General features: G+C 42.0%; 2 protein-coding genes across 3 annotated transcripts; both read left to right on the top strand.

Annotated features, from left to right (window-relative positions):
- The first annotated feature begins 5,775 nt into the window (after positions 1–5,775).
- Positions 5,776–28,510, top strand: ccl19a.1 (chemokine (C-C motif) ligand 19a, tandem duplicate 1). 2 transcript variants are annotated; one of them, XM_045706844.2, is made up of 5 exons: positions 5,776–5,895; positions 6,007–6,133; positions 17,897–18,020; positions 25,033–25,147; positions 27,722–28,510. In XM_045706844.2, exons 2-5 carry the CDS (start codon positions 6,067–6,069, stop codon positions 27,758–27,760), a joined length of 345 nt encoding a protein of 114 aa, XP_045562800.1. In that variant the 5' UTR covers positions 5,776–5,895; positions 6,007–6,066; the 3' UTR covers positions 27,761–28,510. The 2 variants fall into 2 exon arrangements, with proteins under 2 accessions (XP_045562800.1, XP_045562799.1); XM_045706843.2 differs by having other exon boundaries at positions 5,827–6,133.
- An 11,768-nt stretch (positions 28,511–40,278) lies between these two features.
- LOC106597281 (myosin heavy chain, fast skeletal muscle-like) lies at positions 40,279–59,558 on the top strand. The gene is made up of 41 exons (XM_045706865.2): positions 40,279–40,344; positions 40,845–40,890; positions 41,022–41,249; positions 42,318–42,464; positions 42,868–43,024; positions 44,228–44,255; positions 44,514–44,622; positions 44,775–44,867; positions 45,044–45,104; positions 45,270–45,368; positions 45,675–45,778; positions 46,151–46,289; positions 46,557–46,675; positions 46,845–46,994; positions 47,089–47,259; positions 47,486–47,789; positions 48,124–48,188; positions 48,282–48,369; positions 48,485–48,602; positions 50,360–50,483; positions 50,879–51,015; positions 51,433–51,688; positions 51,945–52,187; positions 52,539–52,715; positions 52,807–52,952; positions 53,141–53,231; positions 53,529–53,918; positions 54,040–54,166; positions 54,363–54,481; positions 54,615–54,811; positions 54,974–55,157; positions 55,266–55,431; positions 55,739–55,863; positions 56,232–56,540; positions 56,752–56,955; positions 57,100–57,225; positions 57,862–58,032; positions 58,328–58,432; positions 58,528–58,623; positions 58,997–59,128; positions 59,425–59,558. The coding sequence occupies exons 3-41, from the start codon at positions 41,034–41,036 to the stop codon at positions 59,443–59,445; spliced, it is 5,814 nt and encodes a 1,937-aa protein (XP_045562821.2). The 5' UTR covers positions 40,279–40,344; positions 40,845–40,890; positions 41,022–41,033; the 3' UTR covers positions 59,446–59,558.
- Positions 59,559–65,971: the final 6,413 nt, after the last annotated feature.

Below are 65,971 nucleotides of genomic sequence, written 5' to 3'. Positions count from 1 at the left end.
GTGTGAAACGCAGGTTTTATATATTACAGGTGTGAAATGCAGGTTTTATATATTACAGGTGTGAAACGCAGGTTTTATATATTACAGGTGTGAAACGCAGGTTTTATATATTACAGATGTGAAAACACTTGGAGTAAATGAAGCTGCTATGGGACTATCTGTTATTCATTAGTAACTACCCCAGGGGCAGCAGAATCAGTAGTATCTGCTATAGTAACTACCCCAGGGGCAGCAGAATCAGTAGTCTCTGCTATAGTAACTACCCCAGGGGCAGCAGAATCAGTAGTATCTGCTATAGTAACTACCCCAGGGGCAGCAGAATCAGTAGTCTCTGCTATAGTAATTACCCCAGGGGCAGCAGAATCAGTAGTCTCTGCTATAGTAACTACCCCAGGGGCAGCAGAATCAGTAGTATCTGCTATAGTAACTACCCCAGGGGCAGCAGAATCAGTAGTCTCTGCTATAGTAATTACCCCAGGGGCAGCAGAATCAGTAGTATCTGCTATAGTAACTACCCCAGGGGCAGCAGAATCAGTAGTATCTGCTATAGTAACTACCCCAGGGGCAGCAGAATCAGTAGTCTCTGCTATAGTAACTACCCCAGGGGCAGCAGAATCAGTAGTATCTGCTATAGTAATTACCCCAGGGGCAGCAGAATCAGTAGTATCTGCTATAGTAACTACCCCAGGGGCAGCAGAATCAGTAGTCTCTGCTATAGAAACTACCCCAGGGGCAGCAGAATCAGTAGTCTCTGCTTTAGTAACTACCCCAGGGGCAGCAGAATCAGTAGTCTCTGCTTTAGTAACTACCCCAGGGGCAGCAGAATCAGTAGTCTCTGCTATAGAAACTACCCCAGGGGCAGCAGAATCAGTAGTATCTGCTTTAGTAACTACCCCAGGGGCAGCAGAATCAGTAGTATCTGCTATAGTAACTACCCCAGGGGCAGCTACACGAGGCAGGAGCATATTGCTGCCCCTAGAACGAACACATGCACACACATGCTTTCAAATGAATCTAGGGGAATGACCCCAAGAGGCCTAGGTCAAAGGTTCTCCATCCTGTAGTGTTACCCAGGGTGCACTAGGGCACTGCTGGGAGGCGATGAGGGAGATGCTGTGACCGCGACACCATGACTCTTTCTCAATAAATGTTCCTGTGATTACCCACATCCTATCAACTCGCCTTTTTCTCAACAACATTGAAAGAGAAGTTCCAAGCCCCCCCGGACACAAGGAGAGATGATGCAAGCGAATGCAGAAAGATGAATTGATAAAGAGCCAATGACCTAGACACTGTGCAGTTTCCTTATGTTCAATCCCTCCTACATATACAGCCTGGACACACAGTACCTACATTCATTTCCCGACACTGTCTGGGAATGTGCCAAACTCTGCTCGCAATGGATGTCCTTCTGCTTCAGCTTATTCTATAAAAAGTGTGAAATCCAGTAGTCTGGGGAATTACCCAAATCATTCCAGTAGTAGAGAAACCACTTCCACTTCCAAGAAACACTTAGAGGAAAATGAAACCTAACTCTGTTTGAGAGTAACTTGCGGTTTTATTGACTCTCATAACACTTAAAGGGGCAATTTACAATTCTAAAAATCAACAAAGCGTTCACCGTGCCTCTTAATTTGGCACAAACAGCGGAGGGATGGGGCCACTCATATTTCTATACAGAGCTCTGGATGTTTTAAAGCTATACAGGGTTTGTTTATAATTAAAACAAGATTACATTTTTGGGTTCTGATGGGGTACGACAGTTGAACTAAGCTCATGTGGCATATATAAATGATATATTCTTCAAGAATCAATGGGTATACTATTCATTTAATAGTCAAATAATGTATGACATAATTGTAGATTGCCCCTTTAAATCCTGCAATACCCTGCTAAAGAGCAAATATTTATTGTTACCGGTATTTTCTATGAAAGAGCTAGTTACACACAGATATTGATGCGATCCTTTGCAGAAGTGAAAATTCCATTCCAATCAGGGCATGTACTCACAACCCTCATTGCTGTAAAAAGCACACCCAAGAAGAAGTACTGTCAATACCACTGATCCCATGAATCCAGGGCCACAGTACTGTACTTCTAGGTCTCTGGCAGGAAGGCAGCAGCGTTGCACTTAGCCATCGACTACACAGTGGGTTCAGGGGACCACGTTGGAAACAAGTATAATCACTTTAACGTGTTATTCCCTGGGTTGTAATCAGTGTATCTTTTTCCAATAAATCAGCGTACTGATTGACTTCCTCATATTGACATGATATCGGGCTAAGAGAGGTTAACCCACGGTATTATGTTATATTTCTATGTGTTAACCACTGATACGTAACACAAGTACATTGGAGATTTTGTTAGGCACAGTCAGTGTCACACAAAGATCAAATCAAATTAAAATGTATTGGTCGCATATGCATATTTAGCAGATGTTATTGCCGGTGTAGCGAAATGCTTGTGTTCCTAGTTCCAACAGTGCAGTAATATCTAACAATACACAACCATACACACAAATCCAAAAGCAAAATAGATAATTTTATAACGAGCAGTGTCGGAGTCCGTAGCATAAATATATATATGGACTTGGTCTTTTACCAAATAGGGATATCTTCTGTATACCATCCCTACCTTGTCACAACACAACTGATTGGCTCAAATGCACTAAGAAGGAACGAAATTCCACAATTTTTAACAATGCATTCCAAAAATGCATTGAAATGCATTCCAGGTGACTACCTCATGAAGCTGGTTGAGAGAATACCAAGAGTGTGCAAAGCTATCATCAAGGCAAAGGGTGGATTCTTTGGAAAATATCTAATATAAAATATATTATATTTGTTTAACAATTTTTTGGTTACTACTTGATTCCATATGTGTTATTTTATAGTTCTGATGTCATCACTATTATTCTATAGTAGTAAAAACAATTTAAAAAAAAGAAAAACCCTGGAATGAGTAGGTGTGTCCAAACTTTTGACTGTTACTGTATATATATATATATATATATATATATATATACTACCGTTCAAAAGTTTGGGGTCACTTAGAAATGTCCTTGTTTTTGAAAGAAAAGCACATTTTTTTGTCCGTTAAAATAACATCAAATTGATCGGAAATGCAGTGTAGACATTGTTAATGTTGTAAATGACTATTGTAGCTGGAAACGGCAGATTTTTTTATGGAATATCTACATAGGCGTACAGAGGCCCATTATCAGCAACCATCACTCCTGTATTCCAATGGCACATTGTGTTAGCTAATGCAAGTTTCTCATTTTAAAAGGCTAATTGATCATTAGAAAACCCTTTTGTAATTATGCTAGCAAAGCTGAAAACTGTTGTGCTGATTAAAGAAGCAATACAACTGGCCTTCTTTAGACTAGTTGAGTATCTGGAGCATCAGCATTTGTGGGTTCTACTACAGGCTCAAAATGGCCAGAAACAAAGACCTTTCTTCTGAAACTGGTCAGTCTATTCTTGTTCTGAGAAATGAAGGCTATTTTTCCATGCGAGAAATTGCCAAGAAACTGAAGATCTCGTGCAACGCTGTATACTACTCCCTTCACAGAACAGCGCAAACGGCCTCTAACCAGAATAAAAAGAGGAGTGGGAGGCCCCGGTGCACAACTGAGCAAGAGGACAAGTACATTAGAGTGTCTAGTTTGAGAAACAGATGCCTCACAAGTCCTCAACTGGTAGCTTCATTAAATAGTACCCGCAAAACACCAGTCTCAATGTCAACAGTGAAGAGCAACTCTGGGATGCTGGCCTTCTAGGCAGAATTTCTCTTTCAAGTGTCTGTGTTATTTTGCCCATCTTAATTTTTTATTTTTATTGGCCAGTCTGTGATATGGCTTTTTCTTTGCAACTCTGCCTAGAAGGCCAGCATCCCGGAGTCGCCTCTTCACTGTTGACGTTGAGACTGGTGTTTTGCGGGAGCAAGACGTCAGTGTCCGTGGCGTGGCTGGTTTTCCCTTTGTAATCCGTGATTGTCTGGAGTCCCTGCCACATACGTCTCGTGTCTGAGCCGATGAATTGCAACTCCACTTTGTCTCTGTACTGACGTTTTGCCTGTTTGATTGCCTCAAGGAGGGCATAACTGGACTGTTTGTATTCAACCATATTCCCAGTCACCTTGCCATGGTTAAATGTGGTGGTTCGCGCTTTCGGTTTTGCACGAATGCTGCCATCTATCCATGGTTTTTGGTTTGTCTAGGTTTTAATCGCTACAGTGGGAACAACATCTCCTATACACTTCCTGATGACCTCAGTCACTGTGTCAGTATATATGTCAATGTTAATCCCAGAGTCAACCAGGAACATATCCCAGTCCGCATGACCAAAACAATTTTGAAGCATAGATTCCGATTGGTCAGACCAGTGTTGAATAGACCTTAGCATGGGTACTTCCTGTTTAAGTTTCTGCCTATAGGAAGGGAGGACTTGAGTTCCTGTACATTACCACAATCACACCATGAGTAGTTAATCATGAAACATATACCTCTGCGTTTTTTCTTCCCAGCTGGCTGTATGGACAGGGACAGTATATCTGGAGAGAGCCAGGATTCCGTGAAACAGAGTACGTTACAGTCCCCGATGTCTCTCTGGAAGGAGATCTTCACCCTGAGCTCGTCTACTTTATTGTCCAGTGACTGAACATTAGCGAATAATGTACTTGGAAGGGGTGGATGGTGTGCATGCCTCCTGACTTGGACTAAAAGTCCACTCCGAATACCTCTTCTCTGCTGTCGGCATCTTGGAGCAGCCTCTGGGATAAGTTACATTGCCCTGGGGTGTACAAACAAAGGATCAAATTCCGGAAAGTTGTATTTCTGGTCGAAATACCGGTGAGTTACCACTGCTCTGATATCCAAAAGTTATTTCCGGCTGTATGTAATAATGCAAAAAACAATCTGGACTAATACTGTAAGAAATAACACACACAAAAAACAAAATACTGCAAAGTTGCTTAGGAGCTAGAAGCAGAGCAGCCATGTCTGCTCAGTTAGTTGACCGTTTCAACATCTACAGATCTTTAGGACACAATCTAAAAAAAGTGGTATTTGAAGAGACGATATTAAGGTAGGTCTCAAACACACATTTTATTTAACCAGGGAGTCACATTGAGATTCGTAACGGTCGTCTGGAAGAGGGGACCAAGATGCAGCGTGGTAAGTGGTCATAATGATTTTTAATGATACACTTCAAAAAACAAACAGGGAAAACGAAAGCCAACAGTTCTGTCGGTGCAAACCACACAACAGAAACAACTACCCACAAAACCCCAAAGGAAAACAGGCTGCCTAAGTATGATTCCTAATCAGAGACAACGATAGACAGCTGCCTCTGATTAGGAACCATACTCGGCCCAAAACAAAGAAATACAAAAACATAGAAAAAGGAACATAGAATGTAACACCCTGGCCTAACCAAAATAAAGAACAAAAAACCCCTCTCTATGGCCAGGGCGTTACAAGATTAAAAATCTATTTTACAAGAGAGGCCTGCACACATTACAATAACAACAGAATGATAAAACAACACACACACGTGTATAAAACAATATAATTCAGCACAATAAACAAAAAAAATAACATTTCATAAAAGGAATCACATTCAACTACATAGAGGTTCTCAATCACACACACACACACACACACACACACACACACACACACACACACACACACACACACACACACACACACACACACACAATAGATATATGGGTTGATGAATGACCAGTAGGAGGGGCAGTCTGAGGTTTACCAAAAGACCAATGGGGAGTTTGTGTGACTAAAAGTGAAACTGGATAGAGCCTATAAGGACAGGGAGGTAGTGTAATCACAAAGCAGAGCTAACAGCATGCTAGGAACCATCACACAACAGGGTAAGACAGACTTGTGGAAATCCTTACATAACATCAATAACAGACAAAATCTACACTTCACACACTTCACTTCTCCAGAAGGCATCCTCACTCACACACACATATCTTCAGACACACAGTTTTAGTCCAGTCCAGACCCATCAGAACAGCTCAGGTTATCGGTGACCAGTCATGATGTCTGCCGTGGGCATTGCCAAGATCCTCTTCTGTGTTCTGTTCCTCTACAGCTGCTGCCAGGGTAAGTCCTCTGTTACTGTTCCTCTACAGCTGTTGCCAGGGTCAGTCCTCTGTTACTGTTCCTCTACAGCTGTTTCCAGGGTCAGTCCTCTCAGTTACTGGACGGCTTGGTTACTTAATCATCATAACGGGATGTAGATATGTCTTTATTAGTGGGTTTATTACTTTACAACAAGATAAACAGATACTCACGAGGCACACACTCACACAGACAGACAGACAGGCAGGCAGGCAGGCAGGCAGGCAGGCAGACAGACAGACAGACAGACAGACAGACAGACAGACAGACAGACAGACAGACAGACAGACAGACAGACAGACAGACAGACAGACAGACAGACAGACAGACAGACAGACAGACAGACAGACAGACAGACAGACATACACCGTAAAAATGTAGTTGATTCAATTAATTATTATTCAGCAACTGGTTCCTGTCTTTTTTTTGGTTTACTCAACTTTTTGGTCAAAGTGCTACCTGAACATAACATTTTTAGTTGGTTCGAACTTAGCTCCTATTTGGAAAATTTAGGCAGAAAGTAGATTAGGGACATTCAAATAGTGCTTTTAACATACGACATTTTCAGATTACATATTTGACACACGTTCACTTTGTGTATGTAACATTAACCTAATAAAAATGAGGTTTGTGCAGTAGGTCTAATACATTACCACATCATATTGGCTACATGCCTGGCTTGACAATATTGTTCTTCTCAGACCATATTATATTTCAAAACTCGAGCTTTGATAACAAAATAGATCTGTTGGTGTAGCACTTGCGAGGCACAGCTGAGCATAAATTTAAATAATTCACTTTTTTATTTAGCTGGACTGATGGTACCTACATCTGATGGGCATGGTGGGTTCAATGCCGCGTTCATAACAACTGGGAACTCGGAAATCTTGCGAGCTCCGACTGGGAAAAATCGCTTTGAACGGTCATCCACCTCGGAATTCCAAGTCGGGGAACTTGGGCCTCTTTGTAGATCTCCGACTTTCCGACCTGAAGATCACGGACATCATGACTTGACCTCAGAGTTCCCAGAGCACCACATGACAACTGGGAATTCTGGTTAAAAAAAAATGTGTTTAAATCAGGATGTCAGTGATCTTCAGGTCGTAACATTGGAGCTCTAACTCAAGTTTCCTACTTGGTATTCCGACTTTTTCCCAGTCGGATCTCAATTTTTTTCTGAGTTCCCAGTTGTCTTGAACACACTGAAGTCTGAGATTCCCGAGTTCCCAGTAGTTTTGAACACCGCATTAGTCTCAGCGGAGGGAGGGAGAGAACAGCAGAGGGTCCGCCTCACACGGTCCTGCTCTCTCCTTCCTTTCCTCCGGTGAGACTGACCAGAGAGAGGGGACAACGTCTTCCACCTGATGGCTAAAGTCGAGTCACACCGCATCTGCCTCCGGCACAAATTCATGTTGTTCCTATGACCAGAGAAAGTTAAATATCCCTCCCTATTAAAATAGACAGGACGAGCTGCTACTAATAATAAAAACACAGCGCTATCGATACACTTGGCTACTCATTCACTGCATTTGCAGCTCAAGTGGAAGTGGAAGTAGAGAGAACACGTTTTATGTTTTGTAATAGTGTTGAATAAAAACAGTGTTGACAATGCTGAATAGAAAGTTAAAAACTTAAACTCAGCAGCTGTTTGCTGTATTCTTTGACAGTCTCTCTCTCTGGTCGTGGTTTTAAACATTATGAAATCTCACGTAGGCTGGTATCAAACTTTTCTATGGCCAGGGTCGTGGAATCTGTATGCACGGTTATGTGAGCTATCTGACTGGCCAGTGCAGTAGATTGGACCAACTAAAATGTAAAAAATATTTCAAATCAGGTCCCATTTTGATCAAACATTTTCAGAAACTAAAAAAGTGCAGGCACACACACACACACACACACACACACACACACACACACACACACACACACACACACACACACACACACACACACACACACACACACACACACACACACACACACACACACTAGAAAATACTTTGTCATCATATGAGGTCCTTGAATAGTCAACTCATGTTATAACCTCTCCCACCAGGAAACTAAATGTTGGCACTCAGTGAATAGAATTCTGTTAACAGAGAAGGAGTGTGTGTGTGCGTGTGCAAATGTGTGTGTGTGTGTGTGTGAACGAGCTATTACCTAACACTACCATATAGTTTGACCGTCTAGTGTCTGTAGTGTTATAAAGTTACAGGGGAATTCCCAGCCAGATAAAAGAGATAGACATGCATCATTTAACTACAGTGTCAAATCAACATGAACACTACTGATTTCTCTCACTCTCGCTCCCTTAAATCTCTCGCTCTCTCCCTCCACTTCCTGTCCATGTCTCTCTCCCTCTCTTTCTCCCGCCCTCCCTCTCACTCACTCACTATCTTTATTTCTCCCTCTCTGTGTTCATGTGTGCTCTGCTACGTCCACAATAGTGTGTTGGACTGAAATAACCATTAGAAATCATTGGACATGGTCCATCACCCTGTTTCCCACAACTAAAACGACATAACTCCTGAGAAAGTCAAGCCATGCCTAATCAGAGGCTCACGATAAAGGGAGTGTTACATTACAGATGTAGTCTTACACAACTTAAAACTGTTTAACCATATTTCTGTTTTCAGATACCCAAAAAAGGGGACACTCAATCACTCCCACAAAGACACACATTGGCAAACACACACCCGTGCACGCGCACGCGCACACGCACATGCGCGCACACACACACACTAATCTCTGTAATACGTGTGGCCTGTTCACCTCAGGTTCCCTCCTCCCCTTTTCCTACATCTGTTTCTCTCTCTTTCTCACATTTCGTTCTTTAACCTCCATCTTTCTATCCCTCCCCTCTCTTTCTGTATTCAATAAAATGCTATCTCGTCTTATTTTCAATGGTTGCACAGTTAAACAATAGTTATTTTCTCACTTTTAGGTGTGATGCATTGTTGCTCTGTCCCAGGAATGGAAATGGTTGCGTTTTCAAAACCAATGGTCAAACTCCCATGATGCGTCAATTGCCCCACGTTTGAAACCGTGGATGATGCGTTGGTACACTTGTTTATTGCAGGAATGATCATCATCTGAAGATCTCAAGTCATAGTGGTTTGCTAGTTTCGGAGAAATTCCCCAAACTTTGGTGAGAGATACCAATCTTTGAAATGCTCTTGAAATAAAGACAACCTGGACCATGCCCAGAATTTTTGTGTTGACACTTACATCATGTCACAGTGCATTGTGAAGAATCAGGATGGATGTGGCTATGATAAGTGTGCAAAGGCCAGATGGAAGAGATTGCACAAAATAAACATTGTTCACAAGATAAAAAATGGTGACATAGGAGAAAGGGTACATTCTCTATGCAATTTGTTTCACTTTTGGATACAGAAGTTCTGCTGCAAAGCTAATGTTTGCTAGCACCTCTGTCCTACCTAGCTAGCTAGGAAACGTTAGCTAGCTAGCTAACTAGCTTTAGGTAAAATCTAAAACATATTTTTGAATGTAGAAATTCTGCTAAATGATTTAGCACGAGATAATCTTTGGCATGATATAGTTAGCTAGCGAAGTAGATCATGTTTGCTGGCTAGTTTAGATTAGTACGCTAGCTAGCTAGTTATCTAACCTTTGAACTCAGGTACTGTCTTTAGCTAGGTAACGTTAGCTGGTAATTTAGCTAGCTAGCATCCTTTGTCAGCACAGTAGTAGTTCCAATTTTAAGACTAACTTACTATCTAGCTAGCTAGCTAACAGGCTAGTTAGTGTATTAGCAAAAATAGGGATAACTAGCTAACCCCTTTAATCAGTGGTTGCTGGCTATTAGTGTTGGCAAGTAATGTTAAACACTAGCTAGCTAGCTATTATTATTATTAGCTAGCAGTGAATAACATAACTAGCTAAGCCTAAATCATGATAGCAGAGATATCTGTAGCTAGAGTGTCTATGCTAAATTGACATACATCCTACATTTAACCCAACCCCTCTGAATCAGAGAGGTGCAGGGGGGCTGCCTTGATTGACATCCACGTCTTCAGCACCTGGGGAACAGTGGGTTAACTGCCTTGGTCAGGGGCAGAATGACAGATTTTTACCTTGTCAGCTCAGGGATTTGATCCAGCAACCTTTCGGTTACTGGCCCAACGCTCTAACCACTAGGCTACCTGCCGCCCCTTCTTTTCAACCATACCGGGCAGATGGTGTTGTGTGGGCAAGCGGTTTACTGATGTCAACGTTGTGAACAGAGTGCCCCATGGTGAACGTAGGGTTATGGTATGGGCAGGCATAAGCTATGGACAACAAACACAATTGCATTTTATTGATGGCAATTTGAATGCACAGAGATACAGTGATGAGATCCTGAGGCCTATTGTTATGCCATTCATCCAACGCCATCACCTCATGTTACAGCATGATAATGCACGGCCTCATGACGCAAGGATCTGTACACAATTCCTGGAAGCTGAAAATGTCCCAGTTCTTCCATGGCCTGCATAACAGACATGCCACCCATTGAGCACGTTTGGGATGCTCTGGATCGACATGTACAACAACGTGTTCCAGTTCCTGCCAATATCCAACAACTTCGCACAGCCATTGAAGCGGAGTGGGACAACATTCCACAGGCCACAATCAACAGCCTGATCAACTCTATGCAAAGGAGACGTGTTGAGTTGCATGAGGTAAATGGTGGTCTGATCCATGCCATGTCACGCCTTGGCCATAGAGAGGGTTTTATTCTCTATTTTGGTAAGACCAGGGTGTGACTAGGGTGGGCATTCTATGTCCTTTTTTCTATGTTTTGTATTTCTTTGTTTTGGCCGGGTATGGTTCTCAATCAGGGACATTGACATTTACATTTACGTGATTTAGCAGAAGCTCTTATCCAGAGCGACTTACAAATATCGTTGTCTCTGATTGGGAGCCATACTTAGGCAGCCTGTTTTCCTTGGGTTTTGTGGGTGGTTAATTTCTGTTTAGTGTTGCTAACCTGACAGAACTGTTTGGCCGTCGGTTTTTGTTTCTTTGTTTATGTGTTCTCAGTACAATAAATACATGATGAGCACTCAACACGCTGCGCCTTGGTCTACTCCCTGCAACAGCCGTTACAGAACCACAAGAAGACCAAGCAGCGTGGATTGGAGCACCGGGGAGAAGGATGGACATGGAAGTTGGAACGTCGATTCTGGCAGAACAAGTTAAGGGAGCTACAGGAGCCTGAGAGGCAGCCCCCAAATGTTTTTTTTTGGGGGGGGGGCACACGGGGAGTTGGGGTAAGTCAGGCAATAGACCTGAGCCAACTCCCCGTGCTTACCGTGGGGAGCGGTTGACGTGGAGAGCACCGTGCTATGCGGAAGTGCGCACGGTGTCGCCCATCCCCACGCACAGTCCGGTGCGGTCGATACCAGCCCCCCGCAAGTGCCGTGCTAGAGTTGGCACTCAGCCAGGAAGAAGTGCGCCGGCGCAGCACATCTGGACACCAGTGCATCTCCTAGGTCCAGCCTACCCTGCGCCTGCTCTACGCACGGCAGCCATCATTCCCCAGCACAGCCCAGTTCGCCCTGTGCCAGTGCTCCGCCCATGCCGGGCTATAGTGACAACTCAGCCAGGACGGGTTGTGCAGGCCGTCCGCTCCAGACCTCCAGTGCGTCTCCAGGACCCGGTCTATCCTGTGCCTGCTCCCAGAGCCAGACCTCCTGCAAGTCTCCCCAGCCTGGTGAGTCCTGTGCCTGCGCCCAGAGCCAGGCCTCCTGCAAGTCTCCTCAGCCTGGTGAGTCCTGTGCCTGCGCCCAGAGCCAGGCCTCCTGCAAGTCTCCCCAGCCTGGTGAGTCCTATGCCTGCGCCCAGAGCCAGGCGTCCTGCAAGTCTCCTCAGCCTGGTGAGTCCTGTGCCTGCTCCCAGAGCAAGGCCTCCTGCATGTCTCCTCAGGCTGGTGAGTCCCGTGCCAGAGTCGCCCGCCTGTCCGGAGCTGCCGGAGTCGCCTGCCAGTCCGGAGCTGCCGGAGTCGCCCGCCAGTCCGGAGCTGCCTGAGTCGCCCTCCAGTCCGGAGCTGCCTGAGTCGCCCTCCAGTCCGGTGCTGCCGGAGTCGCCCTCCAGTCCGGAGCTGCCGGAGTCGCCCTCCAGTCCGGAGCTGCCGGAGTCGCCCTCCAGTCCGGAGCTGCCGGAGTCGCCCTCCAGTCCGGAGCTGCCGGAGTCGCCCACCAGTCCGGAGCTCCCGGAGTCGCCCACCAGTACGGAGCTCCCGGAGTTGCCCTCCAGTCCGGAGCTCCCGGAGTCGCCCTCCAGTCCGGAGCTCCCGGAGTCGCCCTCCAGTCCGGAGCTCCCGGAGTCGCCCTCCAGTCCGGAGCTCCCGGAGTCGCCCTGCAGTCTGGGCCCGCGGCGAGGGACCCCGCTCTAGAGTCGCCACCAAAGAGCCGCCACCGCGGATAGATGCCTACTCGGACCCTTCCCTATAGGTTTAGGTTTTGCGGCCGGAGTCCGCACCTTTGGGGGGGGGGGGGTATACTGTCACGCCCAGGCCATAGAGAGGGTTTTATTCTCTATTTTGGTTAGACCAGGGTGTGACTAGGGTGGGCATTCTATGTCCTTTTTCTATGTTTTGTATTTCTTTGTTTTGGCCGGGTATGGTTCTCAATCAGGGACAGCTGTATATTGTTGTCTTTGATTGGGAGCCATACTTAGGCAGCCTGTTTTCCTTGGGTTTTGTGGGTGGTTAATTTCTGTTTAGTGTTGCTAACCTGACAGAACTGTTTGGCCGTCAGTTTTTGTTTCTTTGTTTATGTGTTCTCAGTACAATAAATACATGATGAGCACTCAACACGCTGCGCCTTGGTCTACTCCTTTTGACGGCCGTTGCACGCCCCTACTATTTTTTTAAGGTAAATGTGACTAACAGATGCATATATGTATTCCCAGTCATGAAATCCACATTAAAAAAAAATAAGTTAATGTTGCCAAATCACGCTTTAGTCGGCAATTTTGAATGATTTTATTTACATTTGTATAGATAGGAGTAGGCTAATTAGGCTATATAATTTTGGCAATTTAATTAAATTTACTTTAGGGATAGCTTCCACCAGCCTCATGGACCGGCTTATATATTAAAACAGCTTTAACACATGTAACCTCCATTCGCTATTCGAGCGCAGGCTACGAATATTTTGTTTGTTTGTTTGGGGCCATTCTAAATAAAAAATAATTCCAAATTTATATCAGTAGAATACATGTAAAGACCAGATTAAATTAAGAATCAATAGTCTGATTGGTGAGATAAGTATTAAGTGCTTGTCAAATCAAATAGTGAATGAGAGAAGTGTCTGCACAAGAAACAGAGCTCATGCCTTTCATGTTACTTTTTTTTCGAATCATCATTAGTGTCGAACATGCAGCCTTAGAATGTAATAAAAATCCAAACATATAGCCTGATGTTTGTACTGTATCACAACTAAAGTTGCATAAATAACTCTAAATTAAGTGTATAGGAGGCAGTGCTGTGTATTCATGGATGCCAAGGGAAGCCAGCTAGCGAGCATTTTAGCCAGGACAACAAAAACTAAAAGCATATGAAAGAGTCAATAAAGGGGCGAGGATGGCATTTCTGGGTGAGTCAACATGTTTGTTTCTACTTGCGCACACACACTCGCACACACACGCATACAGTGCCTTCTGAAAGTATTCAGACCACATGACTTTTTCCACATTTTGTTAGGTTACAGCCTTATTCTAAAACTGATTAAATTGTTTTTCCCCCTCATCAATCTACACAAAATACTCCATAATGACAAAGGAAAAACTGTTTTATTTTTGCAAATTTATTGTTTTGTTTTTTAACTGAAATATCACATTTACAGAAGTATTCAGACCCTTTACTTAGTACTTTGTTGAAGCACATTTGGCAGCGATTACAGCCTTGAGTCTTCTTGGGTATGATGCTACAAGCTTGGCACACCTATATTTGGGGAGTTTCTCCCATTCTTCTCTGCTGATCCTCTCAAGCTCTGTCAGGTTGGATGGGGAGCGCTGCTGCACAGCTATTTTCAGGTCTCTTCAGAGATGTTCGATCGGGTTCAAGTCTGGCTCTGGCTTGGCTACTTAAGGACATTCAGAGACTTGTGCCCGAAGCCACTCCTGCATTGTCTTGGCTGTGTGCTTAGGGTCGTTGTCCTGTTGGGAGGTGAACCTTCGCCCCCAGTCTGAGGTCCTGAGTGCTCTGGAACAGGTTTTCATCAAGGATCTCTCTGTACTTTGCTCCATTCATCTTTGCTTCGATCTTCACTAGTCTCCCAGTCCCTGCCGCTGAAAAACATCCCCACAGCATGATGCTGCCACCACCATGCTTCGCTGTAGGGATGCTACCAGGTTTCCTCCCGACGTGACCCTTGGCATTCAGGCCAAAGAGTTCAATCTTGGTTTCATCAGACCAGAGAATCTTGTTTCTCCAAGCGGGCTGTCATGTGCCTTTTACTGAGGAGTGGCTTCCGTCTGGTCACTCTACCATAAAGGCCTAATTAGTGGAGTGCTGCAGAGATGGTTGTCCTTCTAGAAGGTTCTCCCATCTCGACAGAGGAACTCTAGATCTCTGTCAGAGTGAACATCGGGTTCTTGGTGACCTCCCTGACCAAGATCCTCCTCCACTGATTGCTCAATTTTGCCGGGCCACCAGCTCTACGAAGAGTCTTGGTGGTTCCAAACTTCTTCCATTTAAGAATGATGGAGGCCACTGTGTTCTTGGGGACCTTCAATGCTATAGACATTTTTGGTAATCTTCCCCAGATCTGTGCCTCGACACAATTCTGTTTCAGAGCTCTACAAACAATTCCTTCGACCTAATGGCTTGCTTTTTGATCTGACATGCACTGTCAACTGTGGGACCTTAAATAGACAGGTGTGTGCCTTTCCAAATCATGTCCAATCAATAGAACTTACCATAGGTGGACTCCAATCAAGTTGTAGAAACATCTCAAGGATAATCAATGGAAACAGTATGCACCTGAGCTCAATTTTGAGTCTCATAGCAAAGGGCCTCAATACTTATGTACCTCTTTGGGATCGGTGTCCCGCTAGCGTGCCACTACGACAACATCCGGTGAAATTGCAGAGCGCGAAATTCAAAATACAAAAATCGTAATATTAAACATTCATGAAAATACAAGTGTCTTACATCGTTTAAAAGCGTAACTTCGTGTTAATCCAACCGCGTTGTCAGATTTCAAAAAGGCTTTACGGCGAAAGCATACCATGCGATTATCTGAGGACAGCGCCCCACATGAAAATACTTTTTCAAACCAGCACAGGTGTCACAAAATCCCAAATAGCGATAAAATAAATCACTTACCTTTGAAGATCTTCCTCTGTTTGCAATCCCAAGGGTCCCAGCTACACAATGAATGGTTGTTTTGTTCGATAATGTCCCTCTTTATATCCAAAAAAGTCAGTTTAGTTGGCGCCATTTATTTCAGTAATCCACTCATTCAACATGCATACAAACGAATCCAAAAAGTTACTTGTAAAGTTCGTCCAAACAAGTCAAACAGGTACTCTAATATCTAAATAAACAATAAAATTCACGCGCGCAACAAGACTACTTTTCTAATGAAGGACACCTTGGAAAAACTACAACTACTTGTTCATTTGTCAAGAAACAAGCCTGAAACCCTTTCTAAAGACTGTTGACATCTAGTGGAAGCCATAGGAACGGCAATCTGGGTCCTATCTATTTGTTTTTCCCATAGGCTAGCATTGAAATGGCCTGTGACCTCAAAAACTAATTTTCCGGATGGATTTACCTCAGGTTTTCGCCTGCCATATCAGTTCTGCTATACTCACTGACATTATTTTAACAGTTGTAGAAACGTCAGAGTGTTTTCTATCCAATGCTACCAATTATATGCATATCCTAGCTTCTGGGCCTGAGTAACAGGCAGTTTACTTTGGGCATGTCATTCATCCAAACTTCCGAACACTGCCCCCTAGTCTTAAGAGGATATATATTACGTAAATAAGGTATTTCTGTTTTTAATTTTTAATACATTTACAAAAATGTATTACGGGGTATTGTGTGTAGATTGCTAAGGATATTTTTTTATTTAATCCATTTTAGAATAAGGCTGTAACGTAAAAATTCTTGGAAAAATTCAAGTGGTCTGAATACTTTCCAAAAGGCACTGTATAGCCGCAGGAAGTAGTTTAGTCTCCACTATACTACTATATCGGTCAGCTAATACAGGACTAGTAAAGGCCCAGGCACCCTCAGCACCCCTACTTCCCGCGGCTATGCACACACACACAGAAATCAGTGACATGGACAGCCATATCACATATATAATTTTTTAATTAATATTTGTTTGTTATTCAGATTTTTTTTGGGGGTGCTGCAGCCCCCTCAGCACCCCTACTTCCCGCGGCTATGCACACACACACAGAAATCAGTACCATGGACAGGCATATCATATTTCATTTACATTGTTTGGACTAAATTGTTTTTGGTATCTTAGTTGTCTTAGCTATCACTATTAGACTAAGCATACTGTAGGTGATTAAATGATGTTGAAATATTGAAGTTGAAATGGTGCTGGAGTAGTGGAGGCAGCTCCTGTTTTCTTTGCAACTTTCGGTAACTAACTGTGGGTCTAAATCAATAGTTGTTTAGTAGTCAGAAAATGTCAGAAACATGAACTTGCTTGACCATGCTGTAGATCATGTAACTGTTCGTGGACTGGACAGAGGTTGCTCTCTGGTTTTGTGATGAAACAAAGGTGTGGTTGAATTTATTCTGCCAATGTGTCTTCTTATTGTCTTGACCGTTAGGCCTATATTTCACGGTGGCAAGGGATGTGAACTAACAGGTTATAGAGCAAACAACACAAATATGTAATATGGCTTTTTTTTCCTGGCTTCCTTTGTGATTTTACCCACGCACCATTTCTGATAGGAGGACCTGTTTTTTGTTAACCGCCCAACAAAGAATAGTCGTTTGGGGAAAATATCCCTTCTATTTCATTCAGCTATGTTCAATGATGCTAAAAAGGTTTATGTTAATTAATGACCAATTACAGTGAGACCGGCAGTTATTTGCATGAAAATCACAGGCTGACAAAATTTCATGACCGTCACAGCCCTAGGTATCAGTAACAAAACATTCAACGTTGTGAGAGGATGCCTCCTCCGCTGTTTCACCAACTAGTGATATTAAGGTTACCATTTCACACCAGAGCGTTCACCATACTTGGACGATTACAGAGAAGTGGTAAGTGTGTTGATATAATCTGGTAAGGAATTAGGAATGATGATTGAATAATGTCCTGGATGTAAAGGGTTTCAAAGGTGGGTCAAGACGCATCATGAAAACCAACCTTTTCTATTCCTGGGACAGAGCACCAATTACATCACACCTAAAAGTGAGAAAATAACTATTGTTCAACTGTGCAACTATTGAAAATAAGGATGCATGATGATACATAAGGGTTCAATATTATAAGCGTTTGTAAGTGCATTTATAAATGGTTAGTAACTGGACATAATATTGGCAAACACTGACCAGTTATTGAACTATTTTTATCAATGATTTATAACCATTTATTAATGGTTTATAATGCATTTACAAATAATTAAATAATCGTAATTTAAAAAAAGTAATAACCCCTTTACAAATGAAACATTATTGTAAAGTGTCCATTATTTGTTGTTGAGGCAATTATCTGCTGACTGTTTGATTGATTACCTTCTCTTTCTCTCCTCTCTCAGTGACTCAGGGCCAGATGTTAATGGACTGCTGTCTGACGGTCAGTCAGAGAGAGATCCCTAGACACGTTGTCGTAGGTTACCAGTCTCAGGTCAGAGGTCAAGGCTGCTCCATCGACGCTGTGGTGTAAGTGAAAAACTTGTATTTCATTGGTTTGGATTTACAACGACCACCCACTGTGGAGTTGAGAGGATTGTATAGGTATTACTGCATTGTCGGAACTAAAAGCACAAGCATTTCGCTACACTCGCATTAACATCTCCTATCCATGTGTATGTGACAAATAACATTTGATTTGATTTGATTTGGTATAAGAAATATGGTGAAAACTCCACATGCCTTATAAGAAAGCAAGGCTGGGCTGTTATTATACTTAACAAAGACATAAACGTAACATGGAACAATTTCAAAGATTTTACTGAGTTACAGTTCATAGACGGAAACCAGTTAATTGAAATAAATTCATTAGGCCCTAATCTATGGATTTCACATGACTGGGCAGGGGCGCAGCCATGGGTGGGCCTAGGAGGGCATAGGCCCACCCACTCAGGAGCCTGGTCCAGCCAATCAGAATGAGTTTTTCCCCACAAAAGGGCTTAATTACAGACAGAAATTCTCCTCAGCACCCCCTCCCCCCTCCTCAGACGATCCCACAGGTGAAGAAGCCGGATTTGGAGGTCTTTAGTTGGCATGGTTACATGTGGTCTGAAGTTGTGAGGCTGGTTGGATGTACTGCAAAGTTCTCTAAAATTACATTGGAGGAGGCTTATGGTAGAGAAATTAACATTCAATTCTCTGGCGACTGCTCTGTTGAACATTACTGCAGTCAGCATGCCAATTAGACACTCCCTCAAAACTTGAGAGATCTATGGCATTGTGTTGTGTGACAAAACTGCACATTTTAAAGTGGCCTTTTATTGTCCCCAGCACAAGGTGCACCTATGTAACGGTCATGCTGTTTAATCAACTTATTGATGGATTATCTTGGCAAAGGAGAAATGCTTACTAACAGGAATGTAGACAAATTAGTGCACAAATTTTAGAGAAATAAGCTTTTTGTGCGTATGGAACATTTCTGGGACCTTTTACTTCATCACATGAAAAATGCCACCAACACTTTACATGTTGAGTTTATATTTTGTTCAGTATATCTTGCTTATACCTTACCCTGTCTACTTACATAATTCTAATCAATGAAGGTGTTGTATTGTCTAGTCCGTACAGTGCGTGGTAGGTCTATAGCAGAAACCTTTCCAAAGCATTGTCTAGTAGTGGTAGCACTGCTGACTAGACTACACATGCCCCCCAGTAGCCATAGCAACGGTAGTTTGGGGATACTGGGCGGGATTTGCTGAAGATGTCTATATATCTGTCCACTAATACAGGACTAGAAAAGGCCCAGTTCACTACTTTAGTGAAAACATTTCAAACTTGAGTCTGATAATTATCTGTACAAAACAATTAATCTGATAATACTTGTGGAATATAAGAATACTTGCTTGATACGTATATGTTTTCCAGGTTCTTGAAATACTTTGCAAATTATTTCTACGTGAAAACTAAAATGGTCTATTCATTCCTTTTCCATTTTTAGTAGACTCCCTCTTGTCCAGAGTAACTGCATACATGTTCATACTGGTCCCCCTTTAGGAACCGAATCGACAATCCTAGCAAGCACCATGCACTCTCTATCAACTGAGCCACATCATCATTAACAACTTGTTGTCTCAATGTACTCAACTACTGGATTGGTCATTGTTTTATCGTCGTGGGGATGGAAAGACTACAGGTACAAACCTAGATGACCAGCCTACAGTTGAAGTCGGAAGTTAACATACACCTTAGCCAAATACATTTAAACTCAGTTTTTCACCATTTCTGACATTTAATCCTATTAACAATTCCCTGTTTTAGGTCAGTTAGGATCACTACTTTATTTTAAGAATGTGAAATGTCAGAATAATAGTAGAGAGAATGATTTATTTCAGCTTTTATTTCTTTCATCACATTCCCAGTGGGTCAGAAGTTTACATACACTCAATTAGTATTTGGTAGCATTGCCTTTAAATTGTTTAACTTTGGTCAAACGTTTCGGGTAGCCTTCCATAAGCTTCCCACAATAAGTTGGGTGAATTTTGGCCCATTCCTCCTGACAGAGCTGGTGTAACGGAGTCTGGTTTGTAGGCCTCCTTGCTCGCACACACTTTTTCAGTTCTGCCCACAAATTTTCTATAGGATTGAGGTTAGGGCTTTGTGATGGCCACGCCAATACCGTGACTTCGTTGTCCTTATTAAGCCATTTTGCCACAACTTTGGCAGTATTCTTGGGGTCATTGTCCATTTGGAAGACCCATTTGCGACCAAGCTTTAACTTCCTGACTGATGTCTTGAGATGTTGCTTCAATATATCCACATCATTTTCCTACCTCATGATGCCATCTATTTTGTGAAGTGCACCAGTCCCTCCTGAAGCAAAGCACCCCCACAACATGATGCTGCCACCCCCGTGCTTCACAGTTGGGATGGTGTTCTTCGGCTTGCAAGGCTCCCCCTTTTTCCTCCAAACATAACGATAGTCATTATGGCCAAACAGTTCTATTTTTGTTTCATCAGACCAGAGGACATTTCTCCAAATAGTATGATCTTTGTCCCCATGTGCAGTTGCAAACTGTAGTCTGGCTTTTTTATGGAGGTTTTGGAGCAGTGGCTTCTTCCTTGCTGAGCGACCTTTCAGGTTATGTCGATATCAGTTATTAGGTTTAGGGGGCAATTACTTTGTCACATAGGGCCATGAAGGTTCGGATAGCTTTTTTCCCCTAATAAACAAAAATATCACTTAAAAACTGCATTTTGTGTTTTCTTGGGTTATCTTTGTGTAGTATTAAAATGTGTTTGATGATCTGAAACATTTAAGTGTGACAAATGTGCAAAAAAAAAAAGAAATCAGGAAGGGGGCAAATCATTTTTCACAGCACTGTAGATACTTTTGTACCTGAAATTGTTCCCAAGGATGAACCAGACTTGTGGAGGTCTACAATTTTTTTTCTGAGGTCTTGGCTGATTTCTTTTGATTTTCCCATGATGTCAAGCAAAGAGGCACTGAGTTTGAAGGTAGGCCTTGAAATACATCCACAGGTACACCTCCAATTGACTCAAATTATGTCAATTAGCCTATCAGAAGCTTCTAAAGCCATGACATCATTTTCTGGAATTTTCCAACCTGTTTAAAGGCACAGTCAACTTAGTGTATGTAAACTTCTGACCCACTGGAATTGTGATACAGTGAATTATAAGTTAAATAATCTGTCTGTAAACAATTGTTGGAAAAATGACTTGTGTCATGCACAAAGTAGATGTCCTAACCGACTTGCCAAAACTATATTTTGTTTTTGTTGACTTCACCCTAAGTGTATGTAAACTTCCAACATCAACTGTATGTACAATACAGTAATGCACATTTACATTAAGTGGTTTGTAAGCAGTGGCGGTCAGTGAGGGAAGACAATTATTTTTCCATGAGCATGACCTTACTTCTATTACAGCATATTAGATGACTCTCACTCATTTTCCATTCACCCAGTTCAATGTAACAGTGATAGGTTTAAGCTACTATACCGATCATGAGGTTGCTACAACCTAGCCTCTGTGGCAATAAAAAAAAAAGGTTTACCTTAACTTGGAAGAGTTCCAGTGTTGTGTTGGATAGTCATAGCCAGCTAGCTAACATAGCATCCCTCTGTTTGAGCAGGGTGTTTGAGTAGGCAAAACTAGCTAGCTGCATTTGCTAGCTAAGTAAGTGAAACTGAAAGTGGGGGAAAAAATGATGAAACATCTCTCTCTTTCTCTCTCTTAATTCTCCTTCATTTTGGAAGATATTAATTTGTTCAAAACTGTTCAACTATTGTCTTTCTCTCTCTTTGAGTCAACTAGCTAGCTGTAGTTTATGCTTTCAGTACTAGATTCATTCTCTGATCCTTTGCTTGGGTGGACAACATGTAAGTTGATGCTGCAAGAGCTTTGATAGCTTGGAAGACGTTCTCCGGAAGTTGCCTTAATTACTGTGTAAGTCTATGGATGGGGGTGAGAACCATGAGCCTCCTCGGTTTTGTATTGAAGTCAATGTACCCAGAGGAGGACGGAAGCTAGCTGTCCTCCGGCTACACAATAGCGCTACCCTACAGAGTTCTGTTGATGCTACTGTAGACTTTAATTTCAAAATAGTGTGTTTTAATCAATTATATGGTGAAATGTGATTATATTTAGTATAGTTTCATCTACAAAGGAAAACTTTTAAAATGCTTTACATTTTTTATTTTTATGAAATTCACTGAGGAGGATGGTCCTCCCCTTCGTCCTCTGAGTAGCCTCCACTGTTTGTAAGGATGGTAAATTAATACTGCACAAAAAGTGGTTATTTGCCATATTATTTGATCAAGAAATATATTTAATTTGATGTAGATGTATTGTGTCTTTGCCCATAACTTTGCATCTTTTGAAGTAAATGTTTGACAACGGGGTTTTGTTCTTTCTGGATCCCATTAGAATGACAATAGCAGAGAAAGGGACAGGGCAACCAACAACTTTTACAATTACAACTATTAAATCCTGCAAGATACTGTTCTTAATTATACAGCTACCTTTTTTTGTCGAAGCAGAGATGATGAAAAACTGTTTTTGCTCATGCTACAGACGTCTATATCGGTCCGCTAATACTAGTAAAGGCCCAATGGACTACTTTTGTGAAATATACATTTTTCTAAAAATACATTTATTTATTTTTTATTCAGATTTTTCAGTGGGTTCTGCCGGCACCCTCAGCACCCCTACTTCCCACGGCTACAGTGAGGGGAAAAAGTATTTGATCCCCTGCTGATTTTGTACGTTTGCCCACTGACAAAGAAATGATCAGTCTATAATTTTAATGGTAGGTTTATTTGAACAGTGAGAGACAGAATAACAACAACAAAAAATCCAGAAAAACGCATGTCAAAAATGTTATAAATTGATTTGCATTTTAATGAGGGAAATAAGTATTTGACCCCCTCTCAATCAGAAAGATTTCTGGCTCCCAGGTGTCTTTTATACAGGTAACGAGCTGAGATTAGAAGCACACTCTTAAAGGGAGTGCTCCTAATCTCAGTTTGTTACCTGTATAAAAGACACCTGTCCACAGAAGCAATCAATCAATCAGATTCCAAACTCTCCACCATGGCCAAGACCAAAGAGCTCTCCAAGGATGTCAGGGACAAGATTGTAGACCTACACAAGGCTGGAATGGGCTACAAGACCATTGCCAAGCAGCTTGGTGAGAAGGTGACAACAGTTGGTGCGATTATTCGCAAATGGAAGAAACACAAAAGAACTGTCAATCTCCCTCGGCCTGGGGCTCCATGCAAGATCTCACCTCGTGGAGTTGCAATGATCATGAGAACGGTGAGGAATCAGCCCAGAACTACACGGGAGGATCTTGTCAATGATCTCAAGGCAGCTGGGACCATAGTCACCAAGAAAACAATTGGTAACACACTACGCCGTGAAGGACTGAAATCCTGCAGTGCCCGCAAGGTACACCTGCTCAGGAAAGCACATATACATGCCCATCTGAAGTTTGCCAATGAACATCTGAATGATTCAGAGGACAACTGGGTGAAAGTGTTGTGGTCAGATGAGACCAAAATGGAGCTCTTTGGCATCAACTCAACTTGCCGTGTTTTGTGGAGGAGGAATGCTGCCTATGACCCCAAGAACACCATCCACACCGTCAAACATGGAGGTGGAAACACTATGCTTTGGGGGTGTTTTTCTGCTAAGGGGACAGGACAACTTCACCGCATCAAAGGGACGATGGACGGGGCCATGTACCATCAAATCTTGGGTGAGAACCTCCTTCCCTCAGCCAGGGCATTGAAAATGGGTCGTGGATGGGTATTCCAGCATAACAATGACCCAAAACACACGGCCAAGGCAACAAAGGAGTGGCTCAAGAAGAAGCACATTAAGGTCCTGGAGTGGCCTAGCCAGTCTCCAGACCTTAATCCCATAGAAAATCTGTGGAGGGAGCTGAACGTTCGAGTTGCCAAACGTCAGCCTCGAAACCTTAATGACTTGGAGAAGATCTGCAAAGAGGAGTGGGACAAAATCCCTCCTGAGATGTGTGCAAACCTGGTGGCCAACTACAAGAAACGTCTGACCTCTGTGATTGCCAACAAGGGTTTTGCCACCAAGTACTAAGTCATGTTTTGCAGAGGGGTCAAATACTTATTCCCCTCATTAAAATGCAAATCATTTTATTACATTTTTGACATGCGTTTTTCTGGATTTTTGTTGTTGTTATTCTGTCTCTCACTATTAAAATAAACCTACCATTAAAATTATAGACTGATCATTTCTTTGTCAGTGGGCAAATGTACAAAATCAGCAGGGGATCAAATACTTGTTTCCCTCACTGTATGCCAGTAGTAGGAGCTTGATCCCAGCATATGCCTTACTCTCTGTACCTCCCTGTAACCTGTCTCCCCTCTCATTCCTTACTCTCTGTACCTCCCTGTAACCTGTCTCCCCTCTCATTCCTTACTCTCTGTACCTCCCTGTAACCTGTCTCCCCTCTCATTCCTTACTCTCTGAACCTCCCTGTAACCTGTCTCCCCTCTCATTCCTTACTCTCTGAACCTCCCTGTAACCTGTCTCCCCTCTCATTTCTTACTCTCTGTACCTCCCTGTAACCTGTCTCCCCTCTCATTCCTTACTCTCTGGACCTCCCTGTAACCTGTCTCCCCTCTCAGTCCTTACTCTCTGTACCTCCCTGTAACCTGTCTCCCCTCTCATTCCTTACTCTCTGTACCTCCCTGTAACCTGTCTCCCCTCTCATTCCTTACTCTCTGGACCTCCCTGTAACCTGTCTCCCCTCTCATTCCTTACTCTCTGGACCTCCCTGTAACTTGTCTCCCCTCTCATTCCTTACTCTCTGTACCTCCCTGTAACCTGTCTCCCCTCTCATTCCTTACTCTCTGTACCTCCCTGTAACCTGTCTCCCCTCTCATTCCTTACTCTCTGTACCTCCCTGTAACCTGTCTCCCCTCTCATTCCTTACTCTCTGTACCTCCCTGTAACCTGTCTCCCCTCTCATTCCTTACTGCAGCTTCACTACCAGGAGGGGACTCAAGCTGTGTGCTCCCGCTGACCCCACCTGGGTTACAGACCTGATGAATCTCATGGACCGCCTCATCAAGAAGTGCCACGAAACCAACTTCAAGGTACTGTCCTTACAAGCAATGTGTATGTAGAGTACAAGCAATGTGTTTGTAGATTACTACATAGATTACAGTGTATAGTAGATATAGTACTGTGTAGATTACATACCCGGAATATCTGCATTGTGTCCCGCCGCCCGCCGCCCACCACCCGCCAATCCCCTCCTTTACATTACTGCTACTCTCTGTTTATCATATGCATAGTAACGTACATACTACCTCAATTAGCCTGACTAACAGGTGCCTGTATATAGCCTCGCTACTGTATATAGCCTCACTACTGTATATAGCCTCTCTACTGTATATAGCCTCTCTACTGTATATAGCCTCGCTACTGTATATAGCCTCTCTACTGTATATAGCCTCGTTACTGTTATTTTTCACTGTCTTTTTACTGTTGCATTTATTTCTTTACTTATCTATTGTTCACTTAATACCAATTTTCTACTTTAAAATTGCACTGTTGGTTAGAGCCTGTAAGTAAGCATTTCACTGTAAGGTCTACACCTGTTGTATTCGGCGCACGTGACAAATAAACTTTGATTTGACATAGATTGTAGTATATAGTAGCCGTCTTCATCGACCTGGCCAAGGCTTTCGACTCCGTCAATCACCGTATTCTTATCGGCAGACTCAACAGCCTTGGTTTCTCAAATGACTGCCTCGCCTGGTTCACCAACTACTTCTCAGACAGAGTTCAGTGTGTCAAATCGGAGGGCCTGTTGTCCGGACCTCTGGCAGTCTCTATGGGGGTACCACAGGGTTCAATTCTCGGGCCGACTCTTTTCTCTGTATATATCAACGATGTCGCTCTTGCTGCTGGTGATTCCCTGATCCACCTCTACGCAGACGACACCATTCTGTATACTTCTGGCCCTTCTTTGGACACTGTGTTAACTAACCTCCAGACGAGCTTCAATGCCATACAACCCTCCTTCCGTGGCCTCCAACTGCTCTTAAACGCTAGTAAAACCAAATGCATGCTTTTCAACCGTTCGCTGCCCACACCCACCCACCTGACTAGCATCACTACTCTGGACAATTCTGACTTTGAATATGTGGACAACTACAAATACCTAGGTGTCTGGCTAGACTGTAAACACTCCCTCCAGACTCATATTAAACATCTCCAATCCAAAATTAAATCTAGAATCGGCTTCCTATTTCGCAACAAAACCTCCTTCACTCACCCCGCCAAACATACCCTCGTAAAACTGACTATCCTACCGATCCTCAACTTCGGCGATGTCATTTACAAAATAGCTTCCAATACTCTACTCAGCAAACTGGATGCAGTCTATCACAGTGCCATCCGTTTTGTCACCAAAGCACCTTATACCACCCACCACTGCGACCTGTGTGCTCTAGTCGGCTGGCCTACATATTCGTTGCCAGACCCACTGGCTCCAGGTCATCTATAAGTCTATGCTAGGTAAAGCCCCGCCTTATCTCAGCTCACTGGTCACGATAACAACAACCACCCGTAGCACGTGCTCCAGCGGGTATATCTCACTGGTCATCCCCAAAGCCAACACCTACATTGGCCGCCTTTCCTTCCAGGTCTCTGCTGCCAATGACTGGAACGAATTGCAAAAATCGCTGAAGCTGGAGACTTATATTTCCCTCACTAACTTTAAACATCAGCTATCTGAGCAGCTAACCGATCACTGCAGCTGTACATAGCCCATCTGTAAATAGCCCACCCAATCTACCTACCTCATCCCCATATTGTTTTTATTTACTTTTCTGCTCTTTTGCACACCAGTATTACTACTTGCATATCATCATCTGCTCATCTGTCACTCCAGTGTTAATCTGCTAAATTGTAATTACTTCGCTACTATGGCCTATTTATTACCTTACCTCTTCACGCCATTTGCACACACTGTATATAGACTTTCTTTTTTTTCTTCTATTGTGTTATTGACTGTACGCTTGTTTATTCCATGTGTAACTCTGTGTTGTTGTTTGTGTGGCACTGCTTTGCTTTATCTTGGCCAGGTCACAGTTGTAAATGAGAACTTGTTCTCAACTAGCTTACCTGGTTAAATAAAGGTGAAATAAAATCATAATTAAATAAAATATAGTACTGGGTAGATGACATAGATTACAGTATATAGTACTGGGTAGATTACATAGATTACAGTATATAGTAGATATAGTACTGGGTAGATAACAGATTACAGTATATAGTAGATATATTACTGGGTAGATAACATAGATTACAGTATATAGTAGATATAGTACTGGGTAGAATACATAGACTACAGTATATAGTAAATATAGTACTGGGAAGATTACATAGATTGCAGTATATAGTAGGTATAGTGCTGGGTAGATAACATGCTAAATTAGTCAGAATTATGATTTGGTAGTTGGCTTAATCTCTTGCAAATCCTCCAGGTGTTTTTAGCTGCAAGCATTGAACAATTGAACAACAATGGTGTTGAGTCACAAAACGAAGAAGTAAAAAACCCCCGATGTGATTCAGCAGTTACTAAACCACTAAACTCTGGAATTTAAAAGAAACTTACTTTAGCTAGTGACCTAACTCTATGTGTGTCTGTGTGTTTGCAGGCTAAACACTGTAAGAAGCTGAAGAACAATAGTCCCTAAGGTCCTTGTCGGAGCCCCTCCTACCACCAACACCACCACCTCCACCCCCATCTCCCGGTCAAAACAACCATGACAGAGTCTGAGAAGAACCTTCCAAGTGGGTGAAGAACAGGGTGGGAGAAGTAAAACAAACAAAAAAAGACAAATGTGATTCCTCTTACCACTAATGCACTTTTTAAGTTTCCTTCTGTCTTCAGTCTTTAGTTTAACCAACAGACTGTCTTGCTTAAAAGATGCCATGCGGTTTCTCAGTGGCACGTTCACGTACAAGACGTTTTTTATTCTTTTTATGTGACAAAATATTCAATATTCCAAAAAGAGTAGACTGGCTTTGACCCTTGACCCCAAATTTGAACTGACCCTTAAAGCTACAGTCTGGGATTTGATAAGCAACAGTCTGGGATTCTGTAAAGCAACAAAATGGCAGAAGTAATTGAAATGACCAGATTCCTAGATCCCAGACTAATTTTGTCATCAAATACAATTTTATTTGTCACATGCTTCATGAACAACAGCTGTATTCTAACAGTGAAATGCTTACTTACACATCATTTTCCAACAATGAGGTCAGGGGTCAAGGGGTCAGGGGTCAAGGTGCTGGCAGCTGGTTAGAACACCCATCTGCCTAATCTATACGTAAATCTCAGAGAATTCCATATTTCTTATCATTTGTGAACCTACAATGTATTTGACAAATTCTTGTTTTTTCATGGACCTTTTGTTTTTTCAATAAAGACTTTTCCAAGTCAATGTTCTGAGTGAACATATTTCTGTATATTTTGAGGACGAGAGTGTATGGGCTGGTTTCCCGGACACAGATTAAGCTCATGGACCCAAATCTGTAAACAAGAATAACTATTCTCCAATAGAGGGGACAAGCTAGATTACTATTATTTTATTTAACTAGGCAAGTCAGTTAAGAAAAATTCTTATTACAATGACGGCCTACCATGGAACAGTGGATTGACTGTCTTGTTCAGGGGCAGAACAACAGATTTTTACCTTGTCAGTTAGAGGGATTTGATCCTGCAACCTTCTGGTTACTGGCCCAACACTCTAACCACTAGTCTACCTGACGCAACGCTAGTGGCTATTTTTAGCCTGCCACTGCAAAGGTTATTAGATATGCCTGACGAGATTCTGGAGGGGAATCGGAGGAGCCTAAAGCATTGCCTAAACCAAATAACCACAATTAACCTTTCCACCCTGACTGTCTGTGAGTCAGTACGTAGTGAGGGTTTCCCCTGACAGGCGGTTGTCTAACCTACAGTATTTATAGCCAAGATGTGTGAGTGTTTTAGGAAACGGGAGATCACTGCAGTATTCAGCAAGGGCTTCTCCTGGGCTGGCTGGCAGTACGTATTTATGGTTCTACCATCCATAGGAAACAGGAAGAGGATCACCACAGTAGATATGTGTGCTTTTTAGGATCAGGCCTCTGATGTAATACATACCCAACAACACAACACATACTCAACAATGCAGTAATCACAGTGACGTCATCAATCAATCAATCAATGAAATGTATTTATAAAGCCCTTTTTACATCAGCCGATGTCACAAAGTGCTATACAGAAACCCAGCCTAAAACCTCAAACATCAAGCAATGCAGATGTAGAAGCACGTGAGTGCGATGCATGCTGAACGCGGAATGAGAGAGAGCTCGGTTTCTGAAAAATTGTTTACTAACCTACCTGTTTAATTTGGATCCCGTGATGCAGTTATTCTCAGTTGCTGAGACCGCTACTATCTGTCCTGGGATACTGCTAAACCCTTAAAGTCTGAAGAGCTGATGGTTGGTGAAGCAGCTAGCCTAGCTGCTAGCTATCAAGCTAGCCAGGTTTCCTTGACAGTTTGAACACAATGCGACTAGCACAGCTAGCCCACAATGCGATTAGCCCCTGTGTCCCAGGCTTGTGGCTGTTTAAATATACTACTACACAAACAAGTCCTATAAGCATGGTTGGTTCCTGCATGAGACTGACTGATACCACACCAGGCTTCTTACCTTGAAACTGAGATACTCCTTTTGGTTCCCAGAGTAATGTTCTGGATGTACTGACAAATTGCTTATCAGAGATAGTGTGGATTCCTCCCATGTACAGTCAATCAGTCACTGGCATGAACCCAACCAAGACAGGTTATTAGAAAAGCAGCATTATGCAAAAACACACGATCTGATACACACAGAAAACATTTCCATCACAGTAGTTTCCATGGTTTTTAACACAGTGTAACGGCCGTCATAGGGAGTAGACCAAGGCGCAGCGTGGCGAGTGCTCGTCATTTAATTTTAATAGAACACTTTAAACAAAACAAGAAAATGAACGACAGCCAAACAGTTCTGTCAGGAACATCAACTCTAAACAGATATTGTGTGTGACTAACACATTTCAGTTATCAAATTCCAATTGTCGTGTGTGACCACAGGTTATTCCATTGTATTGACCAGATACTCAAGTGACCGTTCTAACAATTAAAAGAAATGTCTTCAAAAATGGAAGGCAGTTAACCTGGGAAACAGTCTTTTTAGGTAGTCCACTCCATGTACTCCATGTCATGTTGCCAAAGAAAAAAACACCACAGAATTTAGGCCCAGTTTTCCCTCTTGCGTCACCTCACAACTTTCAGTTAATAATGGGCCAATCAGTCAAACATTTTAAATGACGGATCTCTATGGCAAGACGCATCATTCACCCAAGTTTCATCATGTTTCGGGCCAGTTCTGTCTGAGATATCGCGTGTGACTAATGTACAAACAGACAGACGAACGGAGACCAATCCACAGTCCCCTGCCCAATTTCACCGTGGGGGACAAAAAATGGTTACTCGCCTTTGTTTTGGTAAGAAGCTGAGGCGGGACCATGGGAAGATTTCAATTGCATACTCCTTGTGTCCTCTCTCCTCGTCTTCTTCTCAAAAACATTGGATGAGAAATCCAGAGGTCCCGCCCCTCTGACCTTCTCCTCCAATGGGTTTTGAGAAGGAGGCGAGGAGAGAGGATGCGAGGAGTATGCAATTGAGATCTTCCCATTGTCTATGTTCTTTCAGCCCTATGTCCCCTCAGCCCTATGTCCCCTCAGCCCTATGTTCCCTCAGCCCTATGTTCCCTCAACTCCATATTCCCTCAGCCCTGTGTTCCCTCAGCTCTATGTTCCCTCAACCCTACATTCCCTCAGTCAAATGTTCCCTCAGTACCCACTAACCAATTTTCAAACAAAATTGGCACACATGCTTATTGTTTTAAAGGGCAATTTCGCCATGTTTCAACCTCATATTCATTATCTCCAGCACAATACCTGTGTCTACCAGTAAAGGCTGGTGGGAGGAGCTATAGGAGGACAGGCTCATTGTAATGTCTGGAATGGCATTAATGGAATGGAGTCTATAGTGGTTTCCATATGTTTGTATTCAATTTGCTCATTATTCTTTTCAAACATTTTCAAGCTCTGTCAAATGGGTTGTTAATCATTGCTTGACAATCATTTTTAGGTCTTGCGATAGATTTTCAAGCAGATTTAAATAAAAACTGTAACTCGGCCACTCAGGAACATTCACTGTCTTCTTGGTAAGCAACTTCAGTGTAGATTTGGCCTTGTGTTTTAGGTTACTGTCCTGCTGAAAGATACACCGAGTGTCTGGTGGAAAGTAGACTGAACCAGGTTTTCCTTTAGGATTTTGAGGTTCCTTTTTTATCCTGAAAAACTCCCCAGGCCTTAATGATTACAAGCATACCCATGACATGATGCAGCCACCACAATACTTGAAAATATGGAGAGTGGTACTCAGTAATGTCTTGAATTGGATTTGCCTCAAATATAACACTTTGTTTTAGTCACCATTGGCCCCATTGGCCCCATGAGCAATTGAGTTAGGAAGGATGCCTGTATCTTTGTTGTGACTGGGTGTAAAGTGTAATGAATAACTTCACCATGCTCAAAGGGATAGTCAATATCTCCCAATAGGTGCCTTTCTTTGCAAGGCATTGTAAAACATCCCTGGTCTTTGTGGTTTAATCTGTGTTTGAAATTCACTGCTCGACTGAGGGACCTTAAAGATGATTGTACGTGTGGGGTACAGAGATGAGTTAGTCATTTAAAATCATGTTAAACACTGTTACACACAGAGTGAGTCCATGCAACTTATTATGTGACTTGTTAAGCACATTTTTACTCCTGAACTTATTTAGACTTGAGAAAGGGGTTGAATACTTATTGATTCAAGACATTTCAGCTTTTCATTTGTGATTAATTTATAAAATGTGGAAAAACATAATTCCACTTTGACATTGTGGTATTGCGTGTAGGCCAGTGACAACAAATCTCAATTTAGTACATTTTTAATCAGGCTGTAACACAACAAAATGTGGAAAAAGACAAGCGGCGTGAATACTTTCTGAAGGCATTGTATATATTATTAATTTATAAGTCCAACAATGAGTGTAGAAACCACAGATTACCCCTTTAACCCAACCAGTCCTGTAACAATGTACACTGAGAGTCAGGAAGCTCAGGGAGTGAGTGTCTTAATAAATACAATTAACAATGAACACGAAAAACAAAACAACGCAACGACATGAAAACAGAGTCAATAACACCTGAGGAAAGAACCAAGGGGAGTGACAGATGTAGGGAAGATAATCAAGGAGGTGATGGAGTCCAGGTGAGTGTCATGAGGCGCAGCTGCGCGAGACGATGGTGACAGGTGTTAATAAGGTGATAATCAGCAGCCTGGTGACCTAGAGGCCGGAGAGGGAGTATACGTGACTGTACCCCCTCCCCGACGCGCGGCTCCGTCCATAGGACGCCGTCAAAGGGGACGAACCCGGGGATCTTCATTTTGGTCGGCGTCCAGCGGCTGGAGCTGCGCGTCTAGGTCACCAGGCTGCTCGTTATGGCGCACACCTGTCACCATCGTTACGCGCACCTGTGTGTCGTCAGACTCACCTGGACTCCATCACTTCCCTGATTACCTGCCCTATATATGTCACTTCCTGTGGTTCCTTCCCCAGGCCTTATTGTTTCTGTTTCATGTTAGTGGTTCTTGTTCTGGTTCTTTTATTAAATGTATTCACTCCCTGAACTTGCTTCCTGACTCTCAGTGTAGATCGTTACAAGTCCCAAGTCATGGCAGTGATTTACGACATCGAACCCCTTTTAAAGACATTCTTCTCTACTTTTGTATACTTTTTAGCCAGTAGTTCTGAATGTAACACTCAAAAGTGGTCCCCAAAAATTGTGTACTACGCCACATATGTGCAGATATGCTCCGTCTCTCGCTCTGCTGTGTGCGCATCTTTGCTAGCTGTCACTCAAATGGTGAGAGGCTGAAGCTCATTGGCTAGAACTGAAGTTTGCTAGGAGGCTGGCCCATGTGGGGGAAAATGTGGGGGAAATGGCACAGCACAACTTCCAGAAAAACAGTTGCTTTCAAACTAGGGATTTTCGTGGCTAATTAAGATAAGACAGTAATTCTGCTCATAGATTATGCATGAATGAACGACACATTGACACATCAGGGGTTAGAGGTCAGGGGTCAAAGCGTTATGTTTGAAAAAAAGAAAAAAAAGACTTAGTAGTCACCAAAGATCTGGAGCATGTCTTTAATTAAGCATGGTGTGTTTGAGCTTCCAGACTAATGGTTTCTATTGGATATGTCTATTTCTTCTGCATCCATTGATGTGTGATTGTCACGTCCTGGCCAGTATAAGGCTTAATTGTTATTGTAGTTTGGTCAGGACGTGGCAGAGGGTATTTGTTTTATGTGGTTCAGGGTGGTGTGTTTGTTGAAGGGGCATTTGATTTAAGTATTCCGGGGTTTGTTGGGCACTGTCTGATATTCATGTATTCTATGTTTAGTCTAGTGAGTCTGTTTCTATGTTTGGTTAATTGGGGTTGGGACTCTCAGTTGAAGGCAGGTGTTGTCTATTTGCCTTTGATTGAGAGTCCCATATATTATGGTGTGTTTGTCATTTGTGGGAGATTGTTCTGTGTTTAGCCTTGTGCCTTGCCAGACTGTTTGTTGATCGGTCGTTCTTTTGGTGTTCATTTTGAATTTATTAAACGTCAAGATGAGCATACACATACCTGCGGCATTTTGGTCCTCCTTTACCAACGACATCCGTGACAGTGATTAACATCTGTAGAGTCTGAATGGTTTCGGCTATTAAAAGCTATCTATGAAAAGCTGAGACTCTCGGAGTCATTGGAAGGAGTGATACACAGAAGACCACAGGAAATCCCAGGACATTGTGTCTATAATACTGTATCACATAGTTTCTGTCACAAACATCACACTGACTAGTTGGATATTCATTCAATGAGCAAACCATTTCTGAACTTCATATAAATTCATTTTGATCAGGTGTTTTGGTTTGGAGGGCCTTCTGTTTTTCTATATAGAAACTCATGAATGCAACTGTTTATGTCAACTAGTTTTGTGTTCTACTTGTAGCCCTGGTTGTCCTGAAAAGATAAAACACTTCATTGTGACGCTAAATGTTAAATGAAAAGATGATTTTTGCATAAAAACGTATAAAGTCGGAGGCGCTGCCTGCTTATGGTAGTTCGGCTGTCTTGTCAATCAATGGGCGGGCTGGTGGTGGTTTCTCCTGAGGGATTGGATAACGTGCACTGCAGCACACTCAGCAGCCGTGCTCCAGATGATATTATTACTGCCAGCCTTGATTAGAATGTGCCAAGCAGCAGTCCCATGTGGGCAGGCTTGAAATCTAACCAAACCAAGGAAAAATGTGACTTTCTAGTTTCCTAAATCTCCAAATTGGAAGATACCAACTTTATGACCAAAATGTTCCTATTTACACTTTGCCACTAGAACACGATGGGCCGTTTTTCAACCAGAGAAGTTTGTTTTTGGGTTCCGCTCCCCTTTAATGAAACAGGTGGTGTGATTAGATACCAGCAAGGGCTTCTGGTTGAATCCCTGGTCTGTTGACTACCGCTCTCCTAGTGTTTGGATGCAGTGTGCCTAATGAACACCACCCTGATTCTGATCCAACAAATTGCATACAACATAATGAAGAGGATTGGGATATTAAAGTTGACTGTTATTCTGACAGTTGGACATAAGTCCCTCAGCACATGGCCCTGTCCGGGGGATAAATTGCAGGACTATAAAGGAGAGGCTCCTGTCATCAGGTCTTCAGTCATTCTAGATATAACAACAACCATAGAGGTCAAAGCTGTTACCACAACAGCAGTTAAACTTGGCAACCTTCTATCAACTCATTCACAGGCAGACAGAAACACTTTCCATTTTCCACATGATTTACATTCAGAAGGTACTCAGACCCCTTGACATTTTCAAGATTTACTTACCTTACAGCCTTATTCTAAAATGGATTTCATTAATTATTTTCCTCCTCAATCTACACACAATAGCCCATAATGACAAATCTAAAAAAGGTTTTTAGAAAACTTAGCAAAAAAAATACATAAAAAAATTAACAGAAATACCTTATTTACATAAGTATTCAGACCCTTTGCTATGAAACATCAAAATTGAGCTCAAGATCATCCTGTTTCCATTGATCATTCTTGAGATGTTTCTACGACTTGACTGGAATCCACCTGTGGTAAATTCAATTGATTGGACATGATTTGGAAATGCACACACATGTCTATATAAAGGTCCCACAGTTGACAGTGCATTTCAGAGCAAAAACCAGGCCATGAGGGCGAAGGAATTGTCTGTAGAGCTCCGAGACAGGATTGTGTCGAGGCACAGATCTTGGGAAGGGTACCAAAACATGTCTGCAGCATTGAAGGTCCCGAAGAACGCAGTGGCCTCCATCATTCCACCAAGACTCTTCCTAGAGCTGGCTGCTCGGCCAAACTGAGCAATATGGGGAGAAGGGCTTGGTCAGGGAGGTGACCAAGAACCCGATGGTCACTCTGACAGAGATCCAGAGTTCCTCTGTGGAGATGGGAGAACCTTCCAGAAAGACAACATTCTCTGCAGCACTCTATCAATCAGGCCTTTATGGTAGAGGGGCCAGACGGAAGCCACTCCTCAGTAAAAGGCACATGACAGCCCGCTTAGAGTTTGACAAAAGGCTCCTAAATGACTCTCAGACCATGAGAAACAAGATTCTCCGGTCTGATGAAACCAAGATTGAACCCTTTGGCCTGAATGCCAAGGGTCATGTCTGGAGGAAACCTGGCACCATCCCTACGTTGAAGCATGGTGGTGGCAGCATCATGCTGTGGGGATGTTTTCAGCGGCAGGGACTGAGAGACTAGTAAATATCGAGGGAAAGATGAATGGAGCAAAGTAGAGAGAGATCTTTGATGAAAACCTGCTCCAGAGTGCACAGGACCTCAGACTGTGGCAAATGTTCACATTCCAACAGGACAACGACCCTAAGCACACATTCAAGACAACGCAGGAGTGGCTTTGGGACAAGTCTCAATGTCCTTGAGTGGCCGTGCCAGAGCTCAGACTTGAACCAGATCGAACATCTCTGAAGAGACCTGAAAATAGCTGTGCAGCAACGCTCCCCATCTAGCCTGACAGAGCTTGAGAAAATCTGCAGAGAAGAATGGGAGAAACTCCCCAAATACAGGTGTGCATGGCTTGTAGCGTCATACCCAAGAAGACTCAAGGCTGTAATCGCTGCCAAAGGTTCTTCAACAAAGTACTGAGTAAAGGTTCTGAATACTTATGTAAATGTAATATATAGTTTTTAAAATTTGTAATTAATTGCAAAAATGTCTTAAACCTGTTTTTGGCTTTGTCATTATGAGGTATTGTACGTAGATGGATGTGTGGAAAACAACAATTTCATCAATTTTAGAATATGGCTGTAATGAACCAAAATGTATAAAAGGTCAAGGGGCCTGAATCCTTTCGGAATGCACTGTATATCAGCCTTCAAATTGCACGACTGATGTGAAGTGTTTCACTCTTAAACATTGATCACTGGCGTCAGGCAATCTAGTGGATTCAGCTGTAACTTGTCCTGACTCTTCTAAAGGCTTGGCATCAGGCAATCTAGTGGATTCAGCTGTAACTTGTCCTGACTCTTCCAAAGGCTTGGCTCGTCCCCTGTTCACCAAGACACTTGTTCCAACAGCTGCAGCTGAAGGGAGGGTGTGGGATTCACCGTTTTATTTATGTTCTCCAATATGGACTTTCCTTTTCTTGTCCTTGACTTTGTCTTCCTACAATCTGTGCTGTTTACATTTGTAGTGTGTCAAGATATTACTAAAAATGATCAATCGGGGCGCTTGTCCGTTATTGGACATAATGTGTAATTTAAGAAGACCTGACTTTTTTGATACGACCCTTTGTTTGAGAAAGAGAGAGAGAGACAGAGAGACAGAGAGAGAGAGAGAGTTTGTAAGAACTCTGTTTAGTCAATAACAGTTCAGTATAAAGTTCAACATTTGACATTTAAAATGACATATTTGAAAGTCTTGAAATGAAGCTGTCCAATAAGATGGTCCGTTTAATGGCCATTTCAGGTATAAGTCGGTTTCTTCTATGTCCTCAGGTGCACGTCTCAAGTGGCAGCAGATCTGCCACCAAGCAATAAAGCAATGCTGTGTGGAAGTGGGATGTATTTCTGGCACACTCGTTTCTGAACATGGCCATATTGGGCTGGTAAATGATCTGTCGCTTGTTGATCTGTTGCTAACTCTGGCAGAAAATGGAACTACATCTTGTAACTCTACCATTTATGCCTTTTAGAATGTTTGTTCAAAGATCTGTAATGCACAATACAGTATCTCCCCATTTGGTCAAAGTGTTTATCCTCGTAAATGTATGAGATTAATATTAAATGTACCCCTCCATTGAATTCACTGTGCATGCTGCTGAAAAGTGAAGACCTCATCACCTATACTCTGGACCACAGAGAGATCCGATACAGGCCAGCACATTATTTTGACCTTATTAGTCGACCATAAGGTCCTTACATTGCTGACATTGGCCACCATAATAGATGTACAGTTCAGGGGAACCGTGCCACAGCATGTGACATTTCCAATCCAGATTTAGATTTTTACTGTGTGTGACATTTTAATGGCTTGAATCATGTTACAATTCCTTATGTCAGCTAAGGCATCGGGGTGTCTCAGGCACACTCCTGTCTGTGTTGATTAAAAAGGGCTGTTAAACAAATAGAGTACATTTGGGGTATTTAACTTGGTCATTAATTAAAACTATTCATCTCAAGAGGTTGAATAAAATAAAAATGATACTTGGTAAGTGCCAGTAAAGTGTCAATAAAGAGGTGTGATCATTACAGAGTTGAGGTTTTCATTCTATCAGCCATGAATCCCCTTGTGACAGGTGGAATGGAAGCTGTTGTGCGCAACAGGGAGGGGAAATTAAATGCTAGTTTAAATTTGTTTAGAAATTATTAATACATTTCTACTATATCTATCTATGGGTAAAAGTGTTGACATGTTGTGCTCGAAGTGCTCAGTTTTCCACCACAAAACGCCAGAAAATGGCCAAAAAGACTAGAACCAGCTCACCTGTTTTTACACTATGAGTTGGCTGTTAGATGTTCAATGTTTCTCTTGAAAACATCATTTCAAAAATAATATTTTCAACATATTAAAATGAGACTTCAGTTCACGTTGACCTAACAATGAGGTACAAACATAAATGAATTACTAATCATATGAAATAAGTAATAATATTCAAAAATGTATTAACATAACCAGGGCTTTACAATGATGGAAAAAACGTGAAGAAATGTTGGGGTTAAATGGGTTCAAATCTTCCTTGAAGTCAGATGAACATGATGACTACTTTGCGAGCACAGACAGACGTTTAAAGCACCGTTACAATGTTTTGGATTAAGAGTTACTGTCTGATCCTCATAAGGTCCTGCCAAAATATGTCAAATATTTACAATGACAGTTTTAATGCTTAATGACATTTGTCAGTTAACAGATGTCCCGTCCCCCCTTAATTGTTGTTGGTCATATGTCATGTAAGACCTTTGCACATTAAAATAACTTGAATGACATAAACTCTTAGTCTGCATGGTGCGAATGTTCTCTTAATCCACAAACACTCCAAGTAAATAGCATCTGTCTAATAACAGTGATATCAGTGCCAGAAACAGGCTGTGTGGAAACGGTGGGAGATATAGTAAACAATAAACCTTGGCTGCAGTGAAGACGAGCACAGTCCAAGAAATGAAAAGACCTCGACGGGGTTCTTCCAGATGGTCAGCTCAGCCACTTGCTCAACTAGTGCATACAGCTTCTCCCCCTATGGGGCTTCTTGTACTGATGTGCTGGCCACTGCAGCTGGAAACAAAACAGGGTGTATTCAGTGAGGTGAAATGTTCTGAGTACAGCTGATAGAAATGTATTGACTAGAGCCGAAACAATTCCCTATTCTACCTGACAGACAGTCATATCTGTTCTACATAAAACATTTCTATAAGAACGTTCTGTAAGGTTTCACCCTGTTGAACTGCACCATAGTAGACACAAATAATATTTAAATGCTGAGGTTAGAAAACAGAAAATATTTGATACACATTGAAGGCTGTGAATGAAATGCCTGACTTAAAATAACTTGCTACATTACATGCGTTAAACAAAATGTGGCTCCTTCAAAAGTTGCTTTCTTAAAAAAAATTGATTTAAATGTAAAGGGATCTGTTACTTTATTGTAACTATAAGTTTTATATCAGTTTTATTGAAGCCAGCTCAGCAGCTAAGTGGTTTACTTCAGTGCAATATAAAAGTTTAAGGCAGCTTTCTTGCTGTCAGCAATATGAGTGGAGAATATTATTGAAATACTGTACTGGTGTCATGTTAGAATCCTAAGAAGTCTTAACAATCCTACTGGACCGTTTTAGCCAACTGAAATGTGAGACAAATAAAAACGTCTCCAGCATCTTCAATAGATCATAATGTAGATAAATAACTACACATTAGATTTAAACATTTTATGAGCTGTAATTGAAAGCCTACATGTTTCTGTTGTAGCTTTGAAATATTGAATATGGTTTCACCAGGGTGATAAATCAAACTAAGCACAGCACGAGGTCAAGTCCGTCCCAAGCATGAGGTGAAGAGAGAGTTCAGATGGTTTAATAAGCAAAACAATATAAGAAAAAGAATGGGTAAATATAAATATATCAAGTGATTGATGAAGATTAGTGCCACTAAAATCTAAGTAAATAAGGTCAGATTAGATTTCATTTAAACTATTTTAGTGGTAGTGGGGCAATATGGACTCAGTCCATTACAGTAGTTGAGGGACATTGGTAGTAACATTGGAATCAATTTTATGAATCAATCTTTTGATATTGTCCTAACTATTAATAATGACATTTCTCATTTGCGTAAATTCACTGAAAATGAATTCAGACCAATATTCCATTAAGAAGTCATGTAATGGCAGTGTGACGCTCCTGGAAGTTGGTGAAGCTGGTGATACACAGACACACAGCTCTGGGGGAGGTCTCTCATCCAATCCATTTCCTTCAGCAGACTGGTCCATAATTAACTTCTGCTGGGTTGGCACTTCCAACCAGATATAAGGAGGCTGAGGACCCAGTATCCATAAGTCAGATACCTTCTTCCTCTGTGGTAAGACTCTCTCCACATCTTTAGAGTTGTACATTTGTAACATCTTTGAGTTCAGAATCTGAGGCAGTAGCTAACTGCACTGTTTGAATTGAGTTCTGCATTTTATTTTTACTTGTCTTATGTATTATTTGAAAATATGCAATCAAGTGTCATTGATTTAAAATGTTAGTTTAAAAAAAAATTGTGTTTAACTTGAAATGTGCTTTACTTAAAATCTGTAACTTTTAATTGAGGTTAAAAGTGTTGCTCCTGCACTTGTTTGTAAGTTAGGGGTTGGTCTAGAATGTAAGTGGGTTTTCAGGGGTATTTATTTGAATTCTTGACAGAATATGTAGTAAAGTGAGTTGCCATTATGAAAATGAAAGTTACCAGTTGCACCAATAGTTGAATTGGACATGGCCGTAATGATTGAGTTGAAGGGTGCCGTTTTCTAGCCCTTCGGGGGCTAAATGATAGGACTTTAGACTTGTGCATATTCACAACACCCTAATGTTTCACAGGTTCCTCCAAGAAGTACAAATTCATCTGTAGGAGGGGAAAAACAAGGTGAGGAATGGTTTGAGTCTTCACATAAAAAGTGATGAAAATATTCTGTGAGATACCTTTCACCTTACTCTGTTGACTGGGAAGGTAGCACCACAGAATCAATCATGTGTCTTGTTTCATATCTTTCCTAGTAATCCGTCACCATGAGTACGGACGCGGAGATGCAAATCTACGGCAAGGCTGCCATATACCTCCGTAAGCCTGAGAAGGAGAGGATGGAGGCACAAGCTGCACCCTTTGACTCAAAGAACGCTTGTTATGTGTCAGACGTCAAAGAGCTGTACCTTAAGGGTTTGGTCACTGCCAGGGCCGACGGAAAGTGTACTGTGACAGTCACCAATCCTGATGGCTCCAAGCAGGTAAGTCTGATTTGAAAAGAATTCAAGTTCGATTTTGTGCAATTACTTTATTTATTAAAAAAAATCATCAACAGTAAAAAAAATTGAAAATCAGTAACAAAAGAGATAAAAAATCATTGCTTGTTTTTTGTAATTAGAATATAATATTCAAACATAATTTTTATTGCTGTTATTTAAAAATTGCATTGATTTTTTTTCTTTTACAAATATAAATCAAGAATCACTATGTACTCTGCGTACACCAATCATTAGGGTCACCTACCAATATTGAGTAATAACAGCCTCAATTCGTTGGGATGTGGACTCCACAAGGTGTCGAAAGCATTCCACAGGGATGCTGGCCCATATTGACTCTAATGCTTCCCACAAATTTGCTGGATGTCTTTAGGCTGGTAAAATATTCTTGATACACAAGGGAAACTGTTGAGCGTGAAAAAAACTAGCAGCGTTGCAGTCCTTGACACCAACCGGTGTGCCTGGCACAGACTACCATACCCCGTTCAATGGCACTTAAATATTTTGTCCTTCATCCTCTGGTCCAGTGTGACTCAGTTGGTAGAGCATAGTGTTTTCAAAGCCAGGGTTGTGGGTTTGATTCCCACAGGGGACCAGTATGAAAACGCATGAACTCACTACTGTCAGTCGCTTTGGATAAGAGCTTCTGCTAAATGACGTAAATGAATGGTACACAATCCATGTCTCAAGGGTTAAAAAACCTTCTTTAACCTGTCTCCTCCCCTTCATCTACTCTGATTGAAGTGGATTTAACAAGTGACATCAATAAGAGATTATAGCTTTCACCTGGATTCACCTGGTCAGTCTATGTCAAGGATGGGAAACTGGCAGCCCAAACCCCCATCAACGTTCCCCATCCCTGGTCTATGTCATGGAAAGAGCAGGTGTTCTTAATGTTTTGTATACTCAGTGTATGTGTCAGTGGGTGATAAAGTAGTAGGATTAAATGGAGGTATGAATTTAAAAAAAGACTGAACTTGTATTTAATGAGCAAAAAGCATTCAGTCAAGTCCAGTTTGATCTGTGTGTAATGTAGATTTCTGACTGTTTCAGGAAGGAAAAGAGTTCAAAGATGCAGACGTCTATGAGATGAACCCCCCTAAATACGACAAGATTGAGGACATGGCCATGATGACCTACCTGAATGAAGCCTCTGTGTTGTATAACCTCAAAGAGCGTTATGCAGCATGGATGATCTATGTAAGATATCTGCATAAACGTACACAATTACATGAACATTAAAAATACATACATAGAGTGCGACACATTAACACATACAGTACTACACATTAACACATACAGTACTACACATTAACACATACAGAACTACACATGAACAAGTACAGTACTACACATATTAATACTGTACTACACATTAACAAATACAATGCTACACATTAACACATACAGTACTACACATAAACACATACAGAACTACACATACCAATACAGTACTACACATAAACACACACCAATACAGTACTACACATACCAATACTGCAGACCCAAATAACCGAAGTACACCAACATCCTCACATAAATCCAGGGAAAAGTCTATCAGATTTTGTTAATCCCCTAATTTAATTTGATCACTTTCATCCAGACCTACTCTGGGCTCTTCTGTGCCACGGTGAACCCCTACAAGTGGCTCCCCGTGTACGACATGGAGGTTGTTAACGCCTACAGAGGGAAGAAGAGGATGGAGGCTCCACCCCATATCTTCTCCGTCTCTGACAACGCCTTCCAGTTCATGCAGATTGGTACTAGCTCTCATGGATGGATGGATGGATGGATGGATGGATGGATGGATGGATGGAAGTAAAAATATGCTTTAGAGAGGTACACACTGAAAATAAATGGTTCTCTTTAGGGTTAATTGGCTTGAAACAATAGTGGATCTCTTTATGGTGCTACAAAGGCCTTTCCTGTGGTTCTACCAAGACAACATCAAAAAGGGTTCCGCTGTCATTACAACCCTTTTTGGTCCCATATAGAAACCTTCTAAATGGTTCTATATAGAACCTTAATGGAGAACGATTCTTTCAAAGAACCTTTTGAATAACCATAAGGGTTCTTTTTTCTGATTAGTCATAATAAGTTACAATTCTGTAGGTTTTATTATTAGTTAATTGACAAGTTAAATCAGGTGTGTTAGCTCTGGAACGAAGGGGGTTCCTATGGAGAGAATTAAACAACACTGATTTTAGTTCTCAAAAAACGCAAGGCCACACACACACACACACTAGTCTTTCACAAGACACAAGCACTGGCCATACTAATCATTTAGTAAGTGCTTATATTTGCCCTGTTTTACATACATACTTATAATACAAGTGTGTACACGTGTGTGAAATAGAAATGTATTTTTTTTTTGCACATCCAAACATCCTCAGAGAGTGGGGTCGTGGCCAGTGTCAGCCATTATCAAAGGTACACCTGGAGTAATTTTAACCTTGTCAGCGCAACGATTCAAACAAGCAACCTTTCAGTTACTGGCTCAACACTCTAACCACTAGGCTCCCTGCATTGTGATGACAGTACACAACAGATTAGATAAACTGGAATGACAGTCTCACTCACAGTTGAACAAAAACGAGCTGTGAGTAAACCACACCCCAAAATATTCTAATGAGCCGCCGCCCCTACATTTTAATTATCACTAAAAGAGGAAAGATCCTTTTCTCAACTGCAAAGAACCATTGAAGAGCTCTAAGGGTTCTCTGAGTCATTATGGTTCCACATAGAACCATCACCCTTCCCAAAGAACCCTTGAGGAACCCTCTTTTCTAAGTGTGTATCTAGTGTTTTCTAGTCTAGGTCAAGAACAGTTTGATGGGAATATCTGATTTCACTGGCCTTGAATGGAGAGTGTTCCATACTGAAATTCATGATGATGCTATGAATGCTATAATGTACCCATAATGCTCCTTGGGTATGATAAGCAATATGTATTTTGGTTACAGATAACGAGAACCAGTCCGTCCTGATTACGTAAGTTGTTTACTAAAATGTCACTTGAGAGAGGGTTTCTATTGTAATATGTTTGGTCACTTGGTGTGAAGAACATACATGACATTATGAATGGATTAGGCAATGTGTAATAATGATTCGATGAGTGGGAATATTTGTTCATTATTTATGTTAGAAAACAGGTCAACAGTGAAATTGTTCAATGCTATTTCTTAGTGAAAGCCAATTTTGCACTCAAACATGTAACTAAAACCCCTGTTTCTCTGTCATATAAACCAGTGGAGAATCCGGTGCAGGAAAGACTGTCAACACCAAGCGTGTTATTCAGTACTTTGCCACCATTGCAGTGTCTGGTGCCAAGAAGGAAGTGGACCCCAACAAAATGCAGGTCTGTTGTGCTTATGTTTCTCTTTTTAACACCTTTCAGATTGGTTGGGTGTCAAAACCTGTTTCAATGAAAATGAATGTTCCAAAAAAATCTAGAAAAACAAACTTGACCACTTTACCAGTTTCTGAGCAACTTGTGTTTGTCTCAATCAGGGGTCTCTTGAGGATCAGATCATTGCTGCTAACCCTCTGCTGGAGGCTTACGGTAATGCCAAGACAGTGAGGAATGACAACTCGTCTCGCTTTGTAAGTATAAAGGGCACACTGTGGAAGTTATCTTATATTGTAAACATTTATTTCAGTAGTTCTCTGTTGCTGCATCAATAGATGTCCAACAAACTGTAACATCTAAAGGGGTCTATCAAAGTAAGATGTTACATTTATTTAGTTGACCTATCTCCAACCTCCATGCTCTACTATAGGGTAAATTCATCAGGATTCACTTCCAAGGAGGAAAACTGGCTAAAGCTGACATTGAGACCTGTGAGTTGGTTTTCCTTGTTTCTCAATGCTTTTCTAAATTCACAGAGATCATTTTTTGGAGATCATATCATCACAATTATTTGTATCTCATGTTCTCTCTGTCTCCGTCTCTCTCTCTCTCTCTCTCGTTTTCTCTGTCTCTGTCTCGCTCTCTTTGTCTCTCAGACCTGCTGGAGAAGTCCAGAGTGTCCTTCCAGCTGCCCGATGAGAGAGGCTACCACATCTTCTTCCAGATGATGACCAACCACAAACCTGAGATTGTTGGTACGGCAAAGCAGAGGTTCAGGGGAAATTATTCCCACCATCTGTGGAACTTGTAAAATAAAAAATAAAATACCATTACAATTCCAAGGTAACAAGACATCTAGACATGGGTCAGGTCTTTGGGGAAGATCAATGAAGTAATGCACTGTGATGCATCAGTCCAGGAGCCTTTTATGATGCTATTTATTATATACTACATGTATCCTTGAGTCCCATGTATTGAGTAAAGGAGGGAGAGATACTGTGAAGGTAGGACAGAAGAATTCTGAGAGATTTAACTGACAAGCCGTTCTCCGCTGTCCACAGAAATGTCACTCATCACCACCAACCCCTATGACTTCCCCATGTGCAGCCAGGGTCAGATCACTGTGGCCAGCATCAACGACAAGGAAGAGCTGGATGCCACAGACGTGAGTTATACAAAGGGTTAACCAAACTCTACATATGGAATGGGTAGGACCACCATACACACTTAATGCATTGTGCAATTCCAACTAAATGCCCTGTGTTAGTTAGGCATGTGCCTCAAGGCACTCTTCATGCCTTCACACTTCACCTTGAGGCACATACATGTAAAACATCCACAAGAGAGTGCCATTAAGTGGCCTGTGGAACAATGTAAAACTCCTTTTGTGCTGCCATCTACTAGTGTGTTGGCCAAGCGGTATCATGTGGAGCTGAGAAGCCAGTGAAATCTATCCATCCCATTTGTTCTGGAGTGAGCTGGAACTGAGCAATCTGCTGTTCACTTCATCACTGTTGTACTTCCTCTCTAATGCCAGGATGCCATTACAATCCTGGGCTTCACCAATGAGGAGAAGGTGGGTATCTACAAGCTGACAGGAGCTGTACTGCACCATGGAAACTTGAAATTCAAGCAGAAGCAGCGTGAGGAGCAGGCCGAGCCAGACGGCACAGAAGGTGAGTCCCAGTCATAGATATACAATATGTAGAGCATTAGCCCCATTCCCAGTCTCCAGCATAGAAATGGAACATGTAAAACAGACAGTGCCACATGAAAGTCAGGTAGGAGATTTTGGAGACCAAATTCCAACCTCCAGAAATGATTTGAAATGGATGCGGGTGAAAATCAAAACCTAATCCACAAAAGAGTTGAACAAAGTGTTTTGTTAGTGTGACATCAGAAACATCTTGTGTGCCTAAGTCTGTTGTTGTTTCTCTCTCCAGTGGCTGATAAAATCGCCTACCTGCTGGGCCTGAACTCAGCTGAGATGTTGAAGGCTCTGTGCTACCCCAGAGTGAAGGTCGGCAACGAGTATGTGACTAAGGGACAGACTGTGCCTCAGGTAAGGCAGTCAAACACAGCATCAACCATTTTCTCTCCACCGCAATTATTTTGGGGACGAGTGCATAGCTTATTTTGAATAGTGATGTTGTTTTTCCCCAAGCTCTCATCACCTTATCACTAGACATGGTCAATATCTCATGTATTCATTGAAGGTATAATCATTGCAGGTTAATAACTCAGTGAGTGCCCTGGCTAAGTCCATCTATGAGAGGATGTTCTTGTGGATGGTCATCCGTATCAACGAGATGTTGGACACCAAGAATCCAAGGCAGTTCTATATCGGTGTGCTGGACATTGCTGGGTTTGAGATCTTTGATGTGAGTATGAGACCAGAACAAGACAGTTAGTTGTGATTGAGAGGGATTACAGCCTTGTATGATGAAATGATCACTTATAAGCTTCCATTAACAGTACAACAGCATGGAGCAGCTGTGCATCAACTTCACCAATGAGAAACTGCAACAGTTTTTCAACCACACCATGTTCGTCCTGGAACAAGAGGAGTACAAGAAGGAGGGAATCGTCTGGGCCTTCATTGACTTCGGCATGGACTTGGCTGCCTGCATTGAGCTTATTGAGAAGGTAAGCTGTCTGAGGATTATAATGGACCACAACAGCAAAGCTCATAGGGAGCGCTGTGTGAGATATTATCACTGGGGTATAACGTATCTGACTGTTGATAACTCAATATGTTTCCTGTTATTTGCCCCTAAGTGAATATAATCCTATAACAGCATGTTTGCTAAAGGAATGAATGTGATCCTAAATGTAAATATCACTAATTTGATATACATCTCTTTTCGTAAAGCCATTGGGTATCTTCTCCATCCTTGAAGAGGAGTGCATGTTCCCCAAGTCTTCAGACACTACCTTCAAGGACAAGCTGTACGCCCAGCATCTTGGCAAAACCAAGGCGTTTGAGAAGCCCAAGCCTGCCAAAGGCAAGGCAGAGGCCCACTTCTCCCTGGTGCACTACGCCGGTACTGTGGACTACAACATCACTGGCTGGCTGGAGAAGAACAAGGACCCTCTGAATGATTCAGTTATTCAGCTGTATGGGAAGTCTTCAGTCAAACTGTTGGTTGCCCTGTATCCCGCTGCTCCACCTGAGGGTAAGACTAGCATCACGTCAAATGATTTATTTAAGCACTAGTTACAACTCAGATCCACATTTTCTTTAAAGTCTTGGAATGTGTCACAATTTCTCAGGTTTATTCACTGGGTACATTTAAGTGGTGTTATTTTACACAATCTCATTAGCACCATTTGCGTTAAGATGAGTGTGAAGTTAACCCCATATTGTCTCATTTCTAATTAGTGTGCTTGCTGAAGACAGCACCACTCTAGATTTCTTACATACTCTTATTATTATTATTATTCTATTTATTCCGCCCGCTACAGGAAATGGACTTGTTTAGTTATCTTTTACTTTGCCCATTTGAACAGATAATACCAAGAAGGGAGGCAAGAAGAAGGGAGGTTCCATGCAGACTGTGTCCTCCCAGTTCAGGGTGAGCTTCTGAAATGTGGATATTCAGTCCTTCAAAAGGTGCATTGATTATCATGAATGATTTGTGAGAAAATGCTTTGTAACCCTCTTACAGGAGAACTTACATAAGCTGATGACCAACTTGAGGAGCACTCATCCTCACTTTGTGCGCTGCCTGATCCCCAACGAGTCAAAGACTCCAGGTACAATACATGTTGAGTTAAATATGACATCTTATCAGTTCAGTATCAGTAACCTTAACAAACTAATCTTTAATCTGTTTAATAGTATTAAAAGAGACTTGGTTTGTTTTACCAGGTCTGATGGAGAACTTCCTGGTTATCCACCAGCTCAGGTGTAATGGTGTTCTGGAGGGTATCAGGATCTGCAGAAAGGGCTTCCCCAGCAGAATCATCTATGCTGACTTCAAGCAGAGGTACACAACACACAACTACTAATAAACACGTGCAAGCATGGACATGCACACGCACAAAGGTCTGCTCCAAGGGTTTTAACTAGAGGTCGACCGATTAATCGAAATGGCCGATTAATTAGGGCCGATTTCAAGTTTTCATAACAATCGGTAATCTGCATTTTTGGACACCGATTGTGGTGATTACATTGCACTACACGAGGAGACTGCGTGACAGTCTGACTACCTGTTATGCGAGTGCTGCAAGAAGCCAAGGTAAGTTGCTAGCTAGCATTAAACTTATCTTATAAAAAACAATCAATCTTAACATAATCACTAGTTAACTACACATGGTTGATGATATTACTAGTTTATCTAGCTTGTTGCATATAATCGATCCGGTGCCTATTAATTTCTCATCGAATCACAGCCTACTTCGCCAAACGAGTGATGATTTAGCAAGCGCATTCGCGAAAAAAGCACTGTCGATGCAGCAATGTGTACCTAACCATAAACATCAATGCCTTTCTTTAAAATGAATACACAAGTATATATTTTTAAACCAGCATATTTAGTTATTATTGCCTGCTAACATGAATTTCTTTTAACTAGGGAAATTGTGTCACTTTTCCGCATTCCGTGCAAGCAGAGTCAGGGTATATGCAGCAGTTTGGGCCACCTGGCTCGTTGCGAACTATGTGAAGACCATTTCTTCCGAACAAAGACCGTAATTAATTTGCCAGAATTGTACATAATTATGACATAACTTTGAAGGTTGTGCAAGGTAACAGCAATATTTAGACTTAGGGATGCCACCGTTAGATAAAATACGGAACGATTCCGTATTTCACTGAAAGAATAAACATTTTGTTTTCGAAATGATAGTTTCTGGATTTGACCATATTAATGACCTAAGGCTCGTATTTCTGTGTGTTATTATGTTATAATTAAGTCTATGTTTTGATATTTGATAGAGCAGTCTGACTGAGCAGTGTAGGCAGCAGCAGGCTCGTAAGCATTCATTCAAACAGCACTTTCGTGCATTTGCCAGCAGCTCTTCGCTGTGCTTCAAGCTTTGAGCTGTTTATTACTTCAAGCCTATCAACTCCCAAGATTAGGCTGGTGTAACCGATGTGAAATGGCTAGCTAGTTAGCGGGGTGCGCGCTAATAGCGTTTCAATCTGTGACGTCACTCGTGCTGAGACCTTGAAGTAGTTGTTCCCCTTGCTCTGCAAGGGCTTTTGTGGAGCGATGGGTAACGATGCTTCGAGGGTGGCTGTTGTTGATGTGTGCCTGGTTCGAGCCCAGGTAGGGGTGAGGAGAGGGACGGAAGCTATAATGTTACCCTGGCAATACTATAGTGCCTATAAAAACATCCAATGTTCTGAGCAAGGAACTTAAACGTTAGCTTTTTAACATGGCAAATATTGCACTATTATTTTCTTCTCCAACACTTTGTTTTTGCATTATTTAAACAGAATTGAACATGTTTCATTATATTTTTTAGGCAAAATTGATTTTATGGATGTATTATATTAAGTTAAAATAAAAGTGTTCATTCAGTATTGTGTAATTGCCGTCATTACAAACAAATAAATAAATGAATAAATCGGCCGATTAATCGGTATCGGCGGTGTTTGGCCCTCCAATAATCGGTATCGGCATTGAAAAATCATAATCGGTCGACCTCTAGTTTTAACAGCATCAGAGTAGTCTTACCTTTATGTAATATAATTGACCTATTACAACTTAACAGATGTTTAAACATTTTCCTCATTCAGGTACAAAGTACTGAATGCCAGTGTCATCCCTGAGGGCCAGTTCATGGACAACAAGAAGGCTTCTGAGAAGCTGCTTGGGTCCATTGATGTGAATCACGATGATTACAAGTTTGGACACACCAAGGTCAGTCACAAACACCCTGCAAATGTAGTCCCAAAAATAGATGTGTAAACTGCAGAATGCCCCTTTAAGTAATGGAAAAGCTGTAAAAACAATGTAGTGTTGTTTTCTTTAAAGTCGTACATCACAAGCATGGAAGAGAAAGTCAAATCATTGTCATGTGCATTGTGTTGGAAAGGGATGGCTGCAGTTATCTGTATCTGTGTTCATTAACTCTCTACGACTGTACAATAACAACTTAGAAACAACCAATCACGTAGTTTGTTTGTAAGCATTTCAATGCTTATGTTGTTCAAATCAATCTAGTGTTGTTGTTCCTCTTCTTTTGATTCTGCCCCTTTTTATCTGTCACCATCTCACTGTGGTTTCATCATTGACCATGTTTACCTGTGTCTCAGGTGTTCTTCAAAGCCGGTCTGCTGGGTGTCCTGGAGGAGATGAGAGATGAGAAGCTGGCCTCTCTGGTCGGCATGGTCCAGGCTCTCAGCCGTGGATTCCTCATGAGGAGAGAGTTCACCAAGATGATGGAGAGGAGGTAAGGAATAGTAGACATCTTGGCAAAGCTTTCCGTCAACCAGCTGTATCTAATGCATTATGATCACATAGTGTATATGATGTGAGTTGATCAGAATGAGGAAGTACGTCTTATAATATTCTATTAAAGCTGTAGTTTGGGATTTGGAAAGCTGTTGAATTGTTATTTAAATGTGCGATATTTGCCCATTTATTGTTGAAGAATATAAAATGCCTCATGAGCTTAGCATGAGCTGTCAGTCCTCACATCTAAAGATCTGTCTATGAATTCAAGAGGGGTTACATTTCCCTAGCCCCATTCCTCAGCTGTACACAAAAGTATCGGGGGGGGGGGTCAGTTTTGTGGTTCTTGGAATACCAGAATGTAGCTTCATTAAACATGTCACTCACCATACCACTCTGTCTTTCTGTCGACCAGAGATTCCATCTTCTCCATCCAGTACAACATCCGTTCATTCATGAATGTTAAAACCTGGCCATGGATGAAGTTGTACTTCAAGATCAAGCCCCTGCTGCAGAGCGCTGAGACTGAGAAGGAGCTGGCCAACATGAAGGAGAACTATGAGAAGATGCAGACAGACCTGGCCAAGGCTCTGGCCAAGAAGAAGGAGCTGGAGGAGAAGATGGTGTCTCTGCTGCAGGAGAGGTCTGACCTGGCGCTCCAAGTCGCATCTGTGAGTGAGCAACGACCATCATGACGGCACATTTACACACGTATGATCACAGACACGAATGCACACGCGAACAAACACACACACAATCACACTGTGACGTATGTGGCTAAGTCACGTATTTCTATTACCTATGTTAGCAAGGCTACCTATATTTCATGCATTTCTATTGATTTGCTCTGACCTCTTTGACTAAATTACGTCCATCTGTTGATACACAAAGTGAAGCGGCAGATTTTTTCTGCTGTTCTGAAACCAGGATTCAGAGAATCTGAACGATGCTGAGGAAAGGTGTGAGGGGCTCATCAAGAGCAAGATCCAGCTGGAGGCCAAACTCAAAGAGACGACCGAGAGGCTGGAGGACGAGGAGGAGATGAATGCTGAGTTGACTGCCAAGAAGAGGAAGCTGGAGGATGAGTGCTCTGAGCTGAAGAAGGACATTGATGACCTGGAGCTCACCTTGGCCAAAGTGGAGAAGGAGAAGCATGCCACCGAAAACAAGGTCTCGTAGACAGTCTAACAAAACAATAATCCAAACAATAACCAACTCAAAACGTAGCTAAACAGAAATTGAATTCAAGTTGTTTTGTGGGTGCAGGGAAAATCAAGACCCAAAATAGTGGAATGTCAGTTTCGGGGTACTTCCCACATCCGTTGCATGTTCTGCTCCCCCCTCGTTTCTGACTTCCCCTTCCTTAGTACACTGGCATGGAGTACACAACCATCTAGTGTTGAATCTATAGTACAGTATTTGTTGACATTATTAATTAATCTAAATGAAATATATATCTAACTCAATCTCTCCTTTATGGTGATGTGACCAATGAGTAATTTTGGCTGTGGCTGTTTTCAGGTTAAAAACCTGACCGAGGAGATGGCGTCTATGGATGAGAGTGTTGCCAAGCTGACCAAAGAGAAGAAAGCCCTCCAAGAGGCCCACCAGCAGACACTGGACGACCTGCAGGCAGAGGAGGACAAAGTCAACACTCTGACCAAGTCCAAGACCAAGCTGGAACAGCAAGTGGACGACGTGAGTGGAGTTTGACATTTTGGACATGATAAAATGATATTATCTTCAGTTATTTAGATTTGAACAATACGTGTGTGTTTTTATCTTGTAGCTTGAGGGTTCTCTGGAGCAAGAGAAGAAGCTCCGTATGGACCTTGAGAGAGCCAAGAGAAAGCTGGAGGGAGATCTGAAACTGGCCCAGGAGTCCATAATGGACCTGGAGAATGACAAGCAGCAGTCTGATGAGAAAATCAAGAAGTAAACAAAAACAAATGTTTACAGTATTACTGTCATATTGATCATAATGGTTGTTCTTGACATATTCTTGTAATTATGAATTAGCATTTGCATGTGATTCTTAAAAGAAAAAGTGAATGGTATGATATTCTCCCGTTACACTATCAAACCAAAATCAACTCTGCAATCGACGTGTTTGTGTTTCTTAGGAAGGACTTTGAGACCACCCAGCTCCTCAGCAAGATTGAGGATGAGCAGTCTCTGGGAGCTCAGCTACAGAAGAAGATCAAGGAACTCCAGGTAAAACAGGATCTATGCTCCAGTACAGGAAAGAACACACCTAAATCATTTCCTTCAAAGATGTATTCTGGTAGCACACATTCTTCCTGGTGGCTTCTGATGGCTCAGTAAGTTTGAAGATGGTGCTTCTTACCATTGTGGTTTTGGTTGGCACATGGGACACTGGTTGGCACATTTAATATATTAGTGTAACTGACTTTTTATTTACACATTTATGCAAAATATACAAACTCTTATTCATTAGTGTTTCAACTGTATTGTAGTGTTCATTCCCCCTGCTCCTGCCCCCTGTTCTAGGCCCGTATTGAGGAGCTGGAGGAGGAAATTGAGGCTGAGCGTGCTGCCAGGGCTAAGGTTGAGAAGCAGAGGGCCGATCTCTCCAGGGAACTTGAGGAGATCAGCGAGAGGCTGGAGGAGGCCGGAGGCGCCACTGCTGCTCAGATTGAGATGAACAAGAAGCGCGAGGCTGAGTTCCAGAAGCTGCGTCGTGATCTTGAAGAGTCCACCTTGCAGCATGAGGCCACAGCCGCCGCTCTGCGCAAGAAGCAGGCCGATAGTGTGGCTGAGCTCGGGGAGCAGATCGACAACCTTCAACGTGTCAAGCAGAAGCTGGAGAAAGAGAAGAGTGAGTACAAGATGGAGATTGATGACCTCTCCAGCAACATGGAGGCTGTCGCCAAGGCTAAGGTGAGTAGTGATGTTTTGGTCAAGCAGTGTTAAGGGGGGTCAACTTCATTAATATTCAAGTGAACTGAAGTTGACAGGAGTCCCATATATAAAGTAATGATGGAACTTGTTTCACTAACAGGGAAATCTGGAGAAGATGTGCCGTACTCTTGAGGACCAGCTGAGCGAGCTCAAGACTAAGAATGATGAGAATGTTCGCCAGGTCAACGACATCAGCGGACAGAGGGCCAGACTCCTGACAGAAAATGGTACCATCAACAATGAACAAAAAACCAACGTAGTGTACAATAACGTGTTGGGGGCTGCATCTATAAAGTCCGGTCCACATATTGTAGATTCTACTGTACTATTCACCACCTAACATTGCCCTACGATACCTCAAAATACATTTTCAATTGTAGTGAACAGAGACCCCATTAACAAGATGTCCCTCTATCCCTGCAGGTGAGTTTGGACGCCAGCTGGAGGAGAAGGAAGGCCTGGTGTCTCAGCTGACAAGAGGCAAACAGGCCTTCACCCAGCAGGTTGAGGAGCTGAAGAGACTGGTTGAGGAGGAGGTCAAGGTAAGGAATCCAAAATGGACACCACCGACCACAGAGTTTAGAGCCAAATCTTCAAAAAGATTGTGACTACGCCACCTCAGACTTCTACTGTCATTTGTTTTACTCTTTTTGTCTTTATCTTTGTCTCTCACAGGCTAAAAACGCACTGGCCCACGGTGTCCAGTCTGCCCGCCATGACTGTGACCTCCTGAGAGAGCAGTTTGAAGAGGAGCAGGAGGCCAAGGCAGAGCTGCAACGTGGAATGTCCAAGGCCAACAGCGAGGTGGCTCAGTGGAGGACTAAGTATGAAACTGATGCCATCCAACGCACAGAGGAGCTGGAGGAGGCCAAGTGAGTCACACGCAACAGCAAAAACTCAAATATAGGGTGTGGATGGTGAGGGTGGTAGGGGGCTCTGAGAAAATGTTACATCAATATGTATTGTAACTTATTGTAGCATTTGTTTTGCAACAAATTGGTCACAATAAAAACCACCATCTTATCGTCCAACAGGAAGAAGCTGGCCCAGCGTCTGCAGGAGGCTGAGGAGACCATTGAGGCGACCAACTCCAAGTGCGCCTCCCTGGAAAAGACCAAGCAGAGGCTGCAGGGAGAGGTGGAGGACCTCATGATTGACGTTGAGAGAGCCAACGCAATGGCCGCCAACCTCGACAAGAAGCAGAGGAACTTTGACAAGGTGAAAATGAATTTTCTGTCTGCTGCATGTGATCAATTGAAGTAAAATGTTTCTGATTCAAAACTCTTCATTACTGACTTCTAATGAAAATCCCATGGATTTCCCTAGGTTCTGGCAGAGTGGAAGCAGAAGTATGAGGAGGGCCAGGCTGAGCTGGAAGGAGCTCAGAAGGAGGCTCGCTCTATGAGCACTGAACTCTTCAAGATGAAGAACTCCTACGAGGAGGCTCTGGATCATCTGGAGACTCTGAAGAGAGAGAACAAGAACCTGCAACGTGAGATTTTGAAAAAATATCTATTGGGTTCATGTTTGACTAGTGTTTTGAAAATGGAAGAAACTGTAATCATCAAAATTACTTTTCACACCATCTCAGTGTTTTTATGTACACTTTGAAATATTATGATTTAGTAATCGGTATTGCTTTGAAAAACCCAAGGAAGTGCAGGGCAATTAGATTTGCAAGACCGTATGAAGTGCTGTTCTTTAATGAACTGTTATTATGATTTAATGTCAACTTGAGAGTATTGGTTATTTCCACTGAAAATCTAAAGTCTAAACTGCTCCTTTGTTTGTGTGTGCAGAGGAGATCTCTGACCTGACTGAGCAGATCGGAGAGACTGGCAAGAGCATCCATGAGCTGGAGAAGGCCAAGAAGACTGTGGAGACAGAGAAGTCTGAGATCCAGACCGCTCTGGAGGAGGCTGAGGTACAAACTACAACTGCATGATGTGAAAAGGAGTGTTACACTAGCCCAGGGCTTCTAAAACTTTTTCAGCTCGAGACTCAAAAGAGAAATTGACCATCCTCATGAGACCCAAATCGTCCTCCCATGACCCAAATTAAGAAGAAATAGTGTGTGATTATAAATATATTTTCATAACTCGCGACTCACCTCTGACATGCCCAGGCCCCAGTTTAGGTCCTGACCCATAGTTTAAGAAACCCTGCCAATTCCAGCAACAGTCTAATGTTCCCTGTACTGGTGTTTATTGTTGTCATATATATTTCATTCCTTGTGTTATACACATCCAAATGTAATAAAGACAATTCGCTTGACTGTTTCTCTTTGTCCAGGGCACACTGGAGCACGAGGAATCCAAGATTCTGCGTGTGCAGCTGGAGCTGAACCAGATCAAGGGTGAGGTGGACAGGAAGATCTCTGAGAAGGATGAGGAGATGGAGCAGATCAAGAGGAACAGCCAGAGGGTGGTTGACTCCATGCAGAGCACCCTGGACTCTGAGGTCAGGAGCAGGAATGACGCCCTGAGGGTGAAGAAGAAGATGGAGGGAGACCTGAACGAGATGGAGATCCAGCTGAGCCACGCCAACAGGCAGGCCGCTGAGTCCCAGAAACAGCTGAGGAACGTCCAGGGACAGCTCAAGGTAAAGGGACTGGGACATCAGGCTCAAACATCTGAACATGGGGAGGTATTTGTTTGTGAATCTGTAGAAAAGAAGAGAACAGAGGAATTGAATAGTGGATTAATATACTGTGAAACTGGGGAAATTCTTACCAATTGACATTTCTATCAATGACAGTATCGCCCCTACTTGCCAATGAGTCCTAATGAACCTATGTCATTGTGAACCCCAGGATGCCCAATTGCACCTTGATGACGCCGTCCGTGCCTCAGAGGACATGAAGGAGCAGGCAGCCATGGTGGAGCGCAGAAACGGCCTGATGGTGGCTGAAATTGAGGAGCTGAGAGTTGCTCTGGAGCAGACAGAGAGAGGCCGCAAAGTGGCTGAGACTGAGCTGATAGACGCCAGCGAGCGCGTCGGACTGCTGCACTCCCAGGTATGGGTGAAAAGCCATTTCTAATGAAGCACAACCAAGCATCTTGAATTCGACACTGCTGCCTTTCACATTTTCATAATTTCTGCCCTGTGACTTGTAAGTTCTCTTGAGCATCAAAACAAATCGTCTTGTTTCCTCCTCCAGAACACCAGCCTTCTGAACTCCAAGAAGAAGCTGGAGACTGACCTGGTGCAGGTGCAGGGAGAGGTGGACGACATTGTCCAGGAGGCCAGGAACGCAGAGGAGAAAGCCAAAAAGGCCATCACTGATGTGAGTCCTTATGATCGATTGAATAATGTCAACTTGATTTGTCCCAAAGGGCCAATGGTAGCTGGGCTGGTTAACCACAACAAGGATCTCAGAGGGAAGTTATGATTGGTGTAGTTTTGGAAATCCCAGATGTAGGGCAACAGCACTTGGTCTGAGAAATGTGTCAGATTTTTTTGGCCAATTTGGGGTAGGTGCTCTTCAGACAGACAAATCTACCAACAAATCATGAGTTTGGCCAGGCGGGGCTTAGAAATAATCTCAACGGAAACATGACAAAGGCAGACACACAATGCGGACACAGATAGCTAGGCTAATTTAAGTCACAGCCAGTCATTATTATTATTACTATTACTATTATCATCATGACGCATTGTAAACTACTTACATGTACTTGTGAAATACACTAATTGACAATATGCTTCATCTAGCTAGCAACTGTAAATGTTTGGCAGGGTTCTGGACAGATTTTACGGCGTCCCACTCTGCCCTTTCCTCTCTGCCAAGCCGACGGTTGTTTTAGTGCACCCATGTATGCTGGAACGTTGGTAACCCATCTGTCTGGGAGGCAACACATCTGTCTAGAGAGACTATGATTGGTGCCAATTGGTGCATAAATTCAACAAATGACCATTCCAGGCAGCCATGATGGCTGAGGAGCTGAAGAAGGAGCAGGACACCAGCTCTCACCTGGAGAGGATGAAGAAGAACCTGGACGTGACAGTCAAGGACCTGCAGCACCGCCTGGATGAGGCTGAGAATCTGGCCATGAAGGGAGGCAAGAAGCAGCTCCAGAAACTAGAGTCCAGGGTGAGTTAACAGCAGGGTGGATTAGGGTGGATTGAAAGAATGAATGCTGGACATTTATTTCATTATAATAAAATACACAGGACCATTGAGTTATGACTTTCTGTCAATAATCCACCTAGACAATGAAAAGCTGTTATCATTACAGACCCTTCAATTCAAAAAGTTAAACTACATAGAAACAGACAACAATTGTGCCTCTTTGACTGAGTAGAATAATATACCTGTTTTGAAAAGATTTGATTTGTTCCGTCTGATTTCACCACCTCAAATGTCTACGTTAATTTCTTCCACAAAGGTGCGTGAGCTCGAGACTGAGGTGGAGGCCGAGCAGAGAAGAGGTGTAGACGCGGTCAAGGGAGTCCGCAAGTATGAGCGCAGAGTCAAGGAGCTCACTTACCAGGTAAGAGAAAGTGTCTTCTTCACACACTTGACACTAACACAGACAGGTTTGTGTATAAAACTATGTGCTATTGATTCTTTGATCCTCTCCCACAGACTGAGGAGGATAAGAAGAACGTTAGCAGACTTCAGGACCTTGTAGATAAGCTGCAGATGAAAGTCAAGGCCTACAAGAGGCAGGCTGAGGAAGCGGTGAGTCATAGTCAAATACTCTGAAATCATACATTCAAAAAGATATATTTTTCCCCCCTAGTAGACATTACAAAACTGAATGTCCATATAGTTTAGTGTAAGTGCTACCACACATCAGTCCACAATGACTCAACTGAAGAACATGTACATTTCTGAGAGCCTCCCATACATCTCTATGCCTATGTGTTGTTAGAAACTTAAAGAAGAGGGGGTTGAATATTTATTTACTGTTCCGGGGGCTGGTCTAGTGGTGGTGCTGCCGCCCCTGGAGTCAGTGGTTTGATCCACCGTTCTGCAACTCACTTTCTCTGCTGTATCATCCATCTCCCTATTTAAATGCTGATGTTATGCTCTCCTATTTCCCCTCACCCAGGAGGAAGCAGCTAACCAAAACATGTCTAAGTTCAGGAAGGTTCAGCATGAGCTGGAGGAGGCTGAGGAGCGTGCTGACATCGCTGAGACTCAAGTCAACAAGCTCAGAGCCAAGACCCGCGACAGTGGGAAGGTACAGAGATGCTGCTGAACCTACACCTGACTCATCTTCAGATATGATCACATCAACACCACCTATGATTCAGCCTTCACTGAGGTCAATACTGACCTTTTACACTCACTCAAATGTATTGAACATCTCCAAGAAGCACATCAGGGCAACAACAAAAAAGATTCATTCAAACTAATTTGGTACTTCAAAAATGAAAAATAAAGCTTAGTCCATGCTTGGTCCATCATGCTTTATAGTGTTATATCTTTAGCATGTTTATAATTAATACTGATCCATTCCTGTCTTTCTTCTTACAGGGCAAAGAAGCTGCTGAATAAACGATGATCAAAGGATTGAACATTAAAGTCTTTTCATTTTCCTGTGTTGCATAAAATATGATTTTCATGGTTAAATGTTGAGCATTGATTAAAAACACTTAGGCCTATGTACACTTCCTTTGTGACTGTGGATTTATTACTCAGATAACAGCTTTTTCGTACTATATATTGTGCTTTAATTAAAGGAGCAATCTGGGATTCCAACAACAATTAAACGTCACCCCAACAAAGAGGTCACTTTTTTTTGCTAAACATCTGAGGGATGAGGTTGGAGAAATGTAACAACTCAAATTCATACAGAGCTATGGATGAATGGACTGACCATCCATAACATCAAGATAATAGTTTTAACCCTTTACAATCGGTGGAATTGGCCGATGTGGAGAGGCCCAAATTGAAACGTTTGGTGGACAGACTAGTAAACATACAGTGCCTTCAGAGTATTCATAATGCTTCCACATTTTGATGTTACAGCCTGAATTAAAACATTATTACATTTTCTCACCCATCTACACACAGTACCCCATAATGACAAAGTGAAAACATGTTTTTAGACTTTTTTTGCAAATGTATTGAAAATGAAAAACATAAATATCTTATTTACATAAGTATTCACACCACTTTGCTATGACACACCAAATTGATCTCAGTGCATCCAATTTCCTTTGATCATCCTTTAGATGTCACTACAACTAGATTTAAATCCACATGTGGCCAATTAAATAGTTTGGACCTGATTTAGAAAGAAACACACCTGTTTATATAAGGTCCCACAGCTGGCAGTGCATGTCGGGACAGAAGTAACGCTTGATTCCTCATTCCTTGTTGGAGTGCGATTCATGGAAAGACGGTGAATGATGCATTCAGAGTGACCAGGAGTGGTATGATGTTGATTTCATGTGCGTTAAAAGGAGAAAGCACTGTGGATGCACAAATTATCGACGCATGAAGTGGAACGCTGTGATTCTTGGAGTAGGGCACCGATAAAAGGTGTCATATCTGGCATCTCGAGGAATATTGAGGCTTCATGGTTTAAGATGAACATGCCAGGAGTATTTGATTCACGTCGTTTTTAACCCGTACTGTGAATAGAAAGGAGGAAAGTATTAATGTATTATTGATGTTTGATAAAGAAGTTCTCCCGATCCATGTAAAACTGGGCTATATGAGATATGCGGTGCAAGCTTAAGAGCAAAAGCCAATGTCATAAATGTAAAACGTTCGGTCAAGTGTTTGCAAATGGAATATCATTGTTGAAGAGTCTGAGGATGAACGATGTTGAAATTGTGATGGGAATCACGTTCCCTGAATGGCCTGTTAGTGTGAAGGAGGTGAAAGTAGGAAGGATCAGGGCTGTCAACAAGGTCTCCGTTGCAGAGGCGGTGAAAATTGTCGAAGTAGCGAGTAGAGATGATGAAACTACGGCAGTGAATGATGCCCAACAGTCTGGATGTCAGTCAGTTGAGAGATTCTGAAATACTTTTCGTTACGAAAGTCACAGAGCTCTTCAATACGGGCCATACTGCCAAAGTTTGTCTATGGAGATTGTATGGCTGTGTTTTATACACCTGTCGGCAAATAACTCATTTGAAGGGGTGTCCACATACTTTTGTATATACTGTATAGTTTCAACAGGGAGGAAGAGGCGAAGGGAGAGGGCTCACTCTCGCCAAAATCTGTCCAGAATAAACCCAATGCATTTCTATCAGGGGCGAAAATCTGATATCAACTTTGGAGGGGACAATTACATTACATTTTCTCAAGAGCAATTCCTGAGGGGGACACCAAAAGTAGTGCTGTAACACATAGCCTACGTTTAATATGGTAAATGTATATTGAGGAACCAAAGAAATAAGGTGTTTGCCGTACTCCTAACTACCGGTACCCAAAACTACACAACTAATCACAACAGCAATACCATTGCCTTTAACAAATCTTAGTTCAGTCACCAGTTTAAGTTGAGAGTGGGGGTATCCATGGCATTTTCCAATTATGTTCCTATTTTACAAGTTAAAAAAAATTGAGAACCTTTCATAATGTTGCCAAACAAAGACTCAACAAACTTACCTGAGACTCCCTGTCTCTGCCAGTCTGTCCCTGCATATCTGTCCCCAACTCTGCTGTCTGTGTGCCATCTGTTGCCTAATCTGCCTAATGACATCATTGTGAAACATTTCCATTAGAATTTCATTTCTTTCTTATGAACATTTTATCAACTAGTCTTTGAGATATTAGGCTACTAGGGTTCTTACTTTGCGTTTTAGTGTACTGAAAAATACTCTGATGTCCGTCTTTTATTTTTCTGCCATTTTTATACCTGGCTGGCTGGCTGGCTGGCTAGGTTATTTACAGTAGGAAATGGGCTTCTATCATCTTATCTTCTATCATTCTATATGGGCTTCGATCTAAAAGGTAGCTAGCAAATGTGAAACGGATTGCAGTGACAAGAGTTGACAGCTGTATGAGTTCACCATTTACACAACATATGCTGCAACTTTTTGTAATTTTAATCGTTTGTTTCATATTGGCTGGCTTCTAACAATAGCTGAATTTGCAAAGCTAGCGAGCACCAATTCAGTGGTGTTTGCTATAATCTTTGCTACCCGGGTTAAATAAAGGTGAAATAAAATATATAAATAAAAGTTCCCTTGCGACAATTTAGCTTTTGCAACGAGACCATTAAATATATTTAAAACAATGGTAGAAGAGAGTGTAGTTCTGTTCAGTTTATCGCTAACCTTATCACAGGGACTTTGAAGCACTAACTTACATGCATGCTGATCTTGGAATAAATTGACGATAGCAAAGATTCCATCTTTGACGACGCCACATAAATGGAATAGGTACTAGCTAGCTTAATAGTTAATATTTGCGCGCTAGCTCTGCATATTCAGCTAGTGTGTGTGCGCGAATGACTGGATTAACGTTACCTGCAAGCTAAGGAACTGGCAGTGGATCAAACCATTGTGAAGCAAAGGGTGGGGGGGGGGTCGCAATCTTTTGAAACTTAAAAACTAGCTATTAAGTGTCTATAATCAGCACAATTGCTTTCATTGCGTATTATTAATATTATTTAAATTACATAGTTATGTTTCAGTGATATATTGGGGGGGACAAATCATATTTTTCCCAGGGTGGGGGGGTCGTGTCCCCCCCGTCCCCCCCCGGGATTTCTGCCCCTGATTTCTATGTGTAAAGTATGCAGACCTAAGCCTGTCGAATGCTTTCTCTCCATTGGGTCAAAGACTCCCAGTGTTAGGACGGAGACATGAACATCTCATCATTACATATAGATCTGTGGTTTCAGCTTCTTCTAAATTGGAAAGGAAAAGTTGTCGGATGCACCGTTAGGATGCTGGATACCCCTAAAGTAAATAGATGTTTCGCCAAAATGATATAATTACTCTAAATAAAATAATTCACCAGGGAGCAGAGGATAATTTGTTTATTTTAATTGTATTTTTTATAGCTGTGGATTATTTCAAATCACAGGTGTGTGTGCATATGCCTATTTGGGAAGCCCACAATTTGAGTTGTGTGCGTGGTAATAGGTCTAGCTGATTGAGTTGTGGATGTCAGTGATAAACATCTAAAATATGTGTGAAGATAATGTGTCTTCAGTATCATTTTAAATGTTGCAAGAAGAAGAGGAGGGGTGCGTGACGAAGATATGGCGCAGTCTCCAGAATGCGCTCAGCTGTCTCCCGCCACTTCTTGCATTTTCATTGTGTGAATTGTTTGCCCTTTTATCAATTCCCTATTGGCATATCTCACCAGTTGGCCTAGTAAATATACCATAAATACCATCCTTTGGTTACATTTATGTATGTTAATGTGTGTATTAATTCGTCTACAGTCATTTACCGTTCTCATTCTCCGACTGGAAACGTTGTTTGCAGAGTTCACAACCTGCTACACTTGTGAGAAACAAGTTTTGGTTTATTTCATAACCATTTTTTAAAATAAATATATTCATTGTCTTTTGTTTGGGGTGCTACGTGTGAGCAGTGAGCATGTCTCTGGTTTCTCTGTCCTGATAAATTTGAGGGAGCGCTCACCTGAACGCGCACAGGAGTAGGCATACCTGGTCCGCTGCGTGCCAAAGTAGGAAAGTGCACATTTGGCCATTTCTGATTTCTGATTGTCATACTTCACTACATCCACCACTAAAAGCTGAGCTTCTCAGTCATTTTTTATTCACCTCACACTGTAAGTCAATGAAGTACAGTATATTATTTAAAAACAATTACATGCATTGCGAATGATACTTCCTCAGTATTTGAAAAATCTTTCCAGCTCTCCCGCAAAATCACCAAGGGTCTTATCTGGTGCTCTTGTCTTATTTGGACTTTTAGATTTGTATCATTTTATTGAAGATTATGATTCACCACGTGACAATGATTTTGAGAAACTATTGAAATTAAACAGTTCCATGAAAGTGCATATAAAAATAATCATAACTGGCACGCAGATCGGTAGAAATGGTAGGATACATTTTAAGCTTCCCAAAACTTGAAACTTACGAGCTGCCAATGGTCTTGACTATAATAAAACCAATTTTAAATTGTGAACCTGCAAGTGCGTGCACACATAGGAAGTCCCGTGAAAAACGTCCCCTCCATTGGAAATCAAAGGCCCCTCCAAATGATCTGGTGTCGACCTTGTCAATTTGTATATACAGCGCATTCAGAAAGGATTCGCATCCCTGGACTTTTTCCATATTTTGTCGTGTTACAAAGTTGGATTGAAATGGATTTAATTGTCTTTTTGCCAACGATCTACACAAAATACTCCAATGTAGAAGTGGAATAAATGTTTTTAACATTGGTTAAAAAAAAAAAGCATGAAAAATATAACAATAATATATTTTGATTTGACAAGTATTCAACCACTGTGTCAATACATGTTAGAATCACCTTTGGCAGCAATTGCAGTCTCTAAAAGCCTTGCACACCTGGATCCTGGATTGTGCAGAAAATGTTCAAGCTCTGTCAAATTGGTTGTTAATCATTGCTAGACAACCATTTTCAGGTCTCGCCATAGATTTTCAAGCAGATTTAAGTCAACTGTAACACAGCCACTATGGAACATTCACTGTCTTCTTGTTAAGCAACCCCAGTGTAGATTTGTCCTGCTGAAAGCTACATTCAGCTCCCAGTGTCTGGTTGAAAGCAGACTGAACCAGGTTTTTACGCTAGGATTTTGCCTGTGCTTAGCTCAATTCGGCTCATACCTCCCCCCCCCCCCCCCCAACACCCCCCTGAAAAACTCCTTAATGATTACAAGCATACCCATAACATGATGCAGCCACAACTGTGCTTTGAAATATTGAGAGTGGTACTCAGTAATGTGTTGTATTGGATTTGCCTCAAACATAACACTTTGTGTTCAGGACAAAAAGTTAATTGTGTTGTCACATTATTTTGGTTTATTACTTTAATGTCTTCTTTCAAGGAGGATTCTTGTCTTTGAATATAATTTTATTCTGTACAGGCATCCTTCTTTTCACTCTGTCAATTAAGTTAGTATTGTGGAGTAACTACAATGTTGTTGATCCATCCTCAGTTTTCTCCTATCACAACCATTAAACTCTGTAAATGTTTGAAAGTCACCATTGGCCTCATAGTGAAATCCCTGAGCGATTTCCTTCCTCTCCGTCAACTGAGTTAGGAAGGACGCCTGTATCTTTGTAGTGACTGGGTGTATTGATACACCATCCAAAGTTTAATTAATAACTTCACCATTCTCAAAGTTATATTCAACATCTGTTTTTAATTTTTTTTACCCATGTAACAATAGGTTTCTTTCTTTGTGAGTCATTGGAAAACCTCCCTGGTCTTTGTATTTGAATCTGTGTTTAAAATTAACTGAGGGACCTTACAAATAATTGTATGTGTGGGCTACAGAGATGAGGTAGTCATTCAAAATCATGTTAAACACTATTATTGCACACAGAGTGAGTCCATGCAACTTATTATGTGACTTGTGAAGCACATTTTTATTCCTGAATTTATTTAGGCTTGCCATAACAAAGGGGTTGAATAATTATTGAACCAAGACATTTCAGCTTTTCATTTTTTATTAATTTGTAAAAATGTAGAAAAACATAATTCCAATCTGACATTATGGGGTATTGTGTGTGTGGGCCAGTGACAACAAATCTCAATTTGATCCATTTTAAATTCAGGCTGTAACACAACAAAATTTGGAAAAAGTCAAGGGGTGTGAATACTTTCTGAAGGCATTGTATATATTATTAATTTATAAGTCCAACAATGAGTGCAGAAACCACAGATTACCCCTTTAACCCAACCAGTCCCAAGTCATGGCAGTGATTTAGGATGTCAAACCCCTTTTTAAAGAGATTATCCGGTACCTTTGTAAACTTTTTAGCCGGTAGTTCTGAAAGTAGCATAAAAATATATAAAGTCAGAGGCGCTGCATACGTATGGTTAGTTCAGCTGTCTTGTCAATCAATGGGCGGGCTGGTGGTGGTTTCTCCTGAGGGATTGGATAACGTGCACTG

The sequence above is a fragment of the Salmo salar genome, chromosome 24, assembly GCF_965601325.2.
Source record: "Salmo salar chromosome 24, fSalSal1, whole genome shotgun sequence".
NCBI classification, from domain to species: domain Eukaryota; kingdom Metazoa; phylum Chordata; class Actinopteri; order Salmoniformes; family Salmonidae; genus Salmo; species Salmo salar.
This window is presented reverse-complemented; position numbering and strand designations above follow the sequence as displayed.

Excerpts from the sequence above, each read along its gene's own strand:
- ccl19a.1 (XM_045706844.2), top strand. The coding sequence starts at position 6,067 with ATGATGTCTGCCGTGGGCATTGCCAAGATCCTCTTCTGTGTTCTGTTC. Across the intron at positions 18,021-25,032 it reads TGCTCCATCGACGCTGTGGT|CTTCACTACCAGGAGGGGAC; the intron begins GTAAGTGAAAAA and ends TCCTTACTGCAG. Across the intron at positions 25,148-27,721 it reads GCCACGAAACCAACTTCAAG|GCTAAACACTGTAAGAAGCT; the intron begins GTACTGTCCTTA and ends GTGTGTTTGCAG.
- LOC106597281 (XM_045706865.2), top strand. The coding sequence starts at position 41,034 with ATGAGTACGGACGCGGAGATGCAAATCTACGGCAAGGCTGCCATATAC. Across the intron at positions 43,025-44,227 it reads CTTCCAGTTCATGCAGATTG|ATAACGAGAACCAGTCCGTC; the intron begins GTACTAGCTCTC and ends TTTTGGTTACAG. Across the intron at positions 45,779-46,150 it reads AAGAGCTGGATGCCACAGAC|GATGCCATTACAATCCTGGG; the intron begins GTGAGTTATACA and ends CTCTAATGCCAG.